This window comes from Somniosus microcephalus, chromosome 14, assembly GCF_052327205.1.
Source record: "Somniosus microcephalus isolate GS21.2 chromosome 14, FLI_Smic_1.0, whole genome shotgun sequence".
In the NCBI taxonomy this organism is placed as follows: Eukaryota; Metazoa; Chordata; class Chondrichthyes; order Squaliformes; family Somniosidae; genus Somniosus; species Somniosus microcephalus.
The window spans coordinates 34,878,773-34,939,721 of record NC_141000.1 but is presented as its reverse complement, the minus strand read 5'-3'; the positions used below and the strand labels follow the sequence as shown (position 1 = coordinate 34,939,721).

General features: G+C 48.1%; 1 protein-coding gene across 1 annotated transcript; it reads left to right on the top strand.

Annotated features, from left to right (window-relative positions):
- The first annotated feature begins 5,758 nt into the window (after window positions 1–5,758).
- Window positions 5,759–42,923, top strand: LOC147107443 (uncharacterized). The gene is made up of 5 exons (XM_086007411.1): window positions 5,759–5,945; window positions 11,059–11,126; window positions 27,192–27,305; window positions 27,461–27,612; window positions 42,792–42,923. The coding sequence occupies exons 1-5, from the start codon at window positions 5,942–5,944 to the stop codon at window positions 42,862–42,864; spliced, it is 411 nt and encodes a 136-aa protein (XP_085863537.1). The 5' UTR covers window positions 5,759–5,941; the 3' UTR covers window positions 42,865–42,923.
- The last annotated feature ends 18,026 nt before the right edge of the window (window positions 42,924–60,949 follow it).

Below are 60,949 nucleotides of genomic sequence, written 5' to 3'. Positions count from 1 at the left end.
ACCGAGGATCTCATTGTTAATCAGCAATTTACCAAGCTGTTTTTTTAAATATTTATTCTCAGGTTGTGGGCGTCGCTGGCGAGGCCAGCATTTATTACCCAATCCCTAGTTGGCTCGAGAAGGTGGTGGTGGTCTACCTTCTTGAACCGCTGCAGTCCGTGTGGTGAAGGTACTCCCATAGTGCTGTTAGGGAGGGAGTTCCAGGATTTTGACCCAGCGACGATGAAGGAATGACGATATATTTCCAAGTCGGGGTGGTGTGTAACTTGGAGGGGAACTTGGGAAGATGGTGTTCCCAAGCACGTGCTGCCCTTGTCCTTCTAGGTGGTAAAGGTCACGGGTTTGGGAGGTGCTGTCGAAGAAGCCTTGGTGAGTTGCTGCAGTGCATCCTGTAGACAGTATACACTGCAGCCACAGTGCGTTGGCTGTCCAGGGAGTGGAAGCATAAGCTGGTGAATGAGCTGCTAATCAAGTGGGCTGCTTTGCCCTGGAGATTCTTGAGTGTTGTTGCAATTGTACTGACTCCAGGTAAGTGGCGAGGATTCCATCACACTCCTGACGTGCCTTGTGGAGAAGCTTTGAGGAGTTAGGAGATGAGCCACTTGTCGCAGAATACTCAGCGTCTGACTTGGTCAAGCAGTCATGGCATTTATGTGGCTGATCCAGTTGAGTTTCTGGTCAATGGTGATCCACAGGATGTTGATCTCTCTGAATTCCTTATTGGATTTATTGGTGACTGTCTTCTATCCATGGCCCTTAGTTTTGGTCTCCCCCACAAATGGAAACATCTTTTCTACATCTACCCTATTGAACCCCTTCATAACTTTAAAGCCCTTTACCAGGTCACCCCTCAGCCTTCTCTTTTCTAGAGAATAGAGCGCTAGCCTGCTTAATCTTTCTTGATAATTATAACCTCTCAGTTCTGGTATTCTCCTTGTAAATCTTTTGTGCACCTTCTCCAATGCCTCTATATAGCATAAAGTATCTAAAATATACATCAGGTCCTCAGCACCTTGGCTCAATGCTCTCTCAATGTGGTGAAGGGGTCTACGTTTGTTGAATGGGGGATCCTCTTTAAATTAAAAACAATTACAAATGCTGGAAATCAGAAATAAAGCTGGAAACTGCTGGAAACACACAGCAGCTCTGGCAATATCTAAAGACAATGGGAGTTCTGATGAAGGTCCACATCCGACTGACCTGTGTAATTTCTTTATAGGAACAAAGGAGCAGGAGGAGGCCATTCAGCCCCTCGAGCCTGTTCCGCCATTTAGTGAGATCATGGCTGATCTGTATCTTAATTCCATCTACCTGCCTTGGTTCCATAACCCTTAATACCCTTACCTGACAAAAATCGATCAATCTCCAATTTGAAATTTTCAATTGAACCCCCAGCCTCAACAGCTTTTTAGGTTAGAGAGTTACAGATTTCCACTACCCTTTGGGGAAAGAAGCACTTCTTGACTTCACCCCTGAACGGCCTAGCTCTAATTTTAAGGTGATGTCTTCTTGTTGTGGACTCCCGCACCAGTGGAAATTGTTTATCTCTGTACCCTATCAAATCCTCTAATCCTCTTAAACACTTCAATTAGATCGCCCCTTAATCTTCTATTCTGAAGGGAATACAAGCCTAGTCAGTGCAACCTGTCCTCATAACTTAACCCTTTTAGCCCCAGTATCATTCTGGTGAATCTGCACTGTGTTGGACTGCTTTCTTGTTCTTTTTCGTTTTGTTGCTTTAAATCTCATACAACACAAACCAGTATAAGAGCTCAGGTCTTGTCACACTACACAAACCAGTATAAGAGCTCAGGTCTTGTCACACCACACAAACCAGTATAAGAGCTCAGGTCTTGTCATACTACACAAACCAGTATGAGAGCTCAGGTCTTGTCATACTACACAAACCAGTATGAGAGCTCAGGTCTTGTCATACTACACAAACCAGTATGAGAGCTCCGGTCTTGTCATACTACACAAACCAGTATGAGAGCTCAGGTCTTGTCATACTACACAAACCAGTATGAGAGCTCAGGTCTTGTCATACTACACAAACCAGTATGAGAGCTCAGGTCTTGTCACACTACACAAACCAGTATGAGAGCTCAGGTCTTGTCACACTACACAAACCAGTATAAGAGCTCAGGTCTTGTCACACTACACAAACCAGTATGAGAGCTCAGGTCTTGTCATACTACACAAACCAGTATAAGAGCTCAGGTCTTGTCACACCACACAAACCAGTATGAGAGCTCAGGTCTTGTCACACCACACAAACCAGTATGAGAGCTCAGGTCTTGTCACACTACACAAACCAGTATAAGAGCTCCGGTCTTGTCACACTACACAAACCAGTATGAGAGCTCAGGTCTTGTCATACTACACAAACCAGTATGAGAGCTCAGGTCTTGTCACACTACACAAACCAGTATGAGAGCTCAGGTCTTGTCATACTACACAAACCAGTATGAGAGCTCCGGTCTTGTCACACTACACAAACCAGTATGAGAGCTCAGGTCTTGTCATACTACACAAACCAGTATAAGAGCTCAGGTCTTGTCACACTACACAAACCAGTATGAGAGCTCAGGTCTTGTCATACTACACAAACCAGTATAAGAGCTCAGGTCTTGTCACACCACACAAACCAGTATAAGAGCTCAGGTCTTGTCACACTACACAAACCAGTATGAGAGCTCCGGTCTTGTCACACTACACAAACCAGTATGAGAGCTCAGGTCTTGTCACACTACACAAACCAGTATAAGAGCTCAGGTCTTGTCATACTACACAAACCAGTATAAGAGCTCCGGTCTTGTCACACTACACAAACCAGTATGAGAGCTCAGGTCTTGTCATACTACACAAACCAGTATGAGAGCTCAGGTCTTGTCATACTACACAAACCAGTATAAGAGCTCAGGTCTTGTCACACTACACAAACCAGTATGAGAGCTCCGGTCTTGTCACACTACACAAACCAGTATAAGAGCTCAGGTCTTTTCACACTACACAAACCAGTATGAGAGCTCAGGTCTTGTCATACTACACAAACCAGTATGAGAGCTCAGGTCTTGTCACACTACACAAACCAGTATGAGAGCTCAGGTCTTGTCATACTACACAAAACTAGTATGAGAGCTCAGGTCTTGTCACACTACACAAACCAGTATGAAAGCTCAGGTCTTGTCACACTACACAAAACCAGTATGAGAGCTGCTGAGACACACACTTTTCGATTCCAGTGTGTGCTACTAAACAGTGTTCCCTTACATTTCTTATACCAATTTTTCCCTTTGATCACTACATTCCATGCATACTATCAATAAATCATGGTACATCAAAGATACATACAAATGTCACAGAATTACAACATAAACTAAACATCCAGACTCTCAACTCTTCTGATTGTTTTATTGCTGCAATAAAACCTCCCCCTCCCTAAACAGAGTTATCAAGTTGACATGTTCAAATATGGCTGAATGACTCTTACACATCCTACTATTATCATTCGCCTGAAAACATCCTTTCTCCAAAATCCTCTTAACCAATTTACAACCCATACTCAGCAGAAAGCTGTTTTAACTTTTATCCCAGCATATGCTGGTCTCACAGACTGTGCAGAAAGAATAGCGAGGTATTCGGGTTCTTCTTCTTATCGTGTCCACGGACAGTCTATACATAGCCCAGCCAGAACTGGACACATTTTTGCGCCTTGTTGGATTCGGCAAGATCTGCAACAGTGCAGGGTTCCTCTAACGATGGGCATTGCAGGAGATGTTGCATAGTCTGTGCTTCAATTCCACATTCACAAGTTGTCGGGCTGGTTGAATATCCCCATTTGCTTAGTGACATCTTTGAGCAACCTACACCGGTCCTAAGTCTGTTAAGGCACTTCCAGATTGCCCAGTTGCAATTAGCTCCTGGGGGAAGGCTTTCATCAGGTAAAATTTCCATTGCTGGGGGTTGTTCAAGACTGGCGAGCCGGTCTTTCCACAAGGCGATGTGGGCTTCAGATGAGGTTGATTGTAATGGAATAACTCTGTTCATGAAGCTCTTCCTTGACTTTCGGGTAATACGGACTTTCACTTCCACACACGGCACCCTCTCCAAGGTCAATATATCCTTCCTGCGGTGCAGTGCCCAGAACTGAACGCAGTACTCTAAATTGGGTCTAACCAGAGCTTTATACAATTGTAACATAATTTATACCCCTTGTATTCCAGACCCCATGAGATGTAGGGCAACATTCCATTAGCCTTTTAAATTATTTTTTGTACCTGTACACTAGCTTTTAGTGATTTCTGTACATAGTTCCCTAAATCTCTCACCTCCTCCACAGTTCCCAACTTCTCACCATTTAGCAAATACTCTGATCTATCTTTCTTAGGTCCAAAGTGAATGACCTCATTTTCCCACATTAACGTCCATTTGCCACAGTTTTGCCCACTCACCTAATCGATCAATGGCCCTTTGCAACTTTCTGCTCCCATCTACACTATTTACTGTGCCACCTAACTTGTGTCATCAGCAAACTTGGATATACAGCTCCCTATTCCTTCATCTAAGTCATTTAAAAATATAGTGAAAAGCTGAGGGCCCAGTACAGATCCCTGGGCGACATGACATGTTAATCATATCCTGCCAATTGGAGTACATTCCCAACTCTCTCTGTCTCCTACCTTCTAATCAATTCCCCACCCATGTCAATAAATTGCCTCCAATTCCATAAACTTTCATTTTTGCTAACAGTATTTTGTGTGGAACCTTGTCAATTGCCTTCTGGAAGTTCATATAAATAACATCCATAGACACGCCCTTATCTACCTCAAAAAAATTTGACTAGGTTAGTTAGACATGACTTACCCGTTACAAATCCATGCTGGCTCTCTCTGATCATATTTGTCCAAATGCTCAGTCACTGTCCCTAATGACAGATTCTAGTAACTTCCCCATAACTGACGTTAGACTAGTAGGTCTATCATTTCCTAGTTTATCTCCCTCATGCTTAAACAGTAGAGTGACAGTGGCAATTTTTCAAATGAAGGGGACAATTCCTGAATCGAGAGCTTTGGAAGATCATGACTAAAGCATCTGCAATTTCCTCATCATCATCTTTTAATACCCTGGGATGGAAACCATCAGGTCTTGGAGATTTATCAATCTTCAGTCTCAATATTTTCTCCATTACCATTTCTTAACTTGTATTAAATCTAGTAAGTTTCTCCCCTTGATTTATATTTAGTTTTCCTTATATCTCTGGTACTTTATCCTCATCCTCTACTGTCAAGACCGATGCAAAGTAAACATTTATCAAGTCTGCCATTTCTTTATTTTCAATTAAAATATCACCTGCATCTGTCTTTAAGGGGCCCACATTATCCTTAGCCACCCTCTTTCTCTGTTATTCTGTGGCATTTGTATGTACCTTTGATGTACCATGATTTATTGATAGTATGCATGGAATGTAAAACCTTTTAGTGTTGTCCTTGATATCCCTCAAGTTTTTTCTCGTATTCCCTTTCCGCAGCTCTTACTACTTTCTTTGTATCCTGTTGCTGATCTTTATATCTCCCCCAGTCCGCAGGATCTCCGCTATTCTTTGCACTTGTGTAAGCCCTTTCCTTTAGTTCTATACCATCTCTCACCTCTTTTATTGATCAAGATTGTTTAATATGTAGCTCAATTTGAAACGTGGAAATGATCTACAGAGCATCGACCAATAGGACCCACTTTGGGGTCGCAGATATTGCTGTTTTATTTTAATAATGTGATAATCATTTGAAACAGGATAGCTGAATTATCTGGTGCAACAGGGTTCACCAGTGACGATGCACCTTCTCTTACGCACCAGAACAGTGAGGCAGAACATCAAAGAGAAATTACTGCAGAACAGACTCAGACAGTCTGGATTTCACTGGATACACCAGGTTCTTCACTGATGGGTGAGTATGGTTGTGCTGCAGTTTATGTCACATGTTTAGTCTGATCTTGTTTTGAGGGATTTTTTTTGTACAGGAGGTTGATTATCTTTAATTATAAGGATGTTTACTTCCTTAGGAGCAGAAGATCAAACAAACTTCTTATTTTCAGTGGGATGTCCTAAAGGCAGACACGGCAGACACGGTGGCATAGTGGTTAGCACTGTTGCCTCACAGCACCAGGGACCCAGGTTCGAATCCGGCCTCGGGCGACTGTCTGTGTGGAGTTTGCACATTCTCCCCGTGTTTGCGTGGGTTTCCTCCGGGTGCTCCGGTTTCCTCCCACAGTCCAAAGATGTGCGGGTTAGGTTGATTGGCTATGATAAATTGACCCTTAGTGTTAGGGGGATTAAATATGTGGGGTTACGGGGATAGGGTGGGATATGTGTTGGTGTAGGGGTTACGGGGATCGGGTGGGATATGTGTCGGTGCAGGCTCGATGGGCCGAAATGGCCTCTATCTGCACTGTGGGGTTTCTGTGATTTCTGTGAAAGGAGCGTCGGTGAGCTGTGGTCTGCTCCAAGTTCTGCCGATCTATGCCTTTGTTACCTCTAGACTCGACTATTCCAACGCTCTCCTGGCCGGCTTCCCGCCTTCCACCCATCGTAAACTTGAGCTCATCCAAAACGCTGCTGCCCGCATCCTAACTCACACCAAGTCCCGTTCACCCATCACTCCTGTGCTCGCTGACCTACATTGGTTACCGGTCCTGCAACACCTCGATTTTAAAATTCTCATCTTGTGTTCGAATCCCTCCATAGCCTTGCCCCTCCCTATCTCTGTAATCTCCTCCAGCCCTACAACCCTCTGAGATTTCTGCGCTCCTCCAATTCTGGCCTCTTGCGCATCCCTGATTTCCTTCGCTCCACCATTGGCGGCCATGCTTTCAGCTGCCTAGGCCCTAAGCTCTGGAATTCCCTCTCTGAACATCTCCACCTCTCTATCTCACCCTTTTCCTTTAAGACGCTCCTTAAAACCTACCTCTTTGGCCAAGATTTTGGTCACCTGTCCTAATATCTCTTTATGTGGCTCGGTGTCAAGTTTTGTCTGATTACGCTCTTGTGAAGCGCTTTGGGAGATTTTACTATGTTAAAGGCGCTATATAAATGCAAGTTGTTGTTGTTGTTTGAAGTGATGCTCCCTTTAAGAAATAACTCTAAGTAACCTGTTGTAATAAATTGACTCCCCGCCCGGGGTTTGCCGTGGGAGGCAATTTTAAAGGCCGGGGTTCATTAATATTTTGTCAGACAGCTGCCCACTTGGATCGGGTGTAAAGAGGCAGCTCATCTGGAGCTTTACTGGTGCTTTTCAAGTTTCAGCCCTTCATGCATCCCAGTTTAATGACTGGGAGGTGTCTGGCCACCTTGAACCCTTGGAGCACTAAAGTCGGCCTCCAGAAAAAGTAATGCTGCCTCTTTTTCAGAGTGCAGCGGCACTTTAAGAGCTGCTGCACTCCCAATTCTCCTCCTCCCGCTTTCCTAAAGTGACTCAATGCTCCCTGAGCACAACAAAACAGCAGGGAGCTTATTTAAGTTATGGAAATTACCTACTCTGTGGAATCCCTCCATGGCCTCGCCCTCCCTATCTCTGTAAGCTCTGCCAGCCCTACAACCCTCCGAGATATCTGCCCTCCTTCAATTCTGGCCTCTTGTGCAACCCTTATTGTAATCGCTCCACCATTGGTGGCCGTGCCTTCAGTTGCCTAGGCCCAAAGCTCTGGAATTCCCTCCCTAAACCTCTCTGCCTCTCTTTCCTCCTTGAAGACAATCCTTATGACCAAGCATTTGGTCATCTGTCCTAATAGCTCCTTATGTAGCTCGGTGTCAAATTTTGTTTGTTAATCGCTCCTGTGAAGTGCCTTGGGACATTTTACTACATTAAAGGAAAGGGGAAAGGCCAGAGGTTAGTGTGAGGAGACTGTGGTGAGGGATGGGGCAGGAAGGGAAAGGGGAGGCAACAGTGAAAAGAGGGTCAGTGGACAATCGAGGGGGCAAGCAAGTCATTGGAAGGGGTAGGTGGTTGGAGACGGCTGCAGGAGCAAACATCAGACGTTCCTTTCTGCTGCTGCTCTCCTCACTGGCCAGATCCCTCCTCCCACCCCGACCTGCTCTCCTCCTCTCACCCGACCTGCTCTCCTCCTCTCACCCCGACCTGATCTCCTCCTCCCACCCCGACCTGATCTCCTCCTCCCACCCCGACCTGCTCTCCTCCTCCCACCCCGACCTGCTCTCCTCCTCCCACCCCGACCTGCTCTCCTCCTCCCACTCCGACCTGCCCTCCTCCTCCCACCCCGACCTGCCCTCCTCCTCTCACCCGACCTGCTCTCCTCCTCCCACCCCGACCTGATCTCCTCCTCCCACCCCGACCTGCTCTCCTCCTCCCACCCCGACCTGCTCTCCTCCTCTCACCCGACCTGCTCTCCTCCTCTCACCCCGACCTGATCTCCTCCTCCCACCCCGACCTGATCTCCTCCTCCCACCCCGACCTGCTCTCCTCCTCCCACCCCGACCTGATCTCCTCCTCCCACCCCGACCTGCTCTCCTCCTCCCACTCCGACCTGCCCTCCTCCTCCCACCCCGACCTGCCCTCCTCCTCCCATCCCGACCTGATCTCCTCCTCCCACCCCGACCTGATCTCCTCCTCCCACCCCGACCTGCTCTCCTCCTCCCACCCCGACCTGATCTCCTCCTCCCACTCCGACCTGCTCTCCTCCCACTCCGACCTGCTCTCCTCCTCCCACCCCGACCTGATCTCCTCCTCCCACCCCGACCTGATCTCCTCCTCCCACCCCGACCTGATCTCCTCCCACCCCGACCTGATCTCCTCCTCCCACCCCGACCTGATCTCCTCCTCCCACTCCGACCTGCTCTCCTCCTCCCACCCCGACCTGCTCTCCTCCTCCCACCCCGACCTGCTCTCCTCCTCCCACCCCGACCTGCTCTCCTCCTCCCACCCCGACCTGCTCTCCTCCTCCCACCCCGACCTGATCTCCTCCTCCCACCCCGACCTGATCTCCTCCTCCCACCCCGACCTGATCTCCTCCTCCCACCCCGACCTGATCTCCTCCTCCCACCCCGACCTGATCTCCTCCCACCCCGACCTGATCTCCTCCTCCCACTCCGACCTGCTCTCCTCCTCCCACCCCGACCTGCTCTCCTCCTCCCACCCCGACCTGCTCTCCTCCTCCCACCCCGACCTGCTCTCCTCCTCCCACCCCGACCTGCTCTCCTCCTCCCACCCCGACCTGATCTCCTCCTCCCACCCCGACCTGCTCTCCTCCTCCCACCCTGACCTGATCTCCTCCCACCCCGACCTGATCTCCTCCTCCCACCCCGACCTGATCTCCTCCTCCCACCCCGACCTGCTCTCCTCCTCCCACTCCGACCTGCTCTCCTCCTCCCACCCCGACCTGATCTCCTCCTCCCACCCCGACCTGATCTCCTCCTCCCACCCCGACCTGATCTCCTCCTCCCACCCCGACCTGATCTCCTCCCACCCCGACCTGACCTCCTCCTCCCACCCCGACCTGACCTCCTCCTCCCACCCGACCTGATCTCCTCCTCCCACCCCGACCTGCTCTCCTCCTCCCACTCCGACCTGCTCTCCTCCTCCCACTCCGACCTGATCTCCTCCTCCCACCCCGACCTGATCTCCTCCTCCCACTCCGACCTGCTCTCCTCCTCCCACTCCGACCTGATCTCTCCTCCCACCCCGACCTGATACCTCCCTACAGCCCCACTAAATTCCCTTCTCCCACCCGACCCCAGATTTTTCTTGGTCTACACTATATAAATGCCCACCCTAAACAGATGGACTGTTAATGTAAAGAGTACCTTCCCCATATTACATGAAGAGATTTATTGGGAACGAAAATACTTATTTTTCAAGTGCCAATGAGAAAGCACTTACTTCATAGGAAGTATCTGTCTGCAAGTGCAATCCTGTCACTTCACAGTGCAATACCCACACCCACTCTGTCTTTAACCTTCTACACTGTTCTGATGAAGCTCAACGCAAGCTCGAGGAACAGCACCTTTCCACAGACTCTCTGTGGGGTGCAGCCTGCACCCTTGATGCACTCTTCTCCCAGGCTCCTGGCTCGCTGATCCCTGTTCTGTTTTTTGTAGTTTCATTTCTACCAGCCTTACCCCCTGCCTGCACCCAACCCCTTGAAATTCAATGGCATTACCATCTCCGAATCCCCCAACATCAACATCCTCGGGGGTGGTTGGGGGGGGTCACCATTGACCAGAAACTTAACTGGTCCAGCCACTACAAGAGCAGGTCTGAGGTTAGCTATTCTGTGGCGAGTGTCTCACCTCCTGACTCCCCAAAGCCTTTCCACCATCTACAAGGCAAAAGTCAGGAGTGTGATGGAACACTCTCCACAGCCCCAACAACACTCAAGAAGCTCAACACCATCCAGGACAAAGCAGCCCACGTGATTGGCACCCCATCCACCACCTTAAACATTCATTCCCTCGACCACTTGCGCACCGTGGCTGCAGTGTGTACCATCTACAAGATGCAGTGCAGCAACTCGCCAAAGGCTTCTTCGACAGCACCTCCCAAACCCACGACCTCTGTTGTGTGTGTTCAGCGTGCTGTGTGTGTGTTCAGCGTGCTGTGTGTGTGTTCAGCGTGCTGTGTGTGTGTTCAGCGTGCTGTGTGTGTGTTCAGCGTGCTGTGTGTGTGTTCAGCGTGCTGTGTGTGTGTTCACCGTGTTGTGTGTTACATAGAATTACATAGTATTAACAGCACACAAACAGTACATTTGGCCCAACTCATCTATACCGGTGTTTATGCTCTGCACGAGCCTCCTCCCATCCTTCTTCATCTCATTCCTATCACCATATCCTTCTATTGCTTTCTCCCTCATGTGCTTTTCTATCTTCCCCTTAAAGGCATCTATGCTGTTTGCCTCAACTACTCCATGTGGTAGCGAGTTTCACAGATCGGGTGAAAGGTTCCAACCTGAACTGTTAACTTCTCTCTTCTCTCTGCAGTGTCTGACTGACCTGCTGAGTGTTTCCAGTACCACGGGAGATCTGCTAATAATTAATTTCTCTTCTTACAGAGGTTCAAAGGGAAAGTCCCAAAGAATTAAAGGAGGCTCAATTACTGGAGACTTTTTCTGATTCTGAGGTAGGCTGTGTTACTTGTGATATTTATGGTAATGAATACAGTTGTTTACTGCCAAGACTTTCTCAAGAGAGACTAGCTTTTCTCTATTAGTTTGTATCTTTTTATTTTACTTTCTCACTTTAAGTTCCCCAGCACCATGCTTCAATCCCTAACCAGTAGGTGGGCAAGCAACCCATTTCTAGCCAGCCCTTTTTCCCTCTTTCTCCCAATTTCTCCTCTCCTGAAGACAGCCGTGGCTCAGTGGGTAGCACTCCCGTCTCCGAGTTAGAAGGTTGTGGGTTTCAGCCCCACTCCCGAGAAATGAATACAAAATCTAGGCTGACACTCCAGTGCAGTACTGAGGGAGTGCCGCACTGTTGGAGGTGCCATCTTTCAGATGAGATGTTATACCAAGGCCACGTTTCCTACTTTACAACAGCGACTACACTTCAAATGTACTTAATTGGCTATAAAGCACTTTGGAACGTCCTGAGGTCGTAAAAGGTGAGGTCGTAAACTGAAGCCCTGTCCACCCTCTTGGGTGGACGTAAAAGATCACATGGCACTATTTCGAAGAAGAGCAGGAGAGTTCTCCCCAGTGTCCTGGTCAATATTTATCCCTCAACCAACACACAAAACTAATTATCTGGTCATTATCACATTACTGTTTGTGGGAGCTTACTGTGTGCAAATTGGCTGCTGCGTTTCCCACAATGCAACAGTGACTACACTTCATTGACTGTAAAGTGCTTTGGGATGTCCTGAGGTCGTGAAAGGTGCTATATAAATGCAAGTCTTTCATTTAATTTTCAACTTCAGAAATCAATGGGATGAAAATCAGCCAGGTTCTACAATGGATGGGCGATCCACTCTGGCAGGTTACTGCCCAGGTGCCAAAGTTGAAAATTACACCCCAACAACTTGATGCTCAATGAGTGTCAGCAGTCCTCTGGTAACTTTATAGAGAGGACCATCTTCACATGTGGGCTGAGACAAGGAGTATCAGCAGATGATGTTGTACTTGTGATATGGAGTGGATCTTTTTGTAGATTTTCTGATTCTGAAGCATTACAAAGTTGAGGAGAAATAACATTAGTGTTACACTGTGCACAGTTTTGGTCTCCATGTTACAAAAACGATATAGAGGCACTGGAGAAGGTGCAAAAAGACTTGCAAGGATGATACCAGAACTGAGAGGTTACAACTATCAGGAAAGATTGTATAGGCTGGGGCTCTTTTCTCTAGAAAAGGTGACCTAATAGAGATCTTGAAAATTATGAAGGGGGTTGATAGGGTAGATGTAGAGAAGATGGGAAAGCCAAAAAATAGGGGCCATAAATATAAGATAGTCACTAATAAATCCAATAAGGAATTCAGGAGAAACTCCTTCACCCAGGGAATGGTGAGAATGTGGAACTCGCTACCATCAGGAGTAGTTGAGGTGTAGATACCTTTTAAGCAGATGCTAGATAAGTACATGAGGAAGAAAGGAATAGAAGGATATGCTGATGGGTTGAGATGAAGAGGGATGGGAGAAAGTTCGTGTGGAGCATAAACACCGGCATAGACCAGTTGGACCGAATAGCCTGTTTCTGTGCTGTAAAGTCTATGTAAAAAACACTTCTACAAATTACAGTAGCTTCCCCCCTCCCCCCAGACTTTACAGAGCTTCAAAGGCTCCTCAAAAACAAATGCACTCCACTCAGAACATAGTGGTGGATTTTGTCTTTACTGCCTGGGCGTTAAGCATCACTTGGGCAATGGAGCGGAAAGGAAAATCTGTAGGATGGAACATACATCCCCAACAGAACTTGCCTGATTTTCCTGTCATTGAAATTAATGGAATAAAAATCAGGCGGGTTGTGCAATGGGCGGCTTCCACTCCACCAGATCACCACCCAGGTGATAAATGAGAATTTCCACCTCCACCTCTCCGCCCACCGCCCACCCCCCACCCACCCAATATGAAAAACCCTCTTGAACTGAAAAACTTTTGATCATTTTGGTGAGGGGCAGTAGGTTTAGCTAAGCAACATGGGAAGGGCATAGTTGTTTTGTGACTTGTTGGGCAATAAATGCTGGCCTTGCTGGCGATGCCCATATTCCAAGAATGAATAAAAAATAAACTTGCTATGTCCTTTGGGGAAGAGGAGACCAAAGATCTCAGTGCACACCATTTTACACTATTTCGCTCGTCACTTAAGGCATTTGGCTCAATGGTGTAATAACTTTCAATATTGCCTGTTGATTCACTAGAGAATCGGTAAAAGATTATTGTGCTCTTGTCCTGTTAGGATGCAATTACTTTTCCTCTTTGGAGGATGACTGCAGTGGTTAAAAATGTCTATATCCAAAGGGTATAATCCCATGGTTCCAAGTACAAAATACTGCTTCTCAGATACAGAGGCAACCCACAGCTGTTAAGAGATAAACATAATTACCCAATTCTTCTCGAGTTAAGATGAGTATGGTAAGAGGATACCTGATGTTCTGACGGTGTTTGCAGTATTTATAAGAGTTACCCAGCCAAGAGCCACAGGCAACAAGATCGTTAGTTTGTTTTATCATCTGGTCCATGAATTGAATGAATATTATATTGAATGGGGACTGGTTGGGCTGATTTTCCTCCCCTCCTTTTCACTTGAGTGCAAATCAGGTGGAGCCCCCCCAAAGTGTCCTTCATCTGAATAGACCAGAACCCGCTCGTTCAGGTCAGGTTGTGTTCAGATCATTATCACGGCCCCAGTGTTCCCCTTGGTGCAGGAGTGCCTCTGGGAAAAGGGCCTGTCCCCAAAGACATGAAGGAAAGTGCACCAATGCTGCAGGCTTGAGAGGCTGGCAGATACAATGGCTGCCTGTATAGGGGCCTTTAACCCGAAGACCTCCAGCCCTGAGGATTCTCCTGCTGGCTTTGTGAGAAAAAATACTTACCTGATGGGAGGTGCGAGGGTGGTCGCTGGTAGCCCCTTCTCAGATCCTGCGGTCTGAGGGAACGGCACACAACGTCCAAGGCCCACTTTCATTGGGCCAGGTGGAGAGCCAAGGAAATGAGATGGGTGGTGTGGTGCCATAACTACCACCTCATCAGCATGGTCTTTAACTGCTTCTGCTGTCCTCTTGGGGAAACTCCTGCAAATGCACATGTAGCACAAAGAGTACGGACAACAGGCATAATGGTCCTTCCTTCACGTTCTCCTCCACTTTACACCCAACACAATAGGCGAAGCAAAGGAGAATCAACCACCAAGTATTTTATTTTCTGTTCAGATTGTAGTTCTGTTCAGGTTACTCCAGTGAGTATTAAAAATTAAACACATTTCCAAACTAAAAATGAGAGAATAGATGGCATGAGACGAGCACACCGTCCATCCACCTACAGGACCCAGCATGAGACTACCACACTGTCCATCCACCTACAGGACCCAGCATGAGATTAGCACACTGTCCATCCACCTACAGGACCCAGCATGAGACGAGCACACCGTCCATCCACCTACAGGACCTGACCCAGCATGAGACTACCACACTGTCCATCCACCTACAGGACCCGACCCAGCATCAGATTAGCACACCGTCCATCCACCTACAGGACCCAGCATGAGACTAGGACACTGTCCATCCACCTACAGGACCCGACCCAGCATCAGATTAGCACACCGTCCATCCACCTACAGGCCCCAGCATGAGTCTAGCACACCATCCATCCACTTACAGGACACCTGAGTCTAGCATACCGTTCATTCACCTACAGGACACAGCATCAGACTAGCACACCGTCCATCCAGCTACTGGACCCAACATGAGTCTAGTACACCGTCCATCCAGCTACTGGACCCAACATGAGTCTAGTACACCGTCCATCCACCTACTGGACCCAACATGAGTCTAGTACACCGTCCATCCACCTACTGGACCCAACATGAGTCTAGCACACCGTCCATTCACCTACATGACCCAGAATGAGACTAGCACACCGTCCATCGTCATACAGGACACATGAGACTAGCAGACCATCCATCCACCTACAGGACCCAACATGAGATGAACACACTGTCCGTCCACCTACAGGACCCAGCATGAGACTAGCACACCGTCCGTCCACCTACAGGACCCAGCATGAGACTAGCACACCGTCCGTCCACCTACAGGACACAACATGAGACTAGCACACCGTCCGTCCACCTACAGGACACAACATGAGACTAGCACACCGTCCATCCACCTACAGGATCCAGCATGAGACTAGCACACCATCCATGCACCTACAGGACCCAGCATGAATCTAGCACACCATCCATCCACCTACAGGACACATGAGACTAGCACACCGTCCATCCACCTACAGGACACATGAGACTAGCACACCATCCATCCACCTACAGGACCCAGCATGAGACTAGCACACCGTCCGTCCACCTACAGGACACAACATGAGATTAGCACACCGTCCATCCACCTACAGGATCCAGCATGAGACTAGCACACCATCCATCCACCTACAGGACCCAGCATGAATCTAGCACACCATCCATCCACCCACAGGACACATGAGACTAGCACACCGTCCATCCACCTACAGGACACATGAGACTAGCACACCATCCATCCACCTACAGGACCCAGCATGAGACTAGCACACTGTCCATCCACCTACGGGACCCAGCATGAGACTAGCACACCGTCCGTCCACCTACAGGACACAACATGAGACTAGCACACCGTCCGTCCACCTACAGGACACAACATGAGATTAGCACACCGTCCATCCACCTACAGGATCCAGCATGAGACTAGCACACCATCCATCCACCTACAGGACCCAGCATGAATCTAGCACACCATCCATCCACCTACAGGACACATGAGACTAGCACACCGTCCATCCACCTACAGGACACATGAGACTAGCACACCATCCATCCACCTACAGGACCCAGCATGAGGCTAGCACACCGTCCGTCCACCTACGGGACCCAGCATGAGACTAGCACACCGTCCGTCCACCTACAGGACACAACATGAGACTAGCACACCATCCATCCACCTACAGGACCCAGCATGAGACTAGCACACCGTCCACCCAACTACAGGACCCAGCATGAGACTAGCACACCGTCTATCCACCTACAGGACACATGAGACTAGCACACTGTCCATCCACCTACAGGACCCAACATGAGACTAGCACACCGTCCATCCACCTACAGGACCCAACATGAGACGAGCACACCGTCCATCCACCTACAGGACCCAGCATGAGAGTAGCACATCGTCCATCCACCTACAGGACAAATGAGACTAGCACACCGTCCATCCACCTACTGGACCCAACATGAGACTAGCACACCGTCCACCCATCTACTGGACCGAACATGAGAATAGCACACCGTCCATCCACCTACATGACCCAACATGAGACTAGCACACCGTCCATCCACCTACACGACCCAACATGAGACGAGCAGACCGTCCATTCACCTACAGGTCCCAGCATTAGACTACCACACCGTCCATCCACCTACAGGACCTAGCATGAAACTAGCACACCGTCCATCCACCTACAGGACACAGCTTGAGACCAGCACACCTTCCATCCACCTACAGGACCCAGCATGAGACTAGCACACCATCCAGCCACCTACAGGACCCAACATGAGTCTAGCACACCGTCCATCCGCCTACAGGATGCATGAGACTAGCACACCGTCCATCTACCTACAGGACCCAACATGAGACTAGCACACCGTTCATCCACCTACAGGACCCAACATGTGACTAGCACACCGTCCATCCAGCTACAGGACCCAGCATGAGACTAGCACACTGTCCATCCACCTACAGGACACATGAGACTAGCACACCGTCCATCTACCTACAGGACCCAACATGAGACTAGCACACCACCCATTCACCTACAGGATCCAGCCTGAGACTAGTACACCGTCCATCCACCTACTGGACCCAACATGAGACTAGCACACCGTCCATCCACCTACATGACCCAACATGAGACTAGCACACCATCCAGGATGGTGTGTTGCCTCCCTGGTGCAAGGGTCAAGGATGTCTCAGAGCGGCTGCAGAACATCTTGGAAGGGGAGGGTGAACAGCCAGTTGTTGTGGTGCATATAGGTACCAACGATATAGGTAAAAAGCGGGATGAGGTCTTAAAAGCTGAATATAGAGAGTTAGGAGGTAAATTTAAAAATAGGACCTCAAAGGTAGTAATCTCAGGATTGCTACCAGTGCCACGTGCTAGTCAGAGTAGAAATAGAAGGATATTTCAGGTGAATACGTGGCTAGAGGAATGGTGCAAGGGGGAGGGATTCAAATTCCTGGGACATTGGAACCGGTTCTGGGGCAGGTGGGACCAGTTCAAACCGGACGGTTTGCACCTGGGCAGGGCCGGGACTGATGTCCGAGGGGGAGTGTTTGCTAGTGCTCTGGGGGAGGGTTTAAACTAAAATGGCAGGGGGTTGGGAACCTGAGCAGGGGGACAGAGGAAAGGGAAACAAGGATAAAAGCAAAAGATAGGAAGGAGAAAAACAGAAGTGGCAGTCAGAGAAATCAACAGTTTAAATCAAACATGGCCACAGTAAATAATAATTCTAATAGGTCTAAGAGCGTTAAAAAAACAAGCCTGAATGCTTTGTGTCTTAATGCGAGGAGCAGTCCTAATAAGGTGGATGAATTAGCTGTGCAAATAGAGGTAAACAAAATGATTTGATTGGGATTACGGAAACATGGCTCCAGGGTGGCCAAGGCTGGGAACTCAACATTCAGGGGTATTCAATATTCAGGAAAGATAGGCAAAAAGGAAAGGGAGGAGGGGTAGCATTGCTGGTTAAAGAAGGGATTAACACAATTGTAAGGAAGGATATTAGCTCTGATGATGTGGAATCTGTATGGGTAGAACTGAGAAACACCAAGGGGCAGAAAACGTTAGTAGGAGTGGTATATAGACCTCCAAACAGTAATGCGGAGGTTGGGGATGGCATTGAAAGGGAAATTAGAGAAGCGTGCAATAAGGGCACAGCAGTCATCATGGGTGACTTTAATCTACATATAGATTGGGCTAACCAAATTAGTAACAATACTGTGGAGGAGGAATTCCTGGAGTGTTTACGGGATGGTTTCCTGGACTAACGGGCAGCACGGTGGCATAGTGGTTAGCACTGTTGCCTCACAGCGCCAGGGGCCCGGGTTCGAATCCAGCCTCGGGCGACTGTCTGTGTGGAGTTTGCACATTCTCCCCGTGTTTGCGTGGGTTTCCTCCGGGTGTTCCGGTTTCCTCCCACAGTCCAAAGATGTGCGGGTTAGGTTGATTGGCTATGATAAATTGACCCTTAGTGTTAGGGGGATTAAATACGTGGGGTTACGGGGATAGGATGGGATATGTGTCGGTGCAGGCTCGATGGGCCGAAATGGCCTCTATCTGCACTGTGGGGTTCCTGTGATTTCCTGTGAATATGTCGAGGAACCAACCAGAGATCAGGCCATCTTAGACTGGGTATTATATAATGAGAAAGGATTAATTAGCAATCTTGCTGTACGAGGCCCCTTGGGTCGGAGCGATCATAATATGATCGAATTCTTCATTAAGATGGGGAATGAAGTAGTCGACTCAGAGACTAGGGTCCTAAATTTAAATAAAGGAAACTACGATGGTCTGAGGCGTGAGTTGGGTAGGATTGATTGGGGAATGTCACTCAAAAGGTTGACGGTGGATAGGCAATGGCAAACATTCAAAGACCGCATGGATGAACTACGGAATTTGTTCATCCCAGTTTGGCATAAAAATAAAACAAAAAAGGTGACTCAACCGTGGCTAACAAGGGAAATTAGGGATAGCATAAGATCCAAGGAGAGGACATATAAATTGGCCAGAAAAAGCAGTAAACCTGAGGATTGGGAGCAGTTTAGGATTCAACAAAGGAGGACAAAGGGATTAATTAAGAAAGGGAAAATAGAATATGAGAGTAAGCATGCAGGGAACATAAAAACTGATTGTAAAAGCTTTTATAGATATGTGAAGAGAAAAAGATTGGTGAAGTCAAGCGTAGGTCCCTTGCAGTGAGAATCAGGGGAATTTATAATGGGGAACAAAGAAATGGGAGAACAATTAAATACATATTTTGGTTCTGTCTTCACAAAGGAGGACACAAATAACCTCCCAGAGATGTCAGGGAACATAGGGTCTGATGAAAGGGAGGAACTGAAAGAAATCAGTATTTGTAGGGAAATGGTGTTAGGGAAATTGATGGGATTGAAGGCCGATAAATCCCCAGGGCCTGATAATCTACATCCTAGGGTACTTAAGGAAGTGGCCCTAGAAATAGTAGATGCATTGCTGATCATCTTTCAACATTCGATGGAATCTGGAACAGTACCCATGGATTGGAGGGTAGCTAATGTTACTCCACTATTCAAAAAAGGTGGTAGAGAGAAAATGGGGAATTACAGACCAGTAAGCCTGACATCGGTAGTGGGGAAAATGCTAGAGTCCATTATAAAAGATGTAATAGCAGAGCACTTGGAAAACAGTGACAGGATCGGGCAAAGTCAACATGGATTTACAAAAGGTAAATCGTGCTTGACTAATCTACTGGAATTTTTTGAGGATGTAACTGGTAAAATAGATAAGGGAGAACCAGTGGATGTGGTGTATTTGGGCTTTCAGAAGGCTTTCGATAAGGTCCCGCATAAGAGATTAGCGTGTAAAGTTAAGGCAAATGGGATTGGGGGCAAGATATTGACTTGGATAGAGAACTGGTTGGCAGACAGAAAGCAAAGAGTTGGAATAAACGGGTCTTTTTCCGAGTGGCAGGCAGTGACTAGTGGGGTACCGCAGGGATCGGTCCTTGGACCCCAGCTATTCACAATATATATTAATGATCTAGACAAGGGAACTAGATGTAATATCTCCAAATTTGCAGACGACACAAAGCTGGGTGGGCATGTGTGCTGTGAGGAGGATGCCGAGAAACTTCAGGATGATTTGGACAGGTTGGGTGATTGGGCAAAAGCATGGCAGATGCAATATAACGTGGATAAATGTGAGGTTATCCACTTTGGTGGCAAAAACAGGAAGGCAGATTATTATCTGAATGGCAATTGATTGGGAGAAGGGGAAGTGCAACGAGACCTGGGTGTCCTTGTGCACCAGTCGCTGAAGGTAAGCATGCAGGTGCAGCAGGCGGTTAAGAAGGCAAATGGTATGTTGGCCTTCGTAGCGAGAGGGTTTGAGTACAGGAACAAAGATGTCTTGCTGCAGTTATACAGGGCCTTGGTGAGACCACATCTTGAGTATTGTGTGCAGTTTTGGTCGCGTTATCTGAGGAAGGATGTTCTTGCCATGGAAGGAGTTCAGCGAAGATTCACCAGGCTGATACCTGGGATGGCAGGAATGACATATGAGGAGAGATTGGGTCAATTGGGCTTGTACTCACTGGAGTTTAGAAGAATCAGAGGGGATCTCATTGAAACTTTAAAAATTCTGACAGGACTGGACAGACTAGATGCAGGAAGGATGTTCCTGATGGTCGGGGAGTCCAGAACCAGGGGTCACAGTCTAAGGATAAGGGGTAGGCCATTTAGGACAGAAATGAGGAGGAATTTCTTCACCCAGAGAGTGGTGAACCTGTGGAATTCTCTACCACAGAAGGCAGTAGAGGCCAATACATTAAATATATTCAAGAAGGAGTTGGATATATTTCTTAAGGCTAAAGGGATCAAGGGGTATGGGGAGAGGGCAGAGACCGGGTACTGAATTTGGATGATCAGCCATGATTGCATTGAATGGTGGAGCAGGTTCGAGGGGCCGAATGGCCTACTCCTGCTACTATCCTCTATGTTTCTATGTCCATCCACCTACAGGACCCAGCATGATACTAGCACACTGTCCATCCACCTACAGGGCCCAGCATGAGACTAGCACACCATCCATCCACCTACAGGATCCAACATGAGACTAGAACACAGTCCATCCACCTACTGGGCCTAACATGAGACTAGCACACCCTCCATCTACCTACAGGACCCAACATGAGACTAGCACACCGTCCATCCACCTACAGGACCCAGCATGAGACTAGCACACCGTCCATCCACCTACTGGACCCAACAAGAGACTCGCACACCGTCCATCCATCTACTGGACCGAACAAGAGACTAGCACACCGTCCATCCACCAACATGACCCAGCATAAGACTAGCACACCGTCCATCCACCTACAGGACACATGAGACGGGCACACTTTCCATCTACCTACAGGACCCAACATGAGTCTAGCAGACCATCCATGCACCTAATGGACCCAGCATAAGTCTAGCACACTGTCCATCCACCGACAGGACGCATGAGATTAGCACACCGTCCATCCACCTACAGGACCCAGCATGATACTAGCACACCATCCATCAACCTACTGGGCCCAACATGAGACTAGCACACCGTCCATCCACCTACAGGACACATGAGACTAGCACACTGTCCATCCACCTACTGGACCCAGCATGAGACTAGCACACCGTCCATCCACCTACAGGTCCCAACATGAGACTAGCACACCGTCCATCCACCTACAGGACACATGAGACTAGCACACCGTCCATCCACCTACAGGTTCCAACATGAGACTAGCACACCGTCCATCCACCTACAGGTTCCAACATGAGACTAGCACACCATCCATCCACCTACAGGACCCAACATGAGACTACCACACCATCCATCCACCTTTTGGAGCCAACATGAGACTAGCACACCGTCTGTCCACCTACAGGACCCAGCATGAGTCTAGCACACCGTCCATCTACCTACTGGACCCAACATGAGACTAGCACTCTGTCCATCCAGCTTTTGGACCCAACTTGAGACTAGCACACCGTCCATCCACCTGCAGGACCCAGCATGAAACTAGCACACCGTCCATCCACTTACAGGACGCAGCATGAAACTAGCACACCGTCCATCCACCTACAGGACCCAGCATGAATCTAGCACACCGTCCATCCACCTACAGGACCCAGCATGAACCTAGCACACCGTCCATCCACCTACAGGACTCAGCATGAGACTAGCACACTGTCCATCCACCTACATGACACATGAGATTAGCACACCGTCCATCCACCTACATGACACATGAGACTAGCACAACATCCATCCACCTACAGGACAGGACCCAGCATGAGACTAGCACACCGTCCATCCACCTACAGGACCCAGCATGAGACTAGCACACCATCCAACCACCTACAGGACCCAGCATGAGACTAGCACACCATCCAACCACCTACAGGTCCCATGGTTCAAATCCAGCCCAGTTTCCTATTTGTTTTGCCTATTTTCTCCTCTCTCTCCCTTTCCTCTCCCGAATTTCTTGGAGGTTCAATTCAACAGGCACTAACCACACCTTACCCAAATGTCCATTCTTCACATGAAAGTCTTGACAGTGAGAGTCAATAGTCAAGAGTCTGTCCACCTACAGGACAGCCCGATCCTGTCCTCACCTAATGTCCAGTAGAGGTCACTGGACAGGAACAGGAAGTCTGGCTGCTTTACCGCTCCCTAGCCCAAGCATGCGGAGGCCAACCATAGCATAACGACCCACCACCATAGCTGAGCTGCACTAACCATCTACAAGCCCAGGAACAAATCGTGGGGCCATGCTCCATGGCCTCAGCTAACCTGTCCTTCTGTTTCTTATGTAAAGACACTAAGGAGCACCTTTGGGGCAGAGAGATTTAGATGTCAGAATACAGAAATCACTAAAAGCTAGTAGACAGGTAAAAAAAAAAAATTAAAAAGGCTAGTGGAATGTTGGCCTTCGTCTCAAGATGGCTGGAATACAATGGGGTGGAAGTTATGTTACAGCTGTCCAGAGCTCTGGTTAGACAACATCTGGAGTACTGCATTCTGTTCTGGGCCCCGCACCTCAGGAAGGATATACTGGCCTTGGAGGGGGTGCAGCGCAGGTTCACCAGAATGATACCGGGGATAAAAGGGTTAAATTATGAGGACAAGTTGCATAAACTAGGCTTGTATTCCATTGAATATAGAAGATTAAGTGGTGATATAATTGAAGTGTTTAAGATGATTGAAGGATTTGATTTGGTATGGAGAGAGAGGAGCTCTTTCCTCTGGTGGAGAATCCAGAACAAGGGAGCATATCCTTAAAATTAGAGCGAGGCCGCTCAGAGGTGATGTCAGAAAGCACTTCTTCACACAAAGGGCAGTGGAAATCTGGCACTCTCTGCCCACAAAAGCTATTGAGGCTGGGGGTCAATTGAAAATGTAAAATAATTGAGATTGATAGATTTTTGTTAGGCAAAGGTATAAAGGGATATGGAACCAAGGTGGGTTGATGGAGTTAAGATACAGATCAGTCATGATCTAATTGAATAGTGGAACAGGCTCAAGGGGCTAAATGGCCTACTCCTGTTCCTATGTTCCTAAATGAGTGAGGTTTACTCTCTGCCTGGTTGAGCTGCACCTGAGCTGGGAATACTTGCTGCTGATATTAGGTAGCCAGAATAGAAAAATGTTCCATTGCCCAACAGTGACGTTGCCTCCTTGAGCAGCACAAAAACAACTTGTGTTTCCCACCTTAAAGGAAACGGAATAATTACTGAGCAATTCAGCAGTCGAGTTAATGTGAGAGTCGGTGGTGGGACACACAAATGATACGGCCTTATTGTTTGAAAACACAGTGAGAAAATGCTACACATTTGTTGGCAAAATATTAAAATTCTGTGAATGGTTTGCACCATCACACACATCTTCTGACACCTTTGTGGACCATTTCATGTAATGCTTCATCTATTACACTTCTCAGTCATAATTAATCATAGAATTCACAGCACAGAAACAGGCCATTCAGCCCAACTGGTCTATGTCGGTGTTTATGCTCCACATGAGCCTCCTCCCACCGTACTTCATCTCACCTCATCAACATAACCTTCTATTCCTTTCTCCCGCATGTACTTATCTAGCTTCCCCTTAAATACATCTATGCTGTTTGCCTCAACTACTCCTTGTGGTAGCAAGTTCCACATTCTAACCACTCTCTGAGTAAAGAAGTTTCTCCTGAATTGCCTAATGGATTTATTAGTGACTATCTTATTTTTATGACCCCTAGTTTTGGACTCTCCCACAAGTGGAAGCATCTTCTCTATGTCTACCCTATTGAACCCCTACATCATTTTAAAGACTTCTATCAGGTCACCCTTCAGCCTTCTCTTTTTCTAGAGAAAAGAGCCCCAGCCTGATCAATCTTTCCTGAAAGTTATAACCTTTTCTGTAAATCTTTTTTGCACCTTCTCCAATGCCTCTACATCCTTTTTTTAATATGGAGACCAGATCTGTGCACAGCACTCCAAGTGTGATCTAACCAAGGTTCAATACAAGTTTAACATAACTTCCCTGCTTTTCAATTCTATTTCTCTAGAAATGAGCCCCAGGGCTTTGTTTGCTTTTTGTTATGGCTTTGTTAACTTGCGTTGCTACTTTTAATGATTTGTGAATGTGTACCCCTAGATCCCTTTGCTCCTCTAGCCTATTTAGAATCTTATTTTCCAAGGAGTATATGACCTCCTTATTCCTTTTACCAAAATGCACCACCTCACACTTATCGATATTAAAATTAATTCACCATTTACACGCCCATTCTGCAAGTTTATTAATGTCTTCTTGTATTTTGCCGCAGTCTTCCTCAGTATTAACTATACCCCCCAATTTGGTGTCGTCCGCAAATTTTGAACTTGTACTTCTTAACCTGGGCAAATGTGTTCTGCCACATGACTCCATCGTTCTCCCGCCTGATTGAGTCCTAGCTTTTGTTCAGCCTTGACTTCCATTTTCTCAAGAGAAGCAGGTGACCGTGGAGAAATATGTTAAAACAAACCAAAAATAGTTTAAAAGTGCCAACGTACCTGTAAACACAGAAAAGTTAAAATTTTAAACAATGATTCTTACTGTTACACCTTCTGCCTCCTTACTTGTCTCTTTCTTAAAGATGCAAAACAATCTTAAAATGCTGTGGTCCCAGCTCTCTCTTTTTCTCTGCCTCTCTTTCCAAGAACATACCAGTTCCACAAATTCAGAGTGCTGGTCTGCAGCCTCACCTGTAAGTGACCCCAGCATTCATATCAAGCCTATATGTGACTCCAATCCCACACCAATGTGGTTGACTCTTAACTGCCCTTTGAAGTGGCCGAGCAAGCCACTCAGTTGTATCAAACCGCTACCAGCGGTTTAAGGCGGCCCACCACCAACTAAGGAGGGGCATTAAATGATGGCCCCCACCTCCCGAGAATGAATTTTTAAAAATCCGCAGTGATTTCATCTTCTATCCATAAAAAACATCACCTACACTCTCATTTTACATGGTATAATATTCCTGTTTTCATAAACCAGTGCATGCTCTGACTTACAGTGAGCAGCCCCAATCATTGCACGCTTAGGTCAACTACATCTTATTTACTGTGGGTGAAGGAAGCTTACAGATCTACCAAGAACCAAAAATTTACAGGCACCTGACAATCTGCAAGCTTCCCCCTGCAGCAGAAATTAAGCTCTAAATGACAGCAATTGGATCTTGTGGCCTTAAAGAGACAGGTCACCCTAAAGACAGCTCAATTTTAGCAGCAGTGTAACACATTGGAGCCTATGTGGGATAAAACTTCTTCTGGCCAGAAATTCTGCAGGGCTACCATCGGTCTACTGCTGTAACCAGCGGAAAAATTGGGGGAAATGGTGTGAATGGCCGTTTAGGGTGCATTTCTGGGGTGTCCGCCAGTCTGACACTGAAGTCACAGTGGAAGTCAAGCGATCTTCCCATGGAATTTGAGGGTCTCTGTCTTTATAGCACTGTATATGAATGTACAACAGTGATGGATAGGATAAGACCCACTGGTCCATCCAGCCTGTCCCATACTACAGCGATGCCTTGTGTGTCACAATACAGACACTCCACACCACATCCCGAGAAAAAATCCCAGGCCAATTAGGGAGGAAAAAACTGGAAAATTTCTCTCCGACACTTAGGTGATCAAAACTATTCCATGAGAACACTCTGGCCCTGATTAATGCTATACAGTACTTACCTTTTATACAAGGTGATGTTAATGACCTACCATGAGCACTGCCATGGGACATCCGCTAGTATTACTAAACTCTGGTTACTTTCTTTGAATTATTTGACACCTCCCCTCCATGAACTTTGACACCAACGTTGCTTCAGGAGCATGGCCACTGGTATACGGTGACTGAGTAAGTTATGTTCTTCCCTCATTACCTGTGACTCTGGGATGTCTGACCAATATTGGGGAGTGTAGGGGCATGTGTTCTGTGATTCCCTCTATTTCGAATTAGGGTCATGGCTATATGTTTACTGAATAAGTCACGTTCCATTTTTATTACATTGGGTAAGGGTTTTTATTTTCAGAATTGTATTGGATTCCATCCATTTTTCCCATCAGTAGTCTTGTGCATGAGTCTCTCCTAATAAATATGATAACTTCAGTCATTCATTTCTGAAATGCGCTGTGTGATCTCGTAAACTAAAATGATTTGCCCAATGCGTTTGAAGTTGGATATTCATGGAATTAGCTGGTTTGTATCCATGTGATTGTAAATGTTTATGGTCTTCACTGACCTTCATTGGCTCCCTATCCCCCGCACGCATCAATTTCAAAATCCTTGTCCTCTTCTACAAGTCCCCTGTATCTTGCTCCTTATTGCTGCGACCTCCCTCAGCTCCATGTTCTCATAAACACCTTGCACGCTACCAACTCTGGCCCCCTTCTTCCCGCTCCCCCCCCCCCTCGCCCCACACCCCATTCCATCTTCAAATCACAGAGCTTTCAGCCATCTCAACCCCAGACACTTTGTACCTCTCCGCCTCTCTTCCCCCTCCTTTGAAACCTGCCTCTTTGACCTTGCCTTGGGTGTCCATCCCGAACCCTTCTCGCTCCAACTGCTCAAGAGTCCAGTTCTTTGCACCTCTTGCGAAGCGTTTTGGGATCTTTTATTCTGTTCAAGGTGGTTATATAAATGCAAGTTGTTTTTTGTTCTTTCCTTAGGATTCTCAACATCTTGTGATCAGCAGCACAGATACCACTATTTGTGAATACTGCAATCAGATCAGATTGCCCTTCCCAGTCCCACAGCAGTTAGACTCCGAAGATCCAGAGAAGGTAAAAGAATTTGGGGCAGGTGTGGAAGTTATTTTTGAAACTGAATGTAATCATTGAATAGATTTTGCTTCCCATTTCGTGCTCTTTTTTGCGTTTTGCAGTCTCTCAGTCTGGCAGCATTATCAAAGTACTTCCTAACAATTTTGTACACACAGCTTTTTTGTTGCAACGTATGCTGGGAGTTATATCAGCAGATTTTGATGTCCCGGGAAGCGAATCCAGATTATGAGGAAATCTGTTCTGAGCACCATGGGTTCCATGTGACGGAACTGGAAATCAATCAAGCAAAAGCGAAACTAGCACAAAGGTAAGGGAGCAGCAACTGCACACAGTGCAGTGCAGTGTCCGGTTATTATTGGCCAGTAAATCAAGAGTGCCACGAATCAGAGTGGGGTGCTGACCTTTGCACCCAATTCTCCAACCCAAAGAATAACTCATTGTCCTAAGTCAAGGGCTGGCCCTAAATTCTTAAAATGGTTATTTCATGCAATTTTGACTTTTTAAAAAAGGGGCATGATCATTATTTATCAATGAAATTTGTATTGCGCCTTTCATAACATCCCAAAGCATTTCACAGCCAATGAAGTATTAATGAAGTGAAGTCACTGTTGCAATTTAGGGAAATGCTGCAGCCAATTGGCACACAGTAAGGTCCCACAAACAGCAAATGTGATAAATGACCTGACAATCTGGGGTTCTTTTTGTTCGTTGAGAAGACAATGGGAGAACTCCTCTTCTTCCAATTGTGCTGTGGGATCTTTTACATCCACCTGAGAGGGCAGACAGGGCTTTGGTTTAACGTCTCCTCTCAAAGACGGCTCCTCTGACAGTGCAGCACTGAAGTATTAGCCTAGATTATGTGCTCAAGTCTCTGAAGTGGGGCTTGAGCCCACGACCTTCTGACTCAGAGACAAGTGCCAAGGCTGACACTTTGTCTAATTGCACTTGCGAGGCACTTTACAGTTTTCCAAATCATGAGATGCTGAGGAATATTCAGGCTCCTATCCATCCAGCAGAGTATTGTTTTAAGGGATTTTTGTTTGGGTACTGCCTGAAAATCCCCATGAGTATTGATTTACTTTAAACACTATTGTTAATCTGGAGAACAGTTTGCCCTGCAACATCCAGAGCAGGTGCATATTAGCATTCTCTGTCTGCCGCACGAACCTTTCCGTACTGCCCATCACAATAGCATGGTGAGGTAGGCTATCCCTGGTAGTAACAGGAAATGATCCACCATCCCTCCCCCTCCCCCTCCCCCCAGAAACACCTCAAAGTCAAGGCCATAATGACCCTGGATGAGGGTCATTGTCGAAACCTCACTTTTTTTTGTAAAGTGCTCCATCGAGTGGCCAATGTGAAAAATGGCAACACACTCAATAAATGTTTCCACTTGTGGGGAAGTTCAAAAATAGGGTTCATAAATATAAGATAGTCACCAAAATATCCCAATAGGGACTTCAGGAGAAACTTATTTAACCAGAGAGTGGTTAGAATATGGAACTCACTACTGCATGGAGTAATTGAGGCGAATAGCTTAGATGCCTTGAAGAGGAAGCTAGATAAACACACGAGGGAGAAAGGAATAGAAGGAAATGCTGATAGGGTGAGATGATGAAAGTGGGAGGAGGTTCATGTGGAGCATAAACACCAGCATAGACAAGTTGGGTCAAATGGCCTTTTTCTATGCTGTAAATTCTACGTAATTCTTTATAATCTATGTAAAAATGGTACCTAAGTTTTCCCCAGCCATATTTGAAATTAATTCCACCATCCTTATTCTTACCAATCTTATTTGGTTCCCTCTTCCCTGATGCGTCATTGGTAAATCCCTCCCATAGTCTTGCCCCACCTTGTCACTGCAACTTCCTCTTGTCGTACATCCCAGCTTGTGCTTTTCAGTGTTGACTCAAGCCTCCTGTACATCCTCCCTCTTCCTTCACTCCACTTTGAGACAGAGCCTTCAGCTGCCTTATTCTACTCTTTGGGACTCTCTCTCTCTCTCTATCCCTAAACCCCTCCTCCTTGCTGTTACTTCCTTTCCCTCGCCCATTTAAAAGCCCCACTCAAGATTTATGTTTTTGACAATGCCTTTGGTCGTCTACTACTGCTCGGCATCTGTTTGTCCTCTCTGAAGAGCCTTGAAGGTTCTGGCCATTAAAGGCACTATATGAGGCCAAGTTATTGTCCTAATTTGTTCACCTCTTGGGTTGCCTGGCATTGCACAGTATTCCAGGACTAGGAGACCAAAGTGACCTGACCCTGTGCCAATGGAGCTCTTTGACAGTTCTGCTGGGTGTGCAAGGCCACCTGGGATGTCTGGTCGAGTGATTGCCCTGTCTTTTCCTTACCTGATGGTCTGGCTGAGATTGGGAACATGTCCTGTAGAGAACTGCAGCTGAGAACCCAAGTGTAGCATGTTGATGCCTAGCATGCTACTCCAGCACACCCCATAATGGTAGATGGGAGTTTGAACTTGTGTCCTTTGAATGGCAGTGTAGTGCTGTAACACTATAGTTACCAAGCCACTAGGCATCTATAGCTTTGATTTGTGTACAGATATTGATCCTCTTGCTCTTTTTCAAACAACAGCTTTATTTTGAACAAAACTGCTGTATCAGAAAAAAGATAGTTCACCTTGGCTGTCAGAAGCCAGTGCAGCACCATTTTGGCTTTTTTTTCTCCAAAGTTATCCTCGAGCATGTTCTTTATATTCCTTCCTCTGCAACTCAGTATTAACATTACTGTATTACAACCACAAACCAATGTGATTTTTACAAATTGATTTATTTATTTTGGGGAGTATTTGTTTTCTTCTGGTCAAGGTGAACATTGTCCGTATGGAGAATGGAGCAGGTTGTCACCCAGTCTTCGCGTGAAGCAGTCACAGGTCACATAAAGTACGTGGAAGATTCAGAGTAACACCTCCTCTAAACCAACCCCAACAATGTGCTTCAGCCCCAACCCTCTGCTGAATTCTTTACTTTCTGCACGGATATTACCAGTGTAACAAAGTAGTGTATCTTTGGTTTTTAGCAAAATGGCATGAATTAGGAAACATTCTTTTATTCTGTATGCTTTTTAACCTTATGTTATAAGTCCAAACTTTGTAAATTTACAGTAGATTAATTTTGCTGAGGCACGAAAAGGCAGGGCGCGTTTAAATAGCTGAAAAGTGTCCAGTACTCAATAAAATAAAGAACAAAGGTTTGATTTTCCCTCCCCGATTAAAGCTAATTTTTAATTGTCTATCCAGAAATTCAGGTGCAATTCATTTCCAACTCAGCAACATTCCTCTAATTCTTACAGCTAGTATACATTACAATATGGGCAAAGTTGTCTTTTTTTAACAAAATAATTTCAAATACAAGAGATGGCTCCATAATACAATATAGTGGAGGGAAAATCTGAGGTGCTGTGGAGAATCTGGTCCCCTCACTCTGCCGAGTTACCTATCTCGCCCAAGTTACCTATCTTGGCTGCACTGGTGCTTTTCTGGGTGGTGGCGGGGTGCCTTAGCCAGACTACTCTTACACTGCTCCCAGCATTAGTGCCTGCCTAACCCAGTCCTCCTACTATGTAAGGTGCACGGCTCAGGAGAGACTAGTTAGAGGAACAATCTAAAGCAAAAAAGAACAATTCCGAAAATAAGTAAGTAATTTTTAGTAAAAGCACTATATAGTGCAACAACAACTTGCACTATACATTGCCTTTAAAGTAGAAAAGGATTCCAAGACGCATTCAAATCAAAACGGACATTGAGCCAAAGAAGGAGTTATTAGAAATGGTGGCCAAAAGCTTGGTTTAAAAGGTAGGTTTTAAGGAGGTCCTAAAGGAGGAGGGGCAGTGAAGTTTAGGGAGAGAATTCCACAGTACGGGGCTTAGATGGTTGAAGGCATGGCTTCCAGTATTGGGGTGAAGGGAAGAGGATGTGCAAATGGCCAGAGTCTGGGGAATGGAGAGCTCGGGGAGGGGTTGTAGGGCTAGAGAAGGTTACAGAGATTGCGAGGGGTGAGGCCATGAGGAAATTAAACATGAGGATGAAAATATTACATTGGAGGACTGTGCACCAATGTAGGTCAGCAGGAACAGGGGGATAGCTGAGTGGGACATGGTGTAGCATAGCATATGGGCTGTAGAATTTCAGATGAGCTGATAGATAATGGGAGGCCAGCCAGAAGAACATTGGAGTAGTCGATTCCGAAGGTGACAAAGACAATGGATGAGGGTTTCAGCAGCAGATGGGCTGAGGCAGGGGATGGCGGTGGCCAAAGTTACATAGAAACATAGAAGATAGGAGCAGGAGTAGGCCATTCGGCCCTTCGAGCCTGCTCCGCCATTCAATGTGATCATGGCTGATCATCCAAATTCAGTACCCTGTCCCTGCCTTTTCCCCATATCCCTTGATCCCTTTAGCCTCAAGAAATATATCCAACTCTTTCTTGAATATATTTAATGAACTGGCCTCCTCCATCCTCTGTGGCAGAGAATTCCACAGGTTCACCACTCTCTGGGTGAAGAAATTCCTCCTCATTTCAGTCCTAAATGGCTTACCCCTTATCCTTAGACTATGACCCCTGGTTCTGGACTCCCCGGCCATCAGAAACATCCTTCCTGCATCTAGTCTGTCCAGACCTGACAGAATTTTATAGGTTTCGATGAGATCCCCTCTCAATCTTCTGAACTCCAGTGAGTATAAGCCCAATCGACACAATCTCTCCTCATACGTCATTCCTGCCATCCCAGGTATCAGCCTGGTGAATCTTCGCTGCACTCCCTCCATGGCAAGTACGTCCTTCCTCAGGTAAGGTGACCAAAACTGCACACAATACTCAAGGTGCGGTCTCACCAAGGCCCTGTACAACTGTAGCAAGACATCCTTGTTCCTGTACTCGAACCCTCTTGCTACGAAGGCCAACATACCATTTGCCTTCTTAACCGCCTGCTGCACCTGCATGCTTACCTTCAGCGACTGGTGCACAAGGACACCCAGGTCTCTTTGCACTTCCCCTTCTCCCAATCTATTGCCATTCAAATAATAATCTGCCTTCCTGTTTTTGCCACCAAAGTGGATAACCTCACATTTATCCACATTATACTGCATTTGCCATGTTTCTGCCCAATCACCCAACCTGTCCAAATCGTACTGGAGTTTCCCGACATCCTCCTCGCAGCTTACCCTCCCGCCCAGCTTTGTGTCGTCTGCAAATTTGGAGATATTACATCCAATTCCCTCATCCAGATCATTAATATATATTGTGAACAGCTGGGGTCCTAGGACCGATCCTTGCGGTACCCCATTAGTCACTGCCTGCCACTCGGAAAACGACCCGTTTATTCCAACTCTTTGCTTTCTGTCCGCCAACCTGTTCTCTATCCAAGTCAATACCTTGCCCCCAATCCCATGTGCCTTAATTTTGCACGCTAATCTCTTGTGTGGGACCTTATCGAAAGCCTTCTGAAAGTCCAAATACACCACATCCACTGGTTCTCCCTTATCTATTTTACCAGTTACATCCTCAAAAAATTCCAGTAGATTAGTCAAGCATGATTTACCTTTTGTAAATCCATGTTGACTTTGTCCGATCCTGTCACCGCTTTCCAAGTGCTCTGCTATTACATCTTTTATAATAGACTCTAGCATTTTCCCCACTACCGATGTCAGGCTTACCGGTCTATAATTCCCTGCTTTTTCTCTACCACCTTTTTTGAATAGTGGGGTAACATTAGCTACCCTCCAATCCATGGGTACTGTTCCAGAGTCTATCGAGTTCTGGAAGATGATCAGTAATGCATCTACTATCTCTAGGGCCACTTCCTTAAGTACCCTGGGATGTAGACCATCAGGCCCTGGGGATTTATCGGCCTTCGGTCCCATCAATTTTCCTAACACCATTTTCCTACAAATACTGATTTCTTTCAGTTCCTCTCTTTCATCAGACCCTATGTTCCCCGGCATCTCTGGGAGGTTATTTGTGTCCTCCTTTGTGAAGACAGAACCAAAGTATGCATTTAGTTGGTCTGCCATTTCCTTGTTTCCCATTATAAATTCCCCTGATTCTGACTGTAAGGGACCTACGCTTGACTTCACTAATCTTTTTCTCTTCACATATCTATAAAAGCTTTTACAGTCAGTTTTTATGTTCCCTGAAAGCTTACTCTCATATTCTATTTTCCCTTTCTTAATTAATCCCTTTGTCCTCCTTTGTTGACTCCTAAACTGCTCCCAATCCTCAGGATTATTGCTTTTTCTAGCCAATTTATATGTCCTCTCCTTGGATCTTATGCTATCCCTAATTTCCCTTGTTAGCCACGGTTGAGTCACCTTTTTTGTTTTATTTTTACGCCAAACTGGGATGAACAAATTCTGTAGCTCATCCATTCGGTCGTTGAATGTTTGCCATTGCCTATCCACCGTCAACCCTTTGAGCGCCATTCCCCACTCAATCCTACCCAACTCGCTCCTCAGACCATCGTAGTTTCCTTTATTTAAATTGAGGACCCTTGTCTCTGAGTCAACTACTTCATTCTCCATCTAAATGAAGAATTCGATCATATTATGATCGCTCCGACCCAAGGGGCCTCGTACAACAAGATTGCTAATTAATCCTTTCTCATTGCATAATACCCAGTCTAAGATGGCCTGATCTCTGGTTGGTTCCTCGACATATTGGTCCAGGAAACCATCCCGTAAATACTCCAGGAATTCCTCCTCCACAGTATTGTTACTAATTTGGTTGGCCCAATCTATATGTAGATTAAAGTCACCCATGATGACTGCTGTGCCCTTATTGCACGCTTCTTTAATTTCCCTTTTAATGCCATCCCCAACCTCCACCTTACTGTTTGGAGGTCTATATACCACTCTCACTAATGTTTTTTTCCCCTTAGTATTTCTCAATTCTACCCATACAGATGGAAGTCTTTGTGATAGAGGTGAAATGAGGTTGGAAGCTCAGCTCCGGTCGAGTTGTGAGCAGTCTGGTTTAGCCTGAGACAATGGTCGGGGAGGGGAATGGAATCGGTCACTGAGTTTGTGGTGGGGGCTGAAGACAATGGATTCGGTTTTCTCAATGTTTAATTGCAGGTAATTGAGGCTGAACAAAGACTGGATGTCAGACAAGCACTCAGAGGTAGTGGAGGGGTCAAGATAGGTGGTATTGGGTGTCATCAGCGCACATTTGGAACCTGACCCCATGTCTTTAGATGATATCACTGAGGGGCAGCAGGTTAGATAAGGAAAATGAGGGGGCCAAGGATATAACCTTGGGGACTCTGGAGGTAATGGTTTGGGGTTAGGAAAAGTAGTCGTTGCTGGAGATGCTCTGGCTACGATCAGATAGGTAAGAGTAGAACCAAGCGAGGGCAATCTCACTGAGCTAGACAGCTAAGGAAAGGTGTTGGAGGAGGATGGTGTGGTCAACCATGTAGACAGGTCGAGAAGGTTGAGGAGGGATAGTTTACCACAGTCACAGAGGATGTCATTTGTAACTTTGGTTAGGGCTATTTCAGGATACCTGGTTGGAGACATTCAAACATCGAGTTGCAAGAAAGATGGGCACAGATTTGGGAGGCAACAACACATTTAAGAACTTTGGAGAGCAAATTGAGAATGGAGATGGGGCAGTAGTATGCATGGACAGAGGGGTCAAGGGTGTGTTATTGAGGAGGAGCCTAATGATGGAGGTTTTGAAAGGGAGGGGGCAGTACCCCAGGAGAGGGAACCATTTACAATGGGGCCAGGAAGGGAAGTTGGGTGTTGTAGTGTATGTACCTTTAAGGGGAGAACTACTTTTTACAGCTCCTGTATACTGTAGTACCGGCAGTGACCACACCTATGTATAAACCCTGAGTAGGGATCTGTACATTTAGTTTTAGAGTAACCCTCATCCAGTAAATACCTGTTGATTGTTCCTGCAGTCTCGTGTCTAGTTATTGAAGGACACACATCAAAAATACACGGATCTAACAGTGGCGACGAGGCAGATTCGAACCTACCTGAAACTCTGCATTACTTCCCAGGGATTCGCTCCTGGAGAACAGTAGAAGAAAGTTGAGGCCAGAAGCACGGGCGTCGACCACGAGCAACCGCCCAGTCATCCAGCAGAGATTTGAGCATCGCAGGGGAGGCTGTTGAGAGCTGGGCTTGGTTCTCCAGTCACAGTGGTCCAGCGAAACGGGCTGGCAACAGGTACGGCGCAGACCCTTCCCGGACAGCGGCGGCTAGAGCCGACCGATGGCACAGAAAAGGCCGAGCAGCGTCGACGGGAGAAGAGAGAGGGTAGAGCGCACAGGGCGCAGCCGGTGTTCAGGACCGAACGGCGTCGACGGGAGAAGAGAGAGAGGCGCGAAGGAAAACACGCAGAGCGCAGCCGGTGTTCAAGGGACGAGCAGCGTCAGCGGGGAAAGGGAAACGCGCAGAACACAGCCGGTGTTCAAGGGCCGAGCAGCCGCAGCGGAGAAGAAGGGAGAGTGCGGGAAACGCCATTTTGAGCTGCAGCGGAGAAGAAGGGAAAGCGCGGGAAAATGCCATTTTGAGCCGCAGCGGAGAAGAAGGGAAAGCGCGGGAAAACGCCATTTTGAGCCAGTCTAACCACACCCAGGGATGCCGAAGAGTGGCAGTATCACAGCGTTCGACAATGAAGTCGAAGATTGGACGACATATGTCGAACGCATAGAGGTGTACTGCAAGGCGAATGAAGTGCCAGATGAGTGGAAAGCGCTGGTATTGTTGAATTCCATGGGTGCAAAAACGTATGGCTTACTGCGAAACCTAGTAACCCCAGAGAAGCCAGTGGACAAGGATTTTGGAAACATAGTGTCAATCCTACAGAACCACTTAAACCCCACACCGCTGCTGATAGCAGAAAGATTTAAGTTTCACAAAAGGAACCAGCATAAAGATGAAAGTAATGCTGAGTATTTAACGGAACTGCGCAAGCTATCGAAACACTGCCAGTTTGGAACGGGACTAGCAGATACTTTAAGGGACAAGTTTGTGTGTGGGCTTCAAAGTGAAGGAACCCAGAAACGGCTTCTATCAGAAAAGGATCTTACGCTGGACAAGGCTTTCAGCATGGCAGTATCACACAAAGCAGCCGCACGGGGCGCTGCAGAGATACAACGGAGACCGCAAGAATATGGCACAAATGAAATGTCATACGGAACAGTGAAGTGCTATCGCTGCGGCAGAACAACACACGACCATAATGATTGCTGGTTTAAGGACCAAGTGTGCAGACAGTGTGGAAAAGTAGGACACATAGCAAGAGTCTGCAGGTCGGGAAAGAAAACCAGCAGCAAGAAATCTCCACAGGAAAAGTACAAGAAGGTACATAAAGTGACGGAGAGTAGTTCAGACGAACAGAAAAGTGATACAGACTCCGGAAGCAAGGAGCTGGGTTGTCTGAAACTACATAAGGTGATCCAAACGGAGGATCATCAAACTATCTGGGTCACGCTCAAGATAGCTGGAGTCCAAGTGAAAATGGAATTGGACACAGGATCAGCCCTAACAGTCATAAACCGAAGGGCAGCACGGTGGCATAGTGGTTAGCACTGTTGCCTCACAGCGCCAGGGACCCGGGTTCGAATCCGGCCTCGGGTGACTGTCTGTGCGGAGTTTGCACATTCTCCCCGTGTTTGCGTGGGTTTTCTCTGGGTGCTCCGGTTTCCTCCCACAGTCCAAAGATGTGCGGTTTAGGTTGATTGGCTATGATAAAAATTGACCCTTAGTGTTAGGGGGATTAAATACGTGGGGTTACGGGGATAGGGTGGGATATGTGTTGGTGTAGGGGTTACGGGGATCGGGTGGGATATGTGTCGGTGCAGGCTCGATGGGCCGAAATGGCCTCTATCTGCACTGTGGGGATTCTGTGACTACAAGCGGCTATTCTCACATATACCCTTGAGAGATACAGAGATTGTCTTGAAGACGTACACGGGGCAAAAAGTCCGCCCCAAAGGAAAAATAAGGGTGAACGTTGTATATAACGGTAAGGAAACACCAAAAATGGACCTATATGTATTGCCAGATGGAGGACCACCACTACTAGAACATGAATGGATCCGGAAGATACAGCTAGATTGGCATTCCATACAAGCACTGACTGTAGATGCCAAAAAGGATGACGACGTCACACCTGGACGACTGTCAAAAATGCTAACTGACGCACAAGAAATGTTCCAGGAGGGACTTGGAACACTAAAAGGCATAACAGCGACGATCAAAATAGAGGAAAATGCAAGCCCAAAGTTTTTTAAGGCCAGACCGGTGCCTTATGCAATCCGCCCAGCCGTCGAAGCAGAGCTGGAAGGTTTGGAACATTCAGGAGTACTGTCCAAAGTGGACTGGAGCGAGTGGGCCACACCCATCGTTCCTGTAATGAAGAGGTCATTGAGTAACACGCCTGGGGAACCAAAGAAAGTTCGCATCTGTGAGGACTTTAAGGTGACAGTGAACCCAATCCTTCACACGGTACAATATCCGCTTCCGCGGATTGAAGATATTTTCGCCTCGCTATCTGGAGGGAAACGCTTTACTAAGATCGATCTGGCCCAGGCGTACCTGCAAATGGAGGTAGAAGAAGCCTTGAAACAGTACCTCACGATCAACACTCATAAAGGTCTCTACCAATACAACCGGCTGGTGTTCGGGGTAGCATCAGCTCCAGCTATTTGGCAAAGGGCAATGGATCAAGTCCTGCAAGGGATTCCAGGGACCCAGTGTTATTTGGACGACATCCTGGTCACGGGCAAAAATGACAGTGCTCACCTTGCCAACCTGGAGCAGGTGCTCACTAGATTGAAGGAATATGGGCTCCGAGCAAATCGCCACAAATGCGAGTTTTTCCAGAAGCAGATCTCGTATTGTGGCCATGTTATTGATGGAGAGGGGTTACATAAGTCCCCTGAAAAGATTGAGGCAGTAGTCAAGGCTCCAGCACCGGAAAATGTGTCACAACTGAGGTCGTTCCTCGGGCTGGTGAACTACTACCATAAGTTCTTGCCGAATTTGTCTACAGTACTACATCCACTGAACACCCTACTGCAAACGGGGGTACCATGGAAGTGGAATGACGAATGTAAACGAGCTTTCCAGAAGTGCAAAGAATTGATCACATCAAAAGAGGTGTTGGCTCATTTCAACCCAGCACTACCAATTCGGTTGGCGTGTGATGCATCACCCTATGGCATTGGAGCGGTGCTGTCGCACAAGTTCCCAGACGGCTCAGAGAGGCCGGTAGCCTTTGCGTCTCGGTCACTAACCTCAGCCGAGCGTAACTACGCCCAGATTGACAGGGAGGCCCTCAGCCTAGTGTGGGGAGTGAAAAAGTTCAACCACTATCTGCACGGGCAGAAGTTCACCTTGCTGACAGACCACCAACCACTTGTCTCCATCTTTAATCCAAAGAAGGGCGTGCCGGTGATGACTGCGCAATGGCTACAAAGATGGTCGCTTTTTCTAGGGGCGAACCAATATGAAATCGAGTATAAGGGCACGAAACAGCATGGAAACGCTGATGGGCTATCACGCCTGCCACTGCCTACTGCGGAGGAAGCACCAGCAGTGGACCCTGTCGAAATATTTCATTCGACTATAATTGAACGCTTGCCAGTAACTAACGCTGATATAGAGAAGGAGACCCGAAATGACCCGACATTGTCTCGGGTATATGACTTGACGGTGAAGGGATGGCCAACACATGGCGACTCACTGTTGCCAGCATTCTCATCCAGAAGAGAACAGCTGTCAGTATGCCAGGGGACCTTGATGTGTGGATCCCGAGTGGTAATTCCACCCAAGTTAAGGGAGAGAGTGCTCAATGAGCTTCACGAAGGCCATCTGGGAGGGGTGAAAATGAAAAGCCTTGCTAGGGCTTATGTGTGGTGGCCGGGGATCGATCAGCAAATCGAGGACCTGACAGAAGAGCTGCTCAGGATGCCAGAAGGTCCAAAATGCACCACCACATGCCCCTCTACACCCATGGGAGTGGCCCTCCTCTCCATGGCAATGGGTGCATATTGATTTTGCTGGTCCATTCATGGACTCAATGTTTCTAATAGCCGTGGATGCGCACTCAAAATGGCCTGAGGTGATCAAAATGTCATCCACCACCACGGAGAAAACTATTGCAGTCCTACGGACCATATTTGCCAGGAACGGCTTGCCAGAGCAGATTTGCTCTGATAACGGACCACATTTTGTGTCCGAAGAGTTTCGAAGATTCATGAAAAGGAATGGGGTAAGGCATTACACATCCGCCCCGTATCATCCAGCCACAAATGGATTGGCTGAGAGGTTCGTACAAACCTTTAAGAAAGCAGTAAGGGCCATGTGCGATGACGACATTCCACTGGTGGACAATTTCCTGTTAGCCTACAGAAATGCGACACATGCAGTCACCAAACAGACCCCGGCCATGATGTTCTTTAACCGAAGGTTGAGATCTCGTCTGGATTTGCTCAGACCAAATGTACGAAGAGATTTTGAGAATAAGCAATTCCAGCACATCAATGAGAAGCCGACAAGGAGCTTCAATGTAGGGCAACCAGTCTTGGCCCGCGACTACCGAACAGAGAAATGGCAACCAGGAACTATATGCACACGGCAGGGGCCACTAATGTACACAGTGGATGTTGGGGAGAACATTGTGAGACGCCATGTCGACCAGATCCTAGAGTCACAGGAACGAGGCAACCCCATGTCTCGCGCACCTGGTGATGAACCCGACATACAGGTAGCATCTACCCCAGAAACAGTAGCATCGGAAGCTGATGAACCAACTGACGACAGGGGGCCTCCGCACCAAGAACAAGACACTCAGGAAAGGCGCTATCCAGAAAGGATCAGGAAGCCACCCCAAAGACTGAATTTATAAATGGACTATTTTCAGTTAATGTGCATGTTAAAAGTGTTAATTGTTAAATGAATGTTATGGTACTGTCAATCTAAAAGGGGAGGAATTGTAGTGTATGTACCTTTAAGGGGAGAACTACTTTTTACAGCTCCTGTATACTATAGTACCGGCAGTGACCACACCTGTATATAAACCCTGAGTAGGGGTCTGTACGTTTAGTTTTAGTGTAACCCTCATCCAGTAAATACCTGTTGATTGCTCCTGCAGTCTCGTGTCTAGTTATTGAAGGACACACAACATCAAAAATACATGGATCTAACAGGTGTTGAGTAGTTTAGTGGGAATGGGGTCAAGGGAGCAGGAGGTGGGTCTCATGGACAAGATGAGCTTGGAGCAGGCATGAGAGGAGATTGGAGAGAAACTGGAGGAAGACATAGGCTCAGGTCTAGAGCGGGGGCAGCTTTGGGGAAGGTTTGGCTTGGTGAGCAAGGGTAAGCGGGGTGGGGGAAACAGCAGAAGCAGCTGAATGGATGGTCTGAATCTTGGTAACAAACAAGTCCATGACCTCCTCGTACCTGTTGGAGGTGAGGATGAATGACAAGGGCCTTGGTTTGCGAGTGAATGGACATTCTGGAGAGAAATGCAGAGACGGGCGGTGATTGTTGGTCTGCGGACAGAATGAAAGTGGCAGTGGAGGTTGGCGAGGTTAGCCACCAGTGGGCGTGCTGGGTGGGAGGACCAGCGCGAGAGGGCAATGGGCCATTTTGGGTTGGTGCCTATAAGGAAGCAGTGATGGGTGCTTTGATGGGCCCTTTGGAGATGGCGAGAGAGGCACAGAGGGTAGCTGTGGACTTATCCAAGAGGGATTCAAGCCTACAACAGTGGCAGAGAAGTAGTGGTGAGGAGTTGGGGTAGGAAATAGGGGGGACCCCAAGAGGGGAGAAATGACTGAATGATGGGGAGGGGAGGAGACAATAGGCTAGCATGAGAGGGGCCAAGAGAGTGGGGAAAAAAAGGAAGTAAAATTAATGGGCTTAGAGTGGCAACCAAACTGTGCATGTGAATGGACACAGGATCAATACTTTCAGATAGAGTAATGGAGATGAAAACCCTGGAATCGTTTAAATAACAATTGAATGTGGCAGTGGGGAAACTGTAGGACTTTCCTGGATGTTTGGACTAAAGTGGGCTGAATGGGTTTCCTCATCTACAATTGTTTTGTGAAAAATTGCTTGAGCAATTGCGGCTGCCATAAAGTGCCTTCAATCCCAGTTGGCATTGTTGGACAGTGTTGTGCAACATAGAAACATAGAAGATAGGAGCAGGAGTAGGCCATTCGGCCCTTCGAGCCTGCTCCGCCATTCAATGTGATCATGGCTGATCATCCAAATTCAGTACCCTGTCCCTGCCTTTTCCCCATATCCCTTGATCCCTTTAGCCTCAAGAAATATATCCAACTCTTTCTTGAATATATTTAATGAACTAGCTTCCACCGCCCTCTGTGGCAGAGAATTCCACAGGTTCACCACTCTCTGGGTGAAGAAATTCCTCCTCATTTCAGTCCTAAATGGCTTACCCCTTATCCTTAGACTATGACCCCTGGTTCTGGACTCCCCAGCCATCAGAAACATCCTTCCTGCATCTAGTCTGTCCAGACCTGACAGAATTTTATAGGTTTCGATGAGATCCCCTCTCAATCTTCTAAACTCCAGTGAGTATAAGCCCAATCGACACAATCTCTCCTCATACGTCATTCCTGCCATCCCAGGTATCAGCCTGGTGAATCTTCGCTGCACTCCCTCCATGGCAAGAACGTCCTTCCTCAGGTAAGGTGACCAAAACTGCACACAATACTCAAGGTGCGGTCTCACCAAGGCCCTGTACAACTGTAGCAATTGAGAGGGCAGCATAGGAACAGGAGTAGGCCATTCAGCCCCTCGAGCTGTTCCAATTAGATCATGGCTGATCTGTTTCTTAACTCCATCAACCCACCTTGGTTCCATATCCCTTACCTAACAAAAATCTATCAACCTTAGTTTTGAAATTTTCAATTGACCCAGCATCCAGAGCCTTTTGATGGAGAGAGTTCCAGATTTCCACTACCCTTTGTGTGAAGAGGTGCTTCCTGACATCACCCGTGAACGGCCGAGCTCTAATTCTAAGGTTGTGCCCCCTTGTTCTGGACTCTCCCATCAGAGGAAATAACTTCTCTCTATCTACCCTATCAACTCCTTTAATCAACTTAAACACCTCAATTAGATCACCACTTAATCTTCTCTACTTAAGGGAATACAAGTCTAGTCTATGCAACCTGTCCTCATAATTTAAACTTTTTAGCCCCGGTATCATTCTGGTGAATCTGCACTGCACCCCCTCCAAGGCCAGTATATCCTTCCTGAGGTGCGGTGTTACATCTGGGGTCAAAATGCAGGTTCTGTACTAACCTTTCCTGTATTTTCATTACTTAACCAAAAAAATGCCTAATGCCACATAAGAGCAGCCCACTCTCTGGCAGATTAAGAGTTCATCTTAAGTGGACTCAATTGTACTCTTTAACAAGATACGTGGGGGGTTTTCTTTATAAAACAGTCAGTAATTTCTTGTACGTTGTGTCAATTGTTTGCAGGGTAAAAAATCCAGAAGTGGTGATGCAGATGACCTCCGTTGAGATTAGAGATAAAATCGTTTTCTGTAGGTAACAATTAATATATTAGCTGTGCCTGTGACTTTTTAAGAGATGCCTGGATAGAAAGGATGGTTGGCGATATTAGGGGGTGGGTTGGGGTTGGAGATTTACTGCGTTGGCGATATATGGGGGGGGGCGGAGATTTACCATGTTGGCGGTTGGGGGGGGGGGGGAAGAGATTTACCGCATTGGCGATATTAGGGGGTGTAGGGGGCCAGAGATTTACTGAGTTGGTGATATTAGGGGGGTGGGGGGGGTGGAGATTTACTGCGTTGGCGATATTAGGGGGTGTAGGGGGCCAGAGATTTACTGAGTTGGTGATATTAGGGGGGGTGGGGGGGAGATTTACCGTGTTGGCGATATTGGGGGGGGGGTAGAGATTTACTGCGTTGGCGATATTAGGGGGGTGGGGGCGTGGAGATTTACAGCGTTGGCGATATTAGGGAGGGAGAGATTTACTGTGTTGGCTAAATTAGGCGGGGGGGGAGATTTACCGTGTTGGTGATATTAGGGGGGCTGGGGGGGGGGAGATTTACCGTGTTAGTGATATTAGGGGGGGTGGGGGGGGAGATTTACCATGTTGGTGATATTAGGGGGGCTGGGGGGGGAGATTTACCGTGTTGGTGATATTAGGGGGGGTGGGGGGGGGGAGATTTACCATGTTGGCGATATTAGGGAGCGGAGATTTACCGTGTTGGTGATATAAGAAGAGTATATACAAATTATATGAATGTATATTTATACACTCAGGGATATATCTGTTTATACACTGTATGGATAGATCTGTATTTTTGTGTACAACCATGAATGTTTTTCGATGCTTTGGCAACATAAGATGTACCTTGTCATGCCAATAAAGCGATTTGAATTGAATTGAATTGATATTAGGGGGTGGGGGGGTGATTTACCGTGTTGGTGATATTAGGGGGGGGGAGAGATTTACCGTGTTGGTGATATTAGACGGGGGTGGGGGTAGTGTTGCAAAATTACGGGAATTTTTAAAAGAGGAAACTTTCCATGGGAATTTTCGGGAATTTTGCGTTCTTTTGCACACTGATGGTTTTTGTCTCTGACCCTTATATTATCTTTGTCATCAAAATAGACATCCTGTTCCATACAAATAAAATCAGGCTTTCAAAACTTTATTTAGGTTATAATTTTGAACTTTATTGAACCCCCACAAAAAAGACCCATCTAAAATAAAATAAAAAAAGTGTCAGTGTGGCGGAGCCACCAAGGGTCTCAGAACAATTAGTAATAATCCCTTTAACTACAGTGTAGTGCAGCCGCAGACTGCACCTTTAAACTGCCTGTTAACTGTACTGTATTGTGTTTTCCTGCACTCCACGTCATGACGCCGATCACGTGACCACCAGTGGCGCGAAGAACGCGATGACGTCATGACGTCAGCTTCCAGAATCTTCCAGTAGTCGTCGAGTGCCCAGCAAGCTGATTAGACCTGTGTACCGTTTCTCCTGTAGTTTCCCTGTTAACTTCGTTGTTCATTAAAACCTGTTGATTTGATTCATCGAGTCGAATACCTTATTCAGATAGGAACTTCCATTCCTACATTGGTGACCCCGATCTCGTCGGACAACTTTCGTTGAGGATGAACACGAACGCCGTCGCCCTTAAACTGCCGCAGTTCTGGGAACAGCAGCCAGCAGCATGGTTTTTCCAGGCAGAAGCACAGTTCGCTGATTTTTTCTGTGCCAACGGTCTGCTGGTCGACGTCCAACACTGCCGACTCGTTAATGCGTCCACTTTCCACGCAGTGCCCTGCCACCGCAGCACCGCCGTGTCCTGGTCGGTGGCCTGTGCGGTTCCGTCGCAAGACGGGTTTACGCGCCTGCTCGGTGAATTCCCGGAGCTCACCAGGCCTACTTTCTCGGCTGCAGGCACACGGCACGGGGTGGAGCACCATATCTCCACGACCGGAGCACCCGTTTACGCTCGGGCGCGGCGATTAGAAGCCGGCAAGCTGGCAGCCGCAAAGGCTGAGTTCCAGACCATGGAGCGCCTCGGGATCATCCGGCGTTCGGACAGCCCTTGGTCCTCCCCACTGCATATAGTACCCAAACCAGGCGGCGGATGGCGACCTTGCGGGGATTACAGATGCTTAAACGACGCCACGACACCGGACAGGTATCCTATTCCCCACATCCAAGATTTTTCGGCACATCTGGCTGGCAACTCTATATTTTCTAAAGTGGATCTCGTTCGTGGATATCACCAAATTCCAGTGCACCCTCCAGACGTCCCCAAAACGGCAGTCATCACTCCGTTCGGCCTTTTTGAGTTCCTCCGCATGCCATTCGGTCTGAAAAACGCAGCTCAAGCATTCCAGTGGTTGATGGACTTTGTCTTACGGGACCTGCCCTTCATTTTTGTATATTTGGACGACATCCTAATAGCCAGCAAGGATATGACAGCTCACATGGCCCATTTACGTACACTTTTCGCCCGGCTCAGCCAACACAGCCTTATTGTCAATCTGGCCAAATGCACTTTTGGAGTATCCAGTATTGATTTCCTGGGACACAGGATTACCCCAGAAGGCGCTGTCCCGCTAGCCACCAAGGTAGAGGCAGTTACCGCATTCCCGCGGCCTCACACAGTCAAACCCCTGCAAGAGTTCTTGGGGATGGTAAATTTTTATCATTGTTTCGTCCCCAAGGCGGCCCGGTTAATGCAACCTCTGTACGAAGCACTAAAAGGAAAGTCGGGCAAGGATGTTCTCACTTGGACACCGCAAATGGACCAGGCGTTCCGCGATACCAAGGCGGCGTTGGCGGATGCAACTATGATAGCACACCCACTCCCGGGCGCGACTGTTGCCCTCACTACGGATGCCTCCGACTACGCCATCGGAGCAGTTCAAGAGCAGTGGGTCGACGGGGGTTGGCAGTCGTTAGCCTTTTTCAGCCGCCAACTGCGCAAGAACGAGCGAAAGTATAGCACTTTTGACAGAGAGTTGCTGGCCCTGTTTTTGGCCATCCGGCATTTCCGTTTCCTTCTAGCAGGCCATCCGTTCACTGCATTCGTGGACCACAAGCCGCTCACCTTCACCATGGCCAAAACGGCGGAACCTTGGTCAGCTCGGCAGCAGCGCCACCTCACGTTTATATCCGAATTCACAACGGATTTGCGGCACGTGTCAGGCAAGGATAATCTCATGGCGGATTGCCTTTCCCGGGTTCCAGTCCAGGCAGTCCACCTGGGCATCGATTTTGTCGGACTGGCAGAGGATCAACTGGCAGACCCAGAGGTACAAGCGTTTAGGACCACGCCTTCCAGTTGGCAGGTTGCAGACGTGCCGTTTCAAGCGGCAGGAACCACGCTCTTGTGCGACACATCCATGGGGGTGCCCCGGCCCATTGTGCCGGTCGAATGGCGCAAGAAAGTATTCCAGGCAATCCACGGGTTATCTCACCTGGGGATGCATGTTAAGTCTGTGTGTTATATTGAGAATTAATACACAGACCACAAGAGTAAAATTTAACAGGTCTTTACTAGTCGAAGGTCAGGGCGGAACGGTTACATACACTACAATCCTCCCTTTTTAGCTTAACAGTATATATATTCCCCATTAAACATAACATCATAACATATATACACGACTGCATGTAAAAACAGTTCACAGATTCAGTCTCTGAGGGGGCGCCTCCTGCGCCTCTTGACTCGGTTCGGATAATGCCTCGGTGGTGTAGTAGTTCTTGGTGGTGTAGTAGGTTCTCGTTGCTGGGGTGACTCATCTAATAGTCCTTCACTGGACTTAACAGCTTGAACTTCCGTAACTTCAGGACCAGCTTGAACTTCCGTAACTTCAGAACCAGCATTGCTGACTTCTAAAAGCTCGAGTACCTTGGGAAGTTTTTCTACTTCCAGACTGATTTGACTCAGTTCGGAGGGACCACGTGCGTGACCTGGTAGGGGTGATAATGGTTCAGATGAGTCATCATCTTCTGCTTCTTTTCTATTGTCTTCTATTTCCTCCATCACTTCAGCTTTTGCCTCTGCCAATTTCAATTTTTCATCTGCTAAGTTCAATTTTTCATCTGCTAATTTCATCTGCTCAATTTTTTGTTCTGACTGTAAGCTTTCCACTTGCAGCTTCAGCTTTTCATTGGAAAACTTAAGTTGCCTCATCTCCTCCATGCCCAGCTGGGCGTTAACCAGCTTTTGTTCCACATCCAGACATCTCTCCTGAAGAGACTTCTTCATGTGTTCAGCTTCATCCAGCTTTTTCTGGGCTTCCTGCAAGTCTTTTACTAATGACATCACTTGTGATTTCAATACTTCAACTTCATTCGGAGATTGATTGTTCGGACTATTCAATCCCTCTACTGGAGCAGCTGTTTCAATAACTTTTGAGAGCTCCGAAACCCTTTCCTTTGAAGATTGAAGCTCGTGTTCAAGTTTTTCCAATTTCAGAGTCTTGTCCCTCAGCATATGAAGGAGTTGGCTGACCGTTAACTCTTCTGACATCAGACGTTTCCCAGTATCGTCGTCATGTGTTTTTGACGTATAGGCTGCAGGGCTGTTTGTAACCTTGCACTGGGGCTCCTTTGTTGCTTTTAATTCACCATCATCCGCAGCCTTCACCATTCGAATTTCAACAAATGAATCATCCGGTGATGCTGCACCCAACTTCAGTAGGAGCTCGGAATTCATGGCAACCACATCAGCCTTTCCTGCCTGCAACCCGCTAACAAGCGCCTTCAGTTGCTGAACATCCTGCTCCACCAGATTAGGGCACGCACCTTCAGAAACTGAATCAGCTTTGATTCGTTTGGCCTCCTCGCGCAGACGGTTTGTGTGTTCCTGCTCCATCTTCTCAATCAGCTGCTTCTGCTGTCTTCCCAGATTCTCCAACTCGGTGTCAAAGAACTTTTTCTTTGCATTCATCTCTTGCTCGAAACGGCGAATCATTTGTTCTAATTGCTGTTGTAGTTTGAAATGGAGTTGAGTTCGAGCCCGGTGTTCCTCAGAAATGTGCATGTCTGTAGACTGGACAGACTCAGAATTCTCTGTCAAACTATGTTGTTGTTGTTCAGTGGAATTCTGTTCTGATACTTTGTTCTCTTCTGAAGCATATATGCACTCCTTCGTTTTTCCATCATTAGTCTGCAAGTCCATTTTAGCCTTGACTTTTGCACATGGGCTGGTCTTACCATCATCAGTTCCAGAGTCTGAGCTGATTGTCTTCACCGAGTTCTCACTCTCTGCTTTGTCACTATCACTGCTGCATATGTCCTCATCCAATATTCTGGACAATCGTGCAGGTTTGACATCTTTTCTTTTTCCAGAATCTCCCGTTATTGCTTTTAGGGAGTGCCAGTCCATATTTATTTTCCTGATCCACTCCCGTCCCAGAAGTGGTGGACCTCCCTCAGGTAGTACATATAAGTCCATTCCTTGGTGTTCTTTGCCCTTGTGTCTCACCTTGACTTTTATCTTCCCGATGGGGTATACTCTTTGCCCTGTGTATGTCTTCAAGACAATCTCGGTATCTCTCAAGGGTATATGTGAGAATAGCCGCTGGTAGTCCCTTCTGTTTATGACTGTTAGGGCTGATCCTGTGTCCAATTCCATTTTCACTTGGACTCCGGCTATCTTGAGCGTGACCCAGATAGTTTGTAGGTCAGCTTCCTTACTCACATTGTGAATTCTCAGACTACCCAGTTCCTGGTTGTTGGAGTCTGAATCCGAATTCTGTTCATCCGAACTCTTCTCAGCCACCTTATGTACCTTTCTGCACTTTTCCTGCGGTGACTTTTTGTAGCTGGCCTTCTTTCCTGACCGGCATACTTTAGCTATGTGACCAAGCTTGCCACATTTTCTACATTCCTGGTTTTTAAACCAGCATTGGTTCTGATCGTGTGTTGTCTTCCCACAACGATAACATTTCGTTGTACCCGAAGCCATTTGATCTACGCTGAGTACCGCTGCCTTCAGCTGCATTTCCGCAGTGCCTCTCACTGCGGCTTCGTGCGATGCTGCAATAGTGACAGCCTTATCAAGTGTAAGATCATTCTCTTCAAGTAGCCGCTTTTGTGTTCCTTCTTTCGACAATCCGCACACGAATTTGTCTCTCAGTGCCTCTGTCAGACTTTCCCCAAACTGACAGTACTTCGCTAGCTTACACAGTTCAATTAAGTACTCCGCGTTGCTTTCCTCTTTCAGTTGCGTTCTCGCATAAAATTTAAATCGTTCCGCTAACATCAGCGGTGTGGGGTTCAAATGATCCTTCAGGACAGCAACAATATTAGCGAAGGTCTGATCCGCCGGTTTAACTGGTGATAGAAGATGCTTCAATAGCCCGTATGTCTTTGCACCCATTGAGTTTAGTAAGGTTAGTGCTTTATCTTCATTTGATATTTTATTTGCCTTACAATATATCTCTATGCGTTCTACATACGTGGCCCAATCTTCAACATCGGGATCGAAATCGTTGATGTTACCACGCTTAGGCATCCTCGCAATCTTCTTGAGAAAACACAAAGAAATTTTTCTTTAACTTTTTTTTTTTAAATGGCGGTTTCCCGCGCTTGTCTTCTTCCCCGCCTACTTTCAAAATGGCGATTTCACGCGCTTGTCTTCTTCCCCGCCTACTTTCAAAATGGCAGTTTCCCGCGCTTGTCTTCTTCCCCGCCTCCGAAAATGGCGGCTTCCCGCGTTTGCCTTTCTCCCCCGCTGGCTGTCTCTTGTCACTCCCGCTCGCTCGGTCTCGGTCTACCTCGCTCGGTCTCCCTCGCTCGGTCTCGTTCTCCCTCGCTCGCTCGGTCTCCCTCGCTCGCACGGTCTACCTCGCTCGCTCGGTCTCGTTCTCCCTCGCTCGCTCGGTCTCGTTCTCCCTCGCTCGCTCGGTCTCCCTCGCTCGGTCTCGGTCTCCCTCGCTCGGTCTCTTCTCTCTCTCCCGCTCGCTCGGTCTCGCTCGCTCGGGCTCTGTCTCTCCTGCTCGCTCGGGCTCTGTCTCACCCGCTGGCTGTAACGGCGATTGCCGTATTGCTGCGTTCGCCCTCCCCAGCGGTTTTCAATCGTGCCTCCCAGCCCCTCTTGCAGTCCGGTCCTTTCCCCCCCCCGGCTGCGGCTGAGTTCTCCGCGGTTTTTTAAAAAATTTTCTCCCGCGCCTTGCTGTTCCGGTCGCTGCGCCTCGCGGCCTCGGTAGCTGCCCGGCCTTTTTCACCGGTCGCGGTCGAGCTCTCTCTTGACGCTGTTGCGTCTCCCAGCCCGCTTGCAGCCCGGTCTCTCACACCGGCTGCGTTTGCATTCGCTGCGGTCTCTCACACCGGCTGCGTTTGCATTCACCGCGGCTTCCGTGCCTTACGCTGCCCCAGTCTCAGCGCCTCTGGCCCCGACTTCTGTCCGGCTCTTTTCCCCGGCCGTGGTCGAGTTCTCCGCCCTTATATCCTCCGATCTTCCCTCCCCTACTTCACAGTCAACGTGGCCGACTCGCTGTTCGTCGCTGATCGGCTTACCCACCACCGTGATAGAAGGGATGATCCTGCCTGTTGCTGATGGAAGGCTTCGTGTTAGAATTCTTCCGTTGCACTGCAGACTCAAGTCTTTTCTCAGCAGAATGATGAGGGCGGATGCCTCTTCTCGACGCCCGTTAAACTGCCTTGGATAATCTCTGCCGCAGGGTAAGATCGTACTCGTCGCCACTGTTAAGTCTGTGTGTTATATTGAGAATTAATACACAGACCACAAGAGTAAAATTTAACAGGTCTTTACTAGTCGAAGGTCAGGGCGGAACGGTTACATACACTACAATGCGGGCTTCTCAACGGCTAATGTCCCGCAAATTTGTTTGGAAAGGCATGCATTTGGACGTCCGGGACTGGACAAACGATTGCGTCGATTGTCAAAAATCCAAAGTTCACCGTTGCGTCAAGGCTCCGGTGGCCAACTTCCCGGTGCCTGAGCGCCGTTTCGACCACGTTCACGTGGATTTAGTAGGTCCCCTTCCCGGGTCACGTGGATTCACACACCTCCTGACGGTGGTAGACCGGACCACCAGGTGGCCAGAGGCGATTCCCTTGGCCGCTACCACCGCAGCAGACGTCGCTGGGGTGTTTCTTTCGTCGTGGGTGGCTCGGTTCGGGGTGCCATCGGACATCTCCTCGGACCGCGGTCCGCAATTCACATCAGAACTGTGGAACGCAGTGGCACAAGGCCTGGGTACCAAGCTGCACCGTACCACCGCGTACCATCCGCAGGCGAATGGTCTGTGCGAAAGGTTCCATCGGTCTCTCAAAGCGTCCCTCCATGCCAGCTTGAGGGGACCCAACTGGGTGGACAGGCTCCCATGGGTGATGCTGGGCCTCCGGACAGCCCCAAAGGAGGATCTTCAGTCTTCATCAGCTGAGCTGGTTTATGGCCAGACACTCAGAGTGCCAGGTGACTTTCTCCCTCCACACACCGAACCATGGTCTGCAGCTCAACAGCTCCTGCTACATCAGGAGGCGGCTAGGAATTTCCTGCCCATCCCAACATCGCAGCATGACCTGCAGAGGCCTCATGTTCCGCCAGAGCTCATGAGTTCGGACTATGTCTTTATTAGACAGGACGGTCACAGAGACCCGCTCAAGCCGCCGTACACCGGACCTTTTCGTGTCATCTCATCAGGGGAAAAGTTTTTCACAGTCGAAGTCGGTGGAAAGTCCGATACCATCTCTATCGACCGGCTCAAACCAGCCCACCTAGATCGGAGTGAGCCTGTCGTGGCCGCCCAACCGCCTCGCCGCGGCCGACCGCCGTTGGCCGCCAGACCAGCCGTGCACCAGCCCACCGTCGAACAGCCCGATTCGGCCTCAGACGCGCCTGCACCTCTGACTACTGTTTCTGCCTCACCCGAGACGCCGCTTCTGCCGCAATCCGGCACTGGTTCGTCTACTAACGCCCCGTTTCCGCTGCCTGAGTTTCGTCGCCGTTCGGCCAGGATCATTAAACCTCCTACTCGGTTGACAATGTCCGTTAAAGTGGATTCTGGGGGGGCGCCTGTGGCGGAGCCACCAAGGGTTTCAGAACAATTAGTAATAATCCCTTTAACTACAGTGTAGTGCAGCCGCGGACTGCACCTTTAAACTGCCTGTTAACTGCACTGTATTGTGTTTTCCTGCACTCCACGTGATGACGTCATGACGCCGATCACGTGACCACCAGTGGCGCGAAGAACGCGATGACGTCATGACGTCAGCTTCCAGAATCTTCCAGTAGTCGTCGAGTGCCCAGCAAGCTGATTAGACCTGTGTACCGTTTCTCCTGTAGTTTCCCTGTTAACTTCGTTGTTCATTAAAACCTGTTGATTTGATTCATCAAGTTGAACACCTTATTCAGATAGGAACTTCCGTTCCTACATCAGCTTATTTAGCCTGTGATTTGTCTTTATTTTGTCCCTTTGAGTCTTCTACTCATGAGTCTTCTACTCATCATTGATTCTCTGACTCTGGCTTTGCTGTGTCCATTACCTCCTCTGTGTCACTGTCTAGCTGTGTGGTGGACACTTCTGTATCTGGCTCAATAAGTTGTAGGTTCGCCCGGATAGCCACCAGTTTCTCCACACTCTTGTTAGTCAGCCTGTTGCGCACCTTTGTATGCGTATTCCCAAAAAGTGACCAGTTTCATTCAGAGGCCGCTGATGAAGGTGGGATTTGGAGTATCACCGATGCAATGGGTGACAGGGCCTCAGATGCACAATGTCCCTTCCACCAGGTATGTGCACTGATATGCTTGCATGATTCCCATATCCCGTCCCCATTCCAAAGACCTTGCTTGGTAGAGAACTTTGCCAGACTTCCCAGAACTTTGCCCACGTCCAGATTGAGGTGTCGTGAGAGGGTAGAAATCACACTGTAAGCGCTGTTGATCTGTTCTCCAGAAAGTATTGGTCTCCCAACATGCTTTGGGTCCAGCATGTATGCTGCAGCATGAATCGGCTTGACACAAAATTCCTGACACGTCTGTATGAATTGAACAATTGCCTTCTCCTCTGCTTTGAGCAGCAGGGATGTGGGTAGGGCAATGCTGATTTGTTCTTTTAAATCAGCAAAAAGCCTGAGAACATCTGACAAGACAGCGTCATCTCCTTCAATCTGAGCAATTGCAGATGCTATTGGTGAAATTAGTTTAAGGCTGCGAACCACTCTCTCCCAAAACACATCATCCACCAGTATTTTCTTGATGGTGGTTTCCATATCCCCAGACTGGGATATTGCCATTTCTTGCAGCGACTCCTTACCCTCCAGAAGGCTGTTGTACATTATGACAACGCCACCCCATCTAGTGTTGCTGGGCAGCTTCAGTGTGGTGTTCTTGTTCTTTGTCATTTGCTTGGAGTTGTAGATTGCTGCAACTACCTGTTTTCCCCTGACATACTTAACAACTTGCTTGGCTCTCTTGTACGGTGTTTCCATGGTTCTCAAACCCATGATGTCCTTGAGGAGCAGGTTGAGCCCATGACCTGCGCACCCAATAGACGTAATATGAGGGTAGGCCTCCTCCACTTGAGCCCAAGCAGCCTTCATATTCGCAGCATTGTCAGTAACTACTGCAAAGACCTTTTGTGATTCAAGATCATTGATGACCGCTTTCAGCTCATCAGCAATGTATGTGCCTGTGTGTCTGTTGTCCTTCGTGTCTGTGCTCTTGAAGAACACTGGGAGGAGTGGAGACAATGTAGTTTATGATGCCCTCCCCTCGTACATTTGACCACCCATCTGAGATAACTGCAACACAGTCTGCCATCTCTATCGACCGACCTCTACCTAGCGGAAACTGAACGCCAACTCTCCGACATCTCCTCCTACCTCCACCTGGACCATGACCCCACTACCGAACATCAAATCGCCGTTTCCAAGACTGTCACTGACCTCATCTCCTCTAGAGATCTTCCCCCTGTGGCCACCAACCTCATAGTTCCCCAACCCCGCACAGCCCGCTTCTACCTCCTTCCCAAGATCCACAAACAGGACTGTCCTGGTAGACCCATCGTTTCAACCTGTTCTTGCCCCACGGAACTTATCTCTTCCTATCTCGACCTTATCTTTTCTCCCCTTGTCCAGTTTCTTCCCACCTACATCCACGACTCTTCGGACACCCTCCGCCACTTTAACAGTTTCCAGTTTCCTGGCCCCAACCGCCTCCTTTTCACCATGGACGTGCAATCCCTCTACACCTCCATCCCCCACCAGGATGGCCTGAGGGCGCTCCGCTTCTTCCTTGAACAGAGGCCTGACCAGTCCCCATCCACCACCACCCTCCTCCGCCTGGCTGAAGTTGTCCTCACATTGAACAACTTCTCCTTTGACTCCACTCATTTCCTCCAAATCAAAGGTGTTGCTATGGGTACCCGCATGGGTCCTAGCCATGCCTGCCTTTTCGTGGGATATGTGGAACACTCTTTGTTCCAGTCCTACTCAGGTCCCCTCCCTCACTTCTTTTTCCGGTACATTGATGACTGTATCGGTGCCGTTTCCTGCTCTCGCCCTGAACTAGACAATTTCATTCACTTTGCCTCCAATTTCCACCCTTCCCTCACCTTCACATGGTCCATCTCCAACTCTTCCCTTCCCTTCCACATATTGTTTTTAAAAAAAAAGATTTAGAAAGTAATTAACTTATCTAATCTCATTAATTTTCCTACCTTTCCCCGTTTTTCCAGGTAGGCCTCGAAACCTCGGCCTCTCCTCCGCACCCACGCCCGAGCTAGGCACCTCCCGGCCCCAGTCAACAAGCGGCCCCCGATCGCCGCCATCTTTGTGAAGGCTGGAGGGGCGGGCCTCAGCCGAGCGCCGCTACCGCCGCCATCTTAGTAAAGGCTGGTGCGGCGGTGGCGGCACGGAGCTCCGCGGAGCAGGTGCGCGGCGGTGTCTAACTCGCGCCCCCCCCCCCCCAGTCTGTCTCTCTCTCGCTCTCTCTCTTCCCCGCGCCTCCTGAATGCGCGGGGGAAGAGGCCCGGCGCACGCCGCATTCGGAGACTTCAACTCCGTGACAGGTGTAGTGTATGTAACCGTCTACCTTTAAGAGACTATTGTATGTAACCGTTCACCTTTAAGAGAACTATTTTAGGTGTGGCACTACTTGTTTGGCTTCTGTATACGGTAATACCGACGGTGACCACACCGGTATAGAAGTGCTGTGGCTTGATTTATAGGGCAGATTCGCCCTGACCTTCGAATAGTAAAGTCCTGTTGTATGTTACTCCTGAAGTCTGTGTCGTAATTAACTGCACAACCCACAGACTTTACAGTGGCGACGAGTCCGATCGTACCCTGCGGCAACAATATTTTCAAAGCAACGAAAGAGCGTCGAAAAGAGGCAACCGCCCTCGTCATTCGGCTGGGAGAAAACTCAAGGCTGCAGCAATAGAAAGGAGGAAGACTTTAGCGACAAAAACTTCCATCAGCAACAGGCACTGACTGTCCCTTCTGCCACGGTGACTGTGAGTAAGGGAAAGTGAAAACAATAGCCGGAGGATAAGGGCTGGGCACTCGACCACGGTCGAGGGGGAAAAGGAGCCGGACAAAAAGTCGGGTCCAACGGCGTCGTGAGAGACCGCGACCGGTGGGAAAAGCCGGGCGGTGACCAAAGCCACGAAGCGCTGCGACCGGGAGCGTAGGCGCGGGAAGAGAGAAACTCAGCCGCAGCCGGGGAGAGAAGCACCGGACTGCGAGAGGGCTGGGAGGCGCGATTGGGGTCCGAGCGAGCGGGAGAGGCAGAGCCGACCAAGAGAGACTGCGCGAGAGCCAGTCCAGCGGCTGAACTGTCCTCCGTCAACGGGGTGTAACCAGCGCCGGTAGAGCCGAGCGAGCGGGAGAGAGGCAGAGCCGAGCAAGGGGAACTGTGCGAGAGCCAGTCCAGCGGCTGAACTGTCCTCCGTCAACGGGGTGTACCCAGCGCCGGTAGAGCCGAGCGAGCGGGAGAGAGACAGAGCCGAGCAAGGGGAACTGTGCGAGAGCCAGCCCAGCGGCTGAACCTGTTCGCCGTCAACGGGGTAACCAGAGCCGGTCGCCCTGCCATAAAATTTAAAAAAAAGGGAAAGCCTTGAAGCCGACGCGCAGGCTGTGAACCTGAAAGCCAGCGGCCGTCGCCCGTGGGGAAAGTGTACCCCTCCCGCCAGGGAAGAAACGCGGGAAGCCGCCATTAGGCGGGGAAGAAGACAGAAGCGGGAAACCACCATTGAAGTGGGCGGGGAGAGAAGATAAGAGCGGGAAACCGCCATTTTCGCGGGAAAACCGCCATCTTAGAAAAAAAAAGAAATAATAATTTAAAGAAATACTTGTGTTGTTCCCAAAGAGAGGAAGATGCCTAAGCGTGGTAACATCAACGATTTTAATTCGGAGATAGAAGACTGGGCCACGTACGTGGAACGCATTGAGATCTATTGTGAGGCCAACAAAATAGAAGAAGACGACAAAGCTATAACCTTGCTAAACTCGATGGGCGCAAAGACATACGGGCTCTTGAAGCATCTACTATCACCAGCTAAACCGGCGGATCAGACTTTCGATGAGATAGTGGCTGTTCTGAAGGATCACTTGAACCCCACACCGTTGATGTTGGCTGAACGATTCAAATTCTATGCGAGAACGCAATGGAAAGACGAAAGCAACGCGGAATACTTGGTCGAACTGCGTAGACTAGCGAAATACTGCCAGTTTGAAGGGAATCTGACAGAGGCATTGCGAGACAAGTTCGTATGCGGACTGTCCAAGGAAGGGACGCAAAAGCGATTACTCGAAGAGAACGACCTTACACTTGACAGGGCTGTCCTTATAGCAGCATCGCACGAAGCCGCAGCGAAAGGAACTGTGGAAATGCAGCTAAAGGCAGCAGCACTCGGTGTGGACCAAATTACCTCGAGTATAACAAAATGCTATCGCTGTGGGAAGACAACACACGATCAGAACCAATGCTGGTTTAAGAACCAAGAATGTAGGAAATGTGGCAAACTGGGTCACATCGCTAAGGTTGCCGGTCAGGGAAGAAGACCAACAACCAAAGGAAGCCATCACAGGAAAAGTACAACAAGGTACACAAGGTGGCTGAGAAGAGTTCAGACGAACAGAATTCAGACTCAGACCCAAACGGCCAGGAGCTGGGTAGTCTGAGAATTCATAATGTGAGTAAGGAAGCTGACCTACAAACTATCTGGGTCATGCTAAAAATAGCTGGAATCCAAGTGAAAATGGAGTTGGACACTGGATCAGCTGTATCAGTCATAAATCGAAGGGATTACCACCGGCTCTTCTCACATATACCCTTAAGAGATACCAAGTTCGTATTGCAGACATACACGGGGCATAAAGTATACTCCATGGGAAAGATAAGAGTCAAGGTGAGAGATGGGGTAAAGAACACCCAAGAATGAACTTATACGTACTACCTGAGGGAGGACCACCACTTCTAGGACGGGAGTGGATCAAGAAAATAGACATGGAATGGCACTACCTACAAGCAATGACGAGTGAGGACTCGGTGCAGACAAGCAGCTCAGACTCTGAGTCGGAAGACGATAAGTCCAGCCCAAGTATGAAAAACAAGGTTAACATGAACTCACTGACTAACGTTGGAAAAACGATGGCGTGTATAAAGACAGAGAATTTTGAGTCTGTTCAAGTTACAGACATATGCATTACGGAGGAACACCGGGCTCGAACTCAACGTTATCTCAAAGTACGACAACAATTAGAACAATTGAGTTACCGTCTCGTACAAGAGATGAAAACAATGAAAAAGTTCTATGACACCGAATGGGAGAGTCTGGAAAGACAACAGAACCTGCTGGCTCAAGCAGAGAGCGACCATAGAGCCATCGTGACCAATTACCGATCACATCTCCCTTATGATGTTCAGGAGTTAGAATATTTGCATGATCTAGAGATACAGCATAAAGGCAAACCACGCTACACTGAGGATTTTGTTCTGCAATTGGAGACGGAGCTAGTGCAGGCAAGGTTAAGAGAAGCTGAATCGCAGTGTGCACTTAAAGAGATGCAGAAAAAAATCTTGGGCATAGAAAAGAGAAACGCTTCTTTACCTGATGAGAATAATGTGGCCATGTTGCAAGAGGAGCTTATAGGGGCGAAACTGAAAGAAGCTAAGCAAAGGATGTTGGAACTTGAAACACAGAACCAAATCAGCAGTAACCAGCTAGGTCGAACAGAGAAGGAGTGCAATGGTCTACAGGAGAAGGTGCAATATCTCTCAGCCCAGAATAAGGGACTACTCACTCAGTTAAATGAAAGTAAAGGGAAAATGGCTGAGATAGACTGCAAGAATAAAGAAGGTTTGATGGCAGTGAGACTTCGAGAGGCAGATAGCATAGCAGCCTTGGCTGAACTCCAACAGAAAATTACGAAAGAAGCAAATGAAGAGGAATCTTCAGGAAGCCAGGATTTTATTCCAGTTCTTCTCTACGACTCTTTACAAGCAGAGTGTGAGAAGTTGAAAGAACAGTATGAACAGGCCCAGGCTACAATTCTGGAGGGGGTTAACTCGGCAACCTCCGAAAAGCTAGTTTCAGTAGAAGCATATGAGCAACTAAAGGTTGAACATGAGCAAGAAGTCCAAAGGCTGCAGGAAATTCTTGATGAGCTCAAGGCCAAGACAGACTCATCGGTAGAAGTTCCATCCATAGATGAGAAATTAGAGGTGAAAGACATGGCAGAACATGAAAGGCAAGATGTCCAAGAACTCAGGAAATTATTGAAGGAAACCCAAGACAAATATGAGGCGGCAATGACCGAGGTTCAACAACTTGAAGAACAGAGTCAACTGGGAATCCTTTCAGTGGAAGAAAAGGAAACTGTAAGAAACACAGAGACTGTAAGACATGAGCTAGAGAGCATCATGGCACAAGAGCTAGATAGCATCATGGCACAACTTCTCCGAACGCTGAAAGCCAAAGTACAAGAGGAAAAGAAGGTGAAAGCATTGGAGGAAAAGGTGGATGAAATGGAGAAGACTCTGATTCACAGTGTTCCCGTGGAAGAGTTAACGGTCAGCCAACTCCTTCATATGTTGAGGGACAAGACCCTGCAATGGGAACAATCTGAACACGAGCTTCAATCTTCAGAGGGAAGGAGTTCGGAGCTCTCAAAAGTTACGGATATAGCTGAGGGTGCAACACGGAATTTACTGGGATGCCAAAAGTACGCTGAATCACGTCAATGGGAACAACAGAATGTTGAAACAGATGCTCCAGTAGAAGGATTGAATAGCCCGATCAATCAATCTCCGATGGAAGGGGAAGTATTGAAGTCATTAGTGAAGGATTTGCAGGAAACCCAGGAAGAGTGGGATGAATATGAACGCATAAAGAAGTCTCTTCAGGAAAGATGTCTAGGGAGGGAACAACAGTCGGCTAACGTCCAGTTGGGTAAGGAAGAAGTAGCAGGCCCTCTCGCTAGACTAGCTCAGGATGACACCGAATATTACCATGACCTGTTGAGTGACACGGAATATTACGAGGACTTGGTCTGCCCAGCTTGTGATGAAAAACTCCAAAGTGCAGAAATCAGGATGAAGCACTTAAAGTCTAAGGAACATAGGGAGATGGTGGCGCTACAGCTGGCAGCTGATAAGGGAGCCCCGAGAGTCTCCAAGAAGCAAAAAAGGAAAAGACGAAGCCGAAGATGATAACCATCTAAATCATTATCACTTCTAATGGAAAAGTAGGGAAAAATTACTAAGGCAGTCCAGCTGTTTGTAAAAGTCAGCACTGCTGGTTCAGCAGGACGGCAGTTCAAGCTGTTACGTCAAGGAAAGACTATTGGATGAGTCACGCTAGCAATGTGAACCGGCTACACCACAGAGATGTTGTTCGGGACCGAGTCAAGACCAGAGACTGAATCTGTGAACTGTTCCCACAGAGACTGAACCTGTGAACTGTTTTCCGCAGAGACTATATCTGTAAATTGTTTTACATGAAGTTGAATATATGTTATGTTTAATGGGGAATACATATGTTGTAAGCTAAAAAGGGAGGATTGTAGTGTATGTAACCGTCTACCTTTAAGAGACTATTTTATGTAACCGTTCACCTTTAAGAGAACTATTTTAGGTGTGGCACTACTTGTTTGGCTTCTGTATACGGTAATACCGACGGTGACCACACCGGTATATAAGTGCTGTGGCATGATTTATAGGGCAGATTCGCCCTGAACCTTCGAATAGTAAAGTCCTGTTGTATGTTATTCCTGAAGTCTGTGTCGTAATTAACTGCACAACCCACAGACTTTACAACAGGTAAGGAGGGGTCTTCGTTCACGTTGGGCGGCGGGCGGGTTCCTTGGGTGCTGATCCTGGCGGTGTGGGGCCGGAGCCCGGCTCTTACCTTGCCCCGGAGAGCGGTGCGAACGGCGGGGCCTGGAGTAGCAAATCGGGCACCACGGCAGAGGAAAAACTGAGAGCAACAGAGGGGAACAGACGTCAGAGAGACAGAGAAATAGGGAGGGAGGAGAGGGGAGAGGGCAGGGAAGGGAGAGGGGCAGGGAGGGACGAGGGGGCAGGGAGGGAACGGAGAGGGGCAGGGAGGGGAACGGGGAGGAGAGAGAGGGTGGGGGGAGGGAAGAGAGAGGGGGTGGGGGGAGGAAGAGAGAGAGGGGGGGGGGGGAGGAAGAGAGAGAGGGTGGGGGAGGGAAGAGAGAGAGGGGTGGGGGGAGGGGAAGAGAGAGAGGGTGGGGGAGGGAAGAGAGAGAGGGTGGGGGAGGGAAGAGAGAGAGAGGGTGGTGGGGGAGGGAAGAGAGAGAGGGTGGGGGGAGGAAGAGAGAGAGGGTGGGGAGGGGAAGAGAGAGAGGGTGGGGGGAGGGGAGAGAGGGGGGGAGGAGAGGGTGGGGGAGAGAGGGTGGGGAGGGAGGGGAGAGAGAGGGGGTGGGGAGGGAGGGGACGAGGGTGGGGGAGGGGGAGGATGAGGGTGGGGGAGGAGAGAGGGTGGGGGAGGGGGAGGAGAGAGGGTGGGGGGGAGGGGGAGGGAGAGAGGGTGGGGGAGGGGGGGAGAGAGGGTGGGGGGGAGGGGAGAGAGAGGGGGGTGGGGGGAGGGGAGAGAGAGGGGGGTGGGGGGGAGAGAGAGGGGGGAGGCAGGGGGAGAGAGA

Bases quoted from the DNA above. Each gene is read 5' to 3' on its own strand.
- LOC147107443 (XM_086007411.1), top strand. The intron at 27,306-27,460 runs GTAAAAGAATTT...TTGTACACACAG, and splicing joins ACTCCGAAGATCCAGAGAAG to CTTTTTTGTTGCAACGTATG. The intron at 27,613-42,791 runs GTAAGGGAGCAG...AATTGTTTGCAG, and splicing joins AAAGCGAAACTAGCACAAAG to GGTAAAAAATCCAGAAGTGG.